Here is a 72,089-nt window from a genome sequence, read left to right on the forward strand (position 1 = left end):
GGTGAATACAAAGCTGTTTCATAGTGTGAAAAAGGTAAAGAACAGAGTTTCAAAGTAAAGATTCTTCTTATAATGCATTCCCTTTTAGTCTAAAACACAATCTCTTGCCCTGAAACAGTGTTTAAGGTGAATACAAAGCTGTTTCATAGTGTAAAAAAAGGTAAAGAACAGAGTTTCAAAGTAAAGATTCTTCTTATAATGCAGTCTCTTTTTGTCTAAAACACAATCTCTTGCCCTGAAACAGTGTTTAAGTTGAATATAAAGCTGTTTCATAGTGTTAAAAAGGTAAAGAACAGAGTTTCAAAGTAAAGATTCTTCTTATAATGCATTCCCTTTTAGTCTAAAACACAATGTCTTGCCCTGAAACAGTGTTTAAGGTGAATACAAAGCTGTTTCATAGTGTGAAAAAGGTAAAGAACAGAGTTTCAAAGTAAAGATTCTTCTTATAATGCATTCCCTTTTAGTCTAAAACACAATCTCTTGCCCTGAAACAGTGTTTAAGCTATTCAATTTGGTTAAAAACAAGATGTCTTGCTCTGAAACAGTGTATAAGCTGATTACAATGCATAGAAGCCCTGTTTCTTTGTGGTTAGAGGTGTAGAAACAGAGTTGCAATTGCTTTAAATTGTCATATAACAAACAACTTGTTTCACCCCTGTATAAACTCGTGTCACTTGAAATATGTGTTTTCTTAGGATATTGTAAGTTATTCAGTTTGGTTAAAACCAATATTTCTTGCTCTGAAACTATGTATGAGCCAATTATAATGCGTGGAAACGTTGCCTCCTTGTGGTTAGAGGTGTAAAAACAGAGTTGCAATTACTTTCAAGGGTCAAACTAGAACCATGTTAAAACAACTTGTTTCTCCCCTGTATAAACTCTTTTCACTTGAAATATGTGTTTTCTTAGGATATTGTAAGTTGTTCAGTTTGGTTAAAAACAATATTTCTTGCTCTGAAACAGTGTTTAAGGTGAAAACAAAGCTGTTTCATAGTGTGAAAAAGGTAAAGAACAGAGTTTCAAAGTAAAGATTCTTCTTATAATGCATTCCCTTTTAGTCTAAAACACAATGTCTTGCCCTGAAACAGTGTTTAAGGTGAATACAAAGCTGTTTCATAGTGTGAAAAAGGTAAAGAACAGAGTTTCAAAGTAAAGATTCTTATAATGCATTCCCTTTTAGTCTAAAACACAATCTCTTGCCCTGAAACAGTGTTTAAGGTGAATACAAAGCTGTTTCATAGTGTAAAAAAGGTAAAGAACAGAGTTTCAAAGTAAAGATTCTTCTTATAATGCAGTCTCTTTTTGTCTAAAACACAATCTCTTGACCTGAAACAGTGTTTAAGGTGAATACAAAGCTGTTTCATAGTGTGAAAAAGGTAAAGAACAGAGTTTCAAAGTAAAGATTCTTCTTATAATGCATTCCCTTTTAGTCTAAAACACAATCTCTTGCCCTGAAACAGTGTTTAAGGTGAATACAAAGCTGTTTCATAGTGTGAAAACGGTAAAGAACAGAGTTTCAAAGTAAAGATTCTTCTTATAATTCATTCCCTTTTAGTCTTAAACACAATCCCTTGACCTGAAACAGTGTTTAAGGTGAATACAAAGCTGTTTCATAGTGTGAAAAAGGTAAAGAACAGAGTTTCAAAGTAAAGATTCTTCTTATAATGCATTCCCTTTTAGTCTAAAACACAATCCCTTGACCTGAAACAGTGTTTAAGGTGAATACAAAGCTGTTTCATAGTGTGAAAAAGGTAAAGAACAGAGTTTCAAAGTAAAGATTCTTCTTATAATGCATTCCCTTTTAGTCTAAAACACAATGTCTTGCCCTGAAACAGTGTTTAAGGTGAATACAAAGCTGTTTCATAGTGTGAAAAAGGTAAAGAAAAGAGTTTCAAAGTAAAGATTCTTCTTATAATGCAGTCTCTTTTTGTCTAAAACCAAGATGTCTTGCTCTGAAACAGTGTATAAGCTGATTACAATGCATAGAAGCCCTGTTTCTTTGTGGTTAGAGGTGTAGAAACAGAGTTGCAATTGCTTTAAATTGTCATATAACAAACAACTTGTTTCACCCCTGTATAAACTCGTGTCACTTGAAATATGTGTTTTCTTAGGATATTGTAAGTTATTCAGTTTGGTTAAAACCAATATTTCTTGCTCTGAAACTATGTATGAGCCAATTATAATGCGTGGAAACGTTGCCTCCTTGTGGTTAGAGGTGTAAAAACAGAGTTGCAATTACTTTCAAGGGTCAAACTAGAACCATGTTAAAACAACTTGTTTCTCCCCTGTATAAACTCTTTTCACTTGAAATATGTGTTTTCTTAGGATATTGTAAGTTGTTCAGTTTGGTTAAAAACAATATTTCTTGCTCTGAAACAGTGTTTAAGGTGAAAACAAAGCTGTTTCATAGTGTGAAAAAGGTAAAGAACAGAGTTTCAAAGTAAAGATTCTTCTTATAATGCATTCCCTTTTAGTCTAAAACACAATGTCTTGCCCTGAAACAGTGTTTAAGGTGAATACAAAGCTGTTTCATAGTGTGAAAAAGGTAAAGAACAGAGTTTCAAAGTAAAGATTCTTCTTATAATGCATTCCCTTTTAGTCTAAAACACAATCTCTTGCCCTGAAACAGTGTTTAAGGTGAATACAAAGCTGTTTCATAGTGTAAAAAAGGTAAAGAACAGAGTTTCAAAGTAAAGATTCTTCTTATAATGCAGTCTCTTTTTGTCTAAAACACAATCTCTTGCCCTGAAACAGTGTTTAAGTTGAATATAAAGCTGTTTCATAGTGTTAAAAAGGTAAAGAACAGAGTTTCAAAGTAAAGATTCTTCTTATAATGCATTCCCTTTTAGTCTAAAACACAATGTCTTGCCCTGAAACAGTGTTTAAGGTGAATACAAAGCTGTTTCATAGTGTGAAAAAGGTAAAGAACAGAGTTTCAAAGTAAAGATTCTTCTTATAATGCATTCCCTTTTAGTCTAAAACACAATCTCTTGCCCTGAAACAGTGTTTAAGCTATTCAATTTGGTTAAAAACAAGATGTCTTGCTCTGAAACAGTGTATAAGCTGATTACAATGCATAGAAGCCCTGTTTCTTTGTGGTTAGAGGTGTAGAAACAGAGTTGCAATTGCTTTAAATTGTCATATAACAAACAACTTGTTTCACCCCTGTATAAACTCGTGTCACTTGAAATATGTGTTTTCTTAGGATATTGTAAGTTATTCAGTTTGGTTAAAACCAATATTTCTTGCTCTGAAACTATGTATGAGCCAATTATAATGCGTGGAAACGTTGCCTCCTTGTGGTTAGAGGTGTAAAAACAGAGTTGCAATTACTTTCAAGGGTCAAACTAGAACCATGTTAAAACAACTTGTTTCTCCCCTGTATAAACTCTTTTCACTTGAAATATGTGTTTTCTTAGGATATTGTAAGTTGTTCAGTTTGGTTAAAAACAATATTTCTTGCTCTGAAACAGTGTTTAAGGTGAAAACAAAGCTGTTTCATAGTGTGAAAAAGGTAAAGAACAGAGTTTCAAAGTAAAGATTCTTCTTATAATGCATTCCCTTTTAGTCTAAAACACAATGTCTTGCCCTGAAACAGTGTTTAAGGTGAATACAAAGCTGTTTCATAGTGTGAAAAAGGTAAAGAACAGAGTTTCAAAGTAAAGATTCTTATAATGCATTCCCTTTTAGTCTAAAACACAATCTCTTGCCCTGAAACAGTGTTTAAGGTGAATACAAAGCTGTTTCATAGTGTAAAAAAGGTAAAGAACAGAGTTTCAAAGTAAAGATTCTTCTTATAATGCAGTCTCTTTTTGTCTAAAACACAATCTCTTGACCTGAAACAGTGTTTAAGGTGAATACAAAGCTGTTTCATAGTGTGAAAAAGGTAAAGAACAGAGTTTCAAAGTAAAGATTCTTCTTATAATGCATTCCCTTTTAGTCTAAAACACAATCTCTTGCCCTAAAACAGTGTTTAAGGTGAATACAAAGCTGTTTCATAGTGTGAAAACGGTAAAGAACAGAGTTTCAAAGTAAAGATTCTTCTTATAATTCATTCCCTTTTAGTCTTAAACACAATCCCTTGACCTGAAACAGTGTTTAAGGTGAATACAAAGCTGTTTCATAGTGTGAAAAAGGTAAAGAACAGAGTTTCAAAGTAAAGATTCTTCTTATAATGCATTCCCTTTTAGTCTAAAACACAATCTCTTGCCCTGAAACAGTGTTTAAGGTGAATACAAAGCTGTTTCATAGTGTGAAAAAGGTAAAGAACAGAGTTTCAAAGTAAAGATTCTTCTTATAATGCATTCCCTTTTAGTCTAAAACAAAATGTCTTGCCCTGAAACAGTGTTTAAGGTGAATACAAAGCTGTTTCATAGTGTGAAAAAGGTAAAGAACAGAGTTTCAAAGTAAAGATTCTTCTTATAATGCATTCCCTTTTAGTCTAAAACACAATCCCTTGACCTGAAACAGTGTTTAAGGTGAATACAAAGCTGTTTCATAGTGTGAAAAAGGTAAAGAACAGAGTTTCAAAGTAAAGATTCTTCTTATAATGCATTCCCTTTTAGTCTAAAACACAATCCCTTGACCTGAAACAGTGTTTAAGGTGAATACAAAGCTGTTTCATAGTGTGAAAAAGGTAAAGAACAGAGTTTCAAAGTAAAGATTCTTCTTATAATGCATTCCCTTTTAGTCTAAAACACAATCCCTTGACCTGAAACAGTGTTTAAGGTGAATACAAAGCTGTTTCATAGTGTGAAAAAGGTAAAGAACAGAGTTTCAAAGTAAAGATTCTTCTTATAATGCATTCCCTTTTAGTCTAAAACACAATGTCTTGCCCTGAAACAGTGTTTAAGGTGAATACAAAGCTGTTTCATAGTGTGAAAAAGGTAAAGAAAAGAGTTTCAAAGTAAAGATTCTTCTTATAATGCAGTCTCTTTTTGTCTAAAACCAAGATGTCTTGCTCTGAAACAGTGTATAAGCTGATTACAATGCATAGAAGCCCTGTTTCTTTGTGGTTAGAGGTGTAGAAACAGAGTTGCAATTGCTTTAAATTGTCATATAACAAACAACTTGTTTCACCCCTGTATAAACTCGTGTCACTTGAAATATGTGTTTTCTTAGGATATTGTAAGTTATTCAGTTTGGTTAAAACCAATATTTCTTGCTCTGAAACTATGTATGAGCCAATTATAATGCGTGGAAACGTTGCCTCCTTGTGGTTAGAGGTGTAAAAACAGAGTTGCAATTACTTTCAAGGGTCAAACTAGAACCATGTTAAAACAACTTGTTTCTCCCCTGTATAAACTCTTTTCACTTGAAATATGTGTTTTCTTAGGATATTGTAAGTTGTTCAGTTTGGTTAAAAACAATATTTCTTACTCTGAAACAGTGTTTAAGGTGAAAACAAAGCTGTTTCATAGTGTGAAAAAGGTAAAGAACAGAGTTTCAAAGTAAAGATTCTTCTTATAATGCATTCCCTTTTAGTCTAAAACACAATGTCTTGCCCTGAAACAGTGTTTAAGGTGAATACAAAGCTGTTTCATAGTGTGAAAAAGGTAAAGAACAGAGTTTCAAAGTAAAGATTCTTCTTATAATGCATTCCCTTTTAGTCTAAAACACAATCTCTTGCCCTGAAACAGTGTTTAAGGTGAATACAAAGCTGTTTCATAGTGTAAAAAAGGTAAAGAACAGAGTTTCAAAGTAAAGATTCTTCTTATAATGCAGTCTCTTTTTGTCTAAAACACAATCTCTTGCCCTGAAACAGTGTTTAAGTTGAATATAAAGCTGTTTCATAGTGTTAAAAAGGTAAAGAACAGAGTTTCAAAGTAAAGATTCTTCTTATAATGCATTCCCTTTTAGTCTAAAACACAATGTCTTGCCCTGAAACAGTGTTTAAGGTGAATACAAAGCTGTTTCATAGTGTGAAAAAGGTAAAGAACAGAGTTTCAAAGTAAAGATTCTTCTTATAATGCATTCCCTTTTAGTCTAAAACACAATCTCTTGCCCTGAAACAGTGTTTAAGCTATTCAATTTGGTTAAAAACAAGATGTCTTGCTCTGAAACAGTGTATAAGCTGATTACAATGCATAGAAGCCCTGTTTCTTTGTGGTTAGAGGTGTAGAAACAGAGTTGCAATTGCTTTAAATTGTCATATAACAAACAACTTGTTTCACCCCTGTATAAACTCGTGTCACTTGAAATATGTGTTTTCTTAGGATATTGTAAGTTATTCAGTTTGGTTAAAACCAATATTTCTTGCTCTGAAACTATGTATGAGCCAATTATAATGCGTGGAAACGTTGCCTCCTTGTGGTTAGAGGTGTAAAAACAGAGTTGCAATTACTTTCAAGGGTCAAACTAGAACCATGTTAAAACAACTTGTTTCTCCCCTGTATAAACTCTTTTCACTTGAAATATGTGTTTTCTTAGGATATTGTAAGTTGTTCAGTTTGGTTAAAAACAATATTTCTTGCTCTGAAACAGTGTTTAAGGTGAAAACAAAGCTGTTTCATAGTGTGAAAAAGGTAAAGAACAGAGTTTCAAAGTAAAGATTCTTCTTATAATGCATTCCCTTTTAGTCTAAAACACAATGTCTTGCCCTGAAACAGTGTTTAAGGTGAATACAAAGCTGTTTCATAGTGTGAAAAAGGTAAAGAACAGAGTTTCAAAGTAAAGATTCTTATAATGCATTCCCTTTTAGTCTAAAACACAATCTCTTGCCCTGAAACAGTGTTTAAGGTGAATACAAAGCTGTTTCATAGTGTAAAAAAGGTAAAGAACAGAGTTTCAAAGTAAAGATTCTTCTTATAATGCAGTCTCTTTTTGTCTAAAACACAATCTCTTGACCTGAAACAGTGTTTAAGGTGAATACAAAGCTGTTTCATAGTGTGAAAAAGGTAAAGAACAGAGTTTCAAAGTAAAGATTCTTCTTATAATGCATTCCCTTTTAGTCTAAAACACAATCTCTTGCCCTGAAACAGTGTTTAAGGTGAATACAAAGCTGTTTCATAGTGTGAAAACGGTAAAGAACAGAGTTTCAAAGTAAAGATTCTTCTTATAATTCATTCCCTTTTAGTCTTAAACACAATCCCTTGACCTGAAACAGTGTTTAAGGTGAATACAAAGCTGTTTCATAGTGTGAAAAAGGTAAAGAACAGAGTTTCAAAGTAAAGATTCTTCTTATAATGCATTCCCTTTTAGTCTAAAACACAATCCCTTGACCTGAAACAGTGTTTAAGGTGAATACAAAGCTGTTTCATAGTGTGAAAAAGGTAAAGAACAGAGTTTCAAAGTAAAGATTCTTCTTATAATGCATTCCCTTTTAGTCTAAAACACAATGTCTTGCCCTGAAACAGTGTTTAAGGTGAATACAAAGCTGTTTCATAGTGTGAAAAAGGTAAAGAACAGAGTTTCAAAGTAAAGATTCTTCTTATAATGCATTCCCTTTTAGTCTAAAACACAATGTCTTGCCCTGAAACAGTGTTTAAGGTGAATACAAAGCTGTTTCATAGTGTGAAAAAGGTAAAGAAAAGAGTTTCAAAGTAAAGATTCTTCTTATAATGCAGTCTCTTTTTGTCTAAAACCAAGATGTCTTGCTCTGAAACAGTGTATAAGCTGATTACAATGCATAGAAGCCCTGTTTCTTTGTGGTTAGAGGTGTAGAAACAGAGTTGCAATTGCTTTAAATTGTCATATAACAAACAACTTGTTTCACCCCTGTATAAACTCGTGTCACTTGAAATATGTGTTTTCTTAGGATATTGTAAGTTATTCAGTTTGGTTAAAACCAATATTTCTTGCTCTGAAACTATGTATGAGCCAATTATAATGCGTGGAAACGTTGCCTCCTTGTGGTTAGAGGTGTAAAAACAGAGTTGCAATTACTTTCAAGGGTCAAACTAGAACCATGTTAAAACAACTTGTTTCTCCCCTGTATAAACTCTTTTCACTTGAAATATGTGTTTTCTTAGGATATTGTAAGTTGTTCAGTTTGGTTAAAAACAATATTTCTTACTCTGAAACAGTGTTTAAGGTGAAAACAAAGCTGTTTCATAGTGTGAAAAAGGTAAAGAACAGAGTTTCAAAGTAAAGATTCTTCTTATAATGCATTCCCTTTTAGTCTAAAACACAATGTCTTGCCCTGAAACAGTGTTTAAGGTGAATACAAAGCTGTTTCATAGTGTGAAAAAGGTAAAGAACAGAGTTTCAAAGTAAAGATTCTTCTTATAATGCATTCCCTTTTAGTCTAAAACACAATCTCTTGCCCTGAAACAGTGTTTAAGGTGAATACAAAGCTGTTTCATAGTGTAAAAAAGGTAAAGAACAGAGTTTCAAAGTAAAGATTCTTCTTATAATGCAGTCTCTTTTTGTCTAAAACACAATCTCTTGCCCTGAAACAGTGTTTAAGTTGAATATAAAGCTGTTTCATAGTGTTAAAAAGGTAAAGAACAGAGTTTCAAAGTAAAGATTCTTCTTATAATGCATTCCCTTTTAGTCTAAAACACAATGTCTTGCCCTGAAACAGTGTTTAAGGTGAATACAAAGCTGTTTCATAGTGTGAAAAAGGTAAAGAACAGAGTTTCAAAGTAAAGATTCTTCTTATAATGCATTCCCTTTTAGTCTAAAACACAATCTCTTGCCCTGAAACAGTGTTTAAGCTATTCAATTTGGTTAAAAACAAGATGTCTTGCTCTGAAACAGTGTATAAGCTGATTACAATGCATAGAAGCCCTGTTTCTTTGTGGTTAGAGGTGTAGAAACAGAGTTGCAATTGCTTTAAATTGTCATATAACAAACAACTTGTTTCACCCCTGTATAAACTCGTGTCACTTGAAATATGTGTTTTCTTAGGATATTGTAAGTTATTCAGTTTGGTTAAAACCAATATTTCTTGCTCTGAAACTATGTATGAGCCAATTATAATGCGTGGAAACGTTGCCTCCTTGTGGTTAGAGGTGTAAAAACAGAGTTGCAATTACTTTCAAGGGTCAAACTAGAACCATGTTAAAACAACTTGTTTCTCCCCTGTATAAACTCTTTTCACTTGAAATATGTGTTTTCTTAGGATATTGTAAGTTGTTCAGTTTGGTTAAAAACAATATTTCTTGCTCTGAAACAGTGTTTGAGGTGAAAACAAAGCTGTTTCATAGTGTGAAAAAGGTAAAGAACAGAGTTTCAAAGTAAAGATTCTTCTTATAATGCATTCCCTTTTAGTCTAAAACACAATGTCTTGCCCTGAAACAGTGTTTAAGGTGAATACAAAGCTGTTTCATAGTGTGAAAAAGGTAAAGAACAGAGTTTCAAAGTAAAGATTCTTATAATGCATTCCCTTTTAGTCTAAAACACAATCTCTTGCCCTGAAACAGTGTTTAAGGTGAATACAAAGCTGTTTCATAGTGTAAAAAAGGTAAAGAACAGAGTTTCAAAGTAAAGATTCTTCTTATAATGCAGTCTCTTTTTGTCTAAAACACAATCTCTTGACCTGAAACAGTGTTTAAGGTGAATACAAAGCTGTTTCATAGTGTGAAAAAGGTAAAGAACAGAGTTTCAAAGTAAAGATTCTTCTTATAATGCATTCCCTTTTAGTCTAAAACACAATCTCTTGCCCTGAAACAGTGTTTAAGGTGAATACAAAGCTGTTTCATAGTGTGAAAACGGTAAAGAACAGAGTTTCAAAGTAAAGATTCTTCTTATAATTCATTCCCTTTTAGTCTTAAACACAATCCCTTGACCTGAAACAGTGTTTAAGGTGAATACAAAGCTGTTTCATAGTGTGAAAAAGGTAAAGAACAGAGTTTCAAAGTAAAGATTCTTCTTATAATGCATTCCCTTTTAGTCTAAAACACAATCCCTTGACCTGAAACAGTGTTTAAGGTGAATACAAAGCTGTTTCATAGTGTGAAAAAGGTAAAGAACAGAGTTTCAAAGTAAAGATTCTTCTTATAATGCATTCCCTTTTAGTCTAAAACACAATGTCTTGCCCTGAAACAGTGTTTAAGGTGAATACAAAGCTGTTTCATAGTGTGAAAAAGGTAAAGAAAAGAGTTTCAAAGTAAAGATTCTTCTTATAATGCAGTCTCTTTTTGTCTAAAACCAAGATGTCTTGCTCTGAAACAGTGTATAAGCTGATTACAATGCATAGAAGCCCTGTTTCTTTGTGGTTAGAGGTGTAGAAACAGAGTTGCAATTGCTTTAAATTGTCATATAACAAACAACTTGTTTCACCCCTGTATAAACTCGTGTCACTTGAAATATGTGTTTTCTTAGGATATTGTAAGTTATTCAGTTTGGTTAAAACCAATATTTCTTGCTCTGAAACTATGTATGAGCCAATTATAATGCGTGGAAACGTTGCCTCCTTGTGGTTAGAGGTGTAAAAACAGAGTTGCAATTACTTTCAAGGGTCAAACTAGAACCATGTTAAAACAACTTGTTTCTCCCCTGTATAAACTCTTTTCACTTGAAATATGTGTTTTCTTAGGATATTGTAAGTTGTTCAGTTTGGTTAAAAACAATATTTCTTGCTCTGAAACAGTGTTTAAGGTGAAAACAAAGCTGTTTCATAGTGTGAAAAAGGTAAAGAACAGAGTTTCAAAGTAAAGATTCTTCTTATAATGCATTCCCTTTTAGTCTAAAACACAATCTCTTGCCCTGAAACAGTTTTTAAGGTGAATACAAAGCTGTTTCATAGTGTGAAAAAGGTAAAGAACAGAGTTTCAAAGTAAAGATTCTTCTTATAATGCATTCCCTTTTAGTCTAAAACACAATCTCTTGCCCTGAAACAGTGTTTAAGGTGAATACAAAGCTGTTTCATAGTTTGAAAACGGTAAAGAACAGAGTTTCAAAGTAAAGATTCTAATTATAATGCATTCCCTTTTAGTCTAAAACACAATGTCTTGCCCTGAAACAGTGTTTAAGGTGAATACAAAGCTGTTTCATAGTGTGAAAAAGGTAAAGAACAGAGTTTCAAAGTAAAGATTCTTATAATGCATTCCCTTTTAGTCTAAAACACAATCTCTTGCCCTGAAACAGTGTTTAAGGTGAATACAAAGCTGTTTCATAGTGTAAAAAAGGTAAAGAACAGAGTTTCAAAGTAAAGATTCTTCTTATAATGCAGTCTCTTTTTGTCTAAAACACAATCTCTTGACCTGAAACAGTGTTTAAGGTGAATACAAAGCTGTTTCATAGTGTGAAAAAGGTAAAGAACAGAGTTTCAAAGTAAAGATTCTTCTTATAATGCATTCCCTTTTAGTCTAAAACACAATCTCTTGCCCTGAAACAGTGTTTAAGGTGAATACAAAGCTGTTTCATAGTGTGAAAACGGTAAAGAACAGAGTTTCAAAGTAAAGATTCTTCTTATAATTCATTCCCTTTTAGTCTTAAACACAATCCCTTGACCTGAAACAGTGTTTAAGGTGAATACAAAGCTGTTTCATAGTGTGAAAAAGGTAAAGAACAGAGTTTCAAAGTAAAGATTCTTCTTATAATGCATTCCCTTTTAGTCTAAAACACAATCTCTTGCCCTGAAACAGTGTTTAAGGTGAATACAAAGCTGTTTCATAGTGTGAAAAAGGTAAAGAACAGAGTTTCAAAGTAAAGATTCTTCTTATAATGCATTCCCTTTTAGTCTAAAACAAAATGTCTTGCCCTGAAACAGTGTTTAAGGTGAATACAAAGCTGTTTCATAGTGTGAAAAAGGTAAAGAACAGAGTTTCAAAGTAAAGATTCTTCTTATAATGCATTCCCTTTTAGTCTAAAACACAATCCCTTGACCTGAAACAGTGTTTAAGGTGAATACAAAGCTGTTTCATAGTGTGAAAAAGGTAAAGAACAGAGTTTCAAAGTAAAGATTCTTCTTATAATGCATTCCCTTTTAGTCTAAAACACAATCCCTTGACCTGAAACAGTGTTTAAGGTGAATACAAAGCTGTTTCATAGTGTGAAAAAGGTAAAGAACAGAGTTTCAAAGTAAAGATTCTTCTTATAATGCATTCCCTTTTAGTCTAAAACACAATGTCTTGCCCTGAAACAGTGTTTAAGGTGAATACAAAGCTGTTTCATAGTGTGAAAAAGGTAAAGAAAAGAGTTTCAAAGTAAAGATTCTTCTTATAATGCAGTCTCTTTTTGTCTAAAACCAAGATGTCTTGCTCTGAAACAGTGTATAAGCTGATTACAATGCATAGAAGCCCTGTTTCTTTGTGGTTAGAGGTGTAGAAACAGAGTTGCAATTGCTTTAAATTGTCATATAAGAAACAACTTGTTTCACCCCTGTATAAACTCGTGTCACTTGAAATATGTGTTTTCTTAGGATATTGTAAGTTATTCAGTTTGGTTAAAACCAATATTTCTTGCTCTGAAACTATGTATGAGCCAATTATAATGCGTGGAAACGTTGCCTCCTTGTGGTTAGAGGTGTAAAAACAGAGTTGCAATTACTTTCAAGGGTCAAACTAGAACCATGTTAAAACAACTTGTTTCTCCCCTGTATAAACTCTTTTCACTTGAAATATGTGTTTTCTTAGGATATTGTAAGTTGTTCAGTTTGGTTAAAAACAATATTTCTTGCTCTGAAACAGTGTTTAAGGTGAAAACAAAGCTGTTTCATAGTGTGAAAAAGGTAAAGAACAGAGTTTCAAAGTAAAGATTCTTCTTATAATGCATTCCCTTTTAGTCTAAAACACAATGTCTTGCCCTGAAACAGTGTTTAAGGTGAATACAAAGCTGTTTCATAGTGTGAAAAAGGTAAAGAACAGAGTTTCAAAGTAAAGATTCTTCTTATAATGCATTCCCTTTTAGTCTAAAACACAATGTCTTGCCCTGAAACAGTGTTTAAGGTGAATACAAAGCTGTTTCATAGTGTGAAAAAGGTAAAGAACAGAGTTTCAAAGTAAAGATTCTTCTTATAATGCATTCCCTTTTAGTCTAAAACACAATCTCTTGCCCTGAAACAGTGTTTAAGCTATTCAATTTGGTTAAAAACAAGATGTCTTGCTCTGAAACAGTGTATAAGCTGATTACAATGCATAGAAGCCCTGTTTCTTTGTGGTTAGAGGTGTAGAAACAGAGTTGCAATTGCTTTAAATTGTCATATAACAAACAACTTGTTTCACCCCTGTATAAACTCGTGTCACTTGAAATATGTGTTTTCTTAGGATATTGTAAGTTATTCAGTTTGGTTAAAACCAATATTTCTTGCTCTGAAACTATGTATGAGCCAATTATAATGCGTGGAAACGTTGCCTCCTTGTGGTTAGAGGTGTAAAAACAGAGTTGCAATTACTTTCAAGGGTCAAACTAGAACCATGTTAAAACAACTTGTTTCTCCCCTGTATAAACTCTTTTCACTTGAAATATGTGTTTTCTTAGGATATTGTAAGTTGTTCAGTTTGGTTAAAAACAATATTTCTTGCTCTGAAACAGTGTTTAAGGTGAATACAAAGCTGTTTCATAGTGTGAAAAAGGTAAAGAACAGAGTTTCAAAGTAAAGATTCTTCTTATAATGCATTCCCTTTTAGTCTAAAACACAATCTCTTGCCCTGAAACAGTGTTTAAGGTGAATACAAAGCTGTTTCATAGTGTGAAAACGGTAAAGAACAGAGTTTCAAAGTAAAGATTCTTCTTATAATTCATTCCCTTTTAGTCTTAAACACAATCCCTTGACCTGAAACAGTGTTTAAGGTGAATACAAAGCTGTTTCATAGTGTGAAAAAGGTAAAGAACAGAGTTTCAAAGTAAAGATTCTTCTTATAATGCATTCCCTTTTAGTCTAAAACACAATCCCTTGACCTGAAACAGTGTTTAAGGTGAATACAAAGCTGTTTCATAGTGTGAAAAAGGTAAAGAACAGAGTTTCAAAGTAAAGATTCTTCTTATAATGCATTCCCTTTTAGTCTAAAACACAATGTCTTGCCCTGAAACAGTGTTTAAGGTGAATACAAAGCTGTTTCATAGTGTGAAAAAGGTAAAGAACAGAGTTTCAAAGTAAAGATTCTTCTTATAATGCATTCCCTTTTAGTCTAAAACATAATGTCTTGCCCTGAAACAGTGTTTAAGGTGAATACAAAGCTGTTTCATAGTGTGAAAAAGGTAAAGAAAAGAGTTTCAAAGTAAAGATTCTTCTTATAATGCAGTCTCTTTTTGTCTAAAACCAAGATGTCTTGCTCTGAAACAGTGTATAAGCTGATTACAATGCATAGAAGCCCTGTTTCTTTGTGGTTAGAGGTGTAGAAACAGAGTTGCAATTGCTTTAAATTGTCATATAACAAACAACTTGTTTCACCCCTGTATAAACTCGTGTCACTTGAAATATGTGTTTTCTTAGGATATTGTAAGTTATTCAGTTTGGTTAAAACCAATATTTCTTGCTCTGAAACTATGTATGAGCCAATTATAATGCGTGGAAACGTTGCCTCCTTGTGGTTAGAGGTGTAAAAACAGAGTTGCAATTACTTTCAAGGGTCAAACTAGAACCATGTTAAAACAACTTGTTTCTCCCCTGTATAAACTCTTTTCACTTGAAATATGTGTTTTCTTAGGATATTGTAAGTTGTTCAGTTTGGTTAAAAACAATATTTCTTGCTCTGAAACAGTGTTTAAGGTGAAAACAAAGCTGTTTCATAGTGTGAAAAAGGTAAAGAACAGAGTTTCAAAGTAAAGATTCTTCTTATAATGCATTCCCTTTTAGTCTAAAACACAATGTCTTGCCCTGAAACAGTGTTTAAGGTGAATACAAAGCTGTTTCATAGTGTGAAAAAGGTAAAGAACAGAGTTTCAAAGTAAAGATTCTTCTTATAATGCATTCCCTTTTAGTCTAAAACACAATCTCTTGCCCTGAAACAGTGTTTAAGGTGAATACAAAGCTGTTTCATAGTGTAAAAAAGGTAAAGAACAGAGTTTCAAAGTAAAGATTCTTCTTATAATGCAGTCTCTTTTTGTCTAAAACACAATCTCTTGCCCTGAAACAGTGTTTAAGTTGAATATAAAGCTGTTTCATAGTGTTAAAAAGGTAAAGAACAGAGTTTCAAAGTAAAGATTCTTCTTATAGTGCATTCCCTTTTAGTCTAAAACACAATGTCTTGCCCTGAAACAGTGTTTAAGGTGAATACAAAGCTGTTTCATAGTGTGAAAAAGGTAAAGAACAGAGTTTCAAAGTAAAGATTCTTCTTATAATGCATTCCCTTTTAGTCTAAAACACAATCTCTTGCCCTGAAACAGTGTTTAAGCTATTCAATTTGGTTAAAAACAAGATGTCTTGCTCTGAAACAGTGTATAAGCTGATTACAATGCATAGAAGCCCTGTTTCTTTGTGGTTAGAGGTGTAGAAACAGAGTTGCAATTGCTTTAAATTGTCATATAACAAACAACTTGTTTCACCCCTGTATAAACTCGTGTCACTTGAAATATGTGTTTTCTTAGGATATTGTAAGTTATTCAGTTTGGTTAAAACCAATATTTCTTGCTCTGAAACTATGTATGAGCCAATTATAATGCGTGGAAACGTTGCCTCCTTGTGGTTAGAGGTGTAAAAACAGAGTTGCAATTACTTTCAAGGGTCAAACTAGAACCATGTTAAAACAACTTGTTTCTCCCCTGTATAAACTCTTTTCACTTGAAATATGTGTTTTCTTAGGATATTGTAAGTTGTTCAGTTTGGTTAAAAACAATATTTCTTGCTCTGAAACAGTGTTTAAGGTGAATACAAAGCTGTTTCATAGTGTGAAAAAGGTAAAGAAAAGAGTTTCAAAGTAAAGATTCTTCTTATAATGCAGTCTCTTTTTGTCTAAAACCAAGATGTCTTGCTCTGAAACAGTGTATAAGCTGATTACAATGCATAGAAGCCCTGTTTCTTTGTGGTTAGAGGTGTAGAAACAGAGTTGCAATTGCTTTAAATTGTCATATAACAAACAACTTGTTTCACCCCTGTATAAACTCGTGTCACTTGAAATATGTGTTTTCTTAGGATATTGTAAGTTATTCAGTTTGGTTAAAACCAATATTTCTTGCTCTGAAACTATGTATGAGCCAATTATAATGCGTGGAAACGTTGCCTCCTTGTGGTTAGAGGTGTAAAAACAGAGTTGCAATTACTTTCAAGGGTCAAACTAGAACCATGTTAAAACAACTTGTTTCTCCCCTGTATAAACTCTTTTCACTTGAAATATGTGTTTTCTTAGGATATTGTAAGTTGTTCAGTTTGGTTAAAAACAATATTTCTTGCTCTGAAACAGTGTTTAAGGTGAAAACAAAGCTGTTTCATAGTGTGAAAAAGGTAAAGAACAGAGTTTCAAAGTAAAGATTCTTCTTATAATGCATTCCCTTTTAGTCTAAAACACAATCTCTTGCCCTGAAACAGTTTTTAAGGTGAATACAAAGCTGTTTCATAGTGTGAAAAAGGTAAAGAACAGAGTTTCAAAGTAAAGATTCTTCTTATAATGCATTCCCTTTTAGTCTAAAACACAATCTCTTGCCCTGAAACAGTGTTTAAGGTGAATACAAAGCTGTTTCATAGTTTGAAAACGGTAAAGAACAGAGTTTCAAAGTAAAGATTCTAATTATAATGCATTCCCTTTTAGTCTAAAACACAATGTCTTGCCCTGAAACAGTGTTTAAGGTGAATACAAAGCTGTTTCATAGTGTGAAAAAGGTAAAGAACAGAGTTTCAAAGTAAAGATTCTTATAATGCATTCCCTTTTAGTCTAAAACACAATCTCTTGCCCTGAAACAGTGTTTAAGGTGAATACAAAGCTGTTTCATAGTGTAAAAAAGGTAAAGAACAGAGTTTCAAAGTAAAGATTCTTCTTATAATGCAGTCTCTTTTTGTCTAAAACACAATCTCTTGACCTGAAACAGTGTTTAAGGTGAATACAAAGCTGTTTCATAGTGTGAAAAAGGTAAAGAACAGAGTTTCAAAGTAAAGATTCTTCTTATAATGCATTCCCTTTTAGTCTAAAACACAATCTCTTGCCCTGAAACAGTGTTTAAGGTGAATACAAAGCTGTTTCATAGTGTGAAAACGGTAAAGAACAGAGTTTCAAAGTAAAGATTCTTCTTATAATTCATTCCCTTTTAGTCTTAAACACAATCCCTTGACCTGAAACAGTGTTTAAGGTGAATACAAAGCTGTTTCATAGTGTGAAAAAGGTAAAGAACAGAGTTTCAAAGTAAAGATTCTTCTTATAATGCATTCCCTTTTAGTCTAAAACACAATCTCTTGCCCTGAAACAGTGTTTAAGGTGAATACAAAGCTGTTTCATAGTGTGAAAAAGGTAAAGAACAGAGTTTCAAAGTAAAGATTCTTCTTATAATGCATTCCCTTTTAGTCTAAAACAAAATGTCTTGCCCTGAAACAGTGTTTAAGGTGAATACAAAGCTGTTTCATAGTGTGAAAAAGGTAAAGAACAGAGTTTCAAAGTAAAGATTCTTCTTATAATGCATTCCCTTTTAGTCTAAAACACAATCCCTTGACCTGAAACAGTGTTTAAGGTGAATACAAAGCTGTTTCATAGTGTGAAAAAGGTAAAGAACAGAGTTTCAAAGTAAAGATTCTTCTTATAATGCATTCCCTTTTAGTCTAAAACACAATCCCTTGACCTGAAACAGTGTTTAAGGTGAATACAAAGCTGTTTCATAGTGTGAAAAAGGTAAAGAACAGAGTTTCAAAGTAAAGATTCTTCTTATAATGCATTCCCTTTTAGTCTAAAACACAATGTCTTGCCCTGAAACAGTGTTTAAGGTGAATACAAAGCTGTTTCATAGTGTGAAAAAGGTAAAGAAAAGAGTTTCAAAGTAAAGATTCTTCTTATAATGCAGTCTCTTTTTGTCTAAAACCAAGATGTCTTGCTCTGAAACAGTGTATAAGCTGATTACAATGCATAGAAGCCCTGTTTCTTTGTGGTTAGAGGTGTAGAAACAGAGTTGCAATTGCTTTAAATTGTCATATAAGAAACAACTTGTTTCACCCCTGTATAAACTCGTGTCACTTGAAATATGTGTTTTCTTAGGATATTGTAAGTTATTCAGTTTGGTTAAAACCAATATTTCTTGCTCTGAAACTATGTATGAGCCAATTATAATGCGTGGAAACGTTGCCTCCTTGTGGTTAGAGGTGTAAAAACAGAGTTGCAATTACTTTCAAGGGTCAAACTAGAACCATGTTAAAACAACTTGTTTCTCCCCTGTATAAACTCTTTTCACTTGAAATATGTGTTTTCTTAGGATATTGTAAGTTGTTCAGTTTGGTTAAAAACAATATTTCTTGCTCTGAAACAGTGTTTAAGGTGAAAACAAAGCTGTTTCATAGTGTGAAAAAGGTAAAGAACAGAGTTTCAAAGTAAAGATTCTTCTTATAATGCATTCCCTTTTAGTCTAAAACACAATGTCTTGCCCTGAAACAGTGTTTAAGGTGAATACAAAGCTGTTTCATAGTGTGAAAAAGGTAAAGAACAGAGTTTCAAAGTAAAGATTCTTCTTATAATGCATTCCCTTTTAGTCTAAAACACAATGTCTTGCCCTGAAACAGTGTTTAAGGTGAATACAAAGCTGTTTCATAGTGTGAAAAAGGTAAAGAACAGAGTTTCAAAGTAAAGATTCTTCTTATAATGCATTCCCTTTTAGTCTAAAACACAATCTCTTGCCCTGAAACAGTGTTTAAGCTATTCAATTTGGTTAAAAACAAGATGTCTTGCTCTGAAACAGTGTATAAGCTGATTACAATGCATAGAAGCCCTGTTTCTTTGTGGTTAGAGGTGTAGAAACAGAGTTGCAATTGCTTTAAATTGTCATATAACAAACAACTTGTTTCACCCCTGTATAAACTCGTGTCACTTGAAATATGTGTTTTCTTAGGATATTGTAAGTTATTCAGTTTGGTTAAAACCAATATTTCTTGCTCTGAAACTATGTATGAGCCAATTATAATGCGTGGAAACGTTGCCTCCTTGTGGTTAGAGGTGTAAAAACAGAGTTGCAATTACTTTCAAGGGTCAAACTAGAACCATGTTAAAACAACTTGTTTCTCCCCTGTATAAACTCTTTTCACTTGAAATATGTGTTTTCTTAGGATATTGTAAGTTGTTCAGTTTGGTTAAAAACAATATTTCTTGCTCTGAAACAGTGTTTAAGGTGAATACAAAGCTGTTTCATAGTGTGAAAAAGGTAAAGAACAGAGTTTCAAAGTAAAGATTCTTCTTATAATGCATTCCCTTTTAGTCTAAAACACAATCTCTTGCCCTGAAACAGTGTTTAAGGTGAATACAAAGCTGTTTCATAGTGTGAAAAAGGTAAAGAACAGAGTTTCAAAGTAAAGATTCTTCTTATAATGCAGTCTCTTTTTGTCTAAAACACAATCTCTTGCCCTGAAACAGTGTTTAAGTTGAATATAAAGCTGTTTCATAGTGTGAAAAAAGGTAAAGAACAGAGTTTCAAAGTAAAGATTCTTCTTATAATGCATTCCCTTTTAGTCTAAAACACAATCTCTTGCCCTGAAACAGTGTTTAAGGTGAATACAAAGCTGTTTCATAGTGTGAAAAAGGTAAAGAACAGAGTTTCAAAGTAAAGATTCTTCTTATAATGCATTCCCTTTTAGTCTAAAACACAATCTCTTGCCCTGAAACAGTGTTTAAGGTGAATACAAAGCTGTTTCATAGTGTGAAAACGGTAAAGAACAGAGTTTCAAAGTAAAGATTCTTCTTATAATTCATTCCCTTTTAGTCTAAAACACAATCCCTTGATCTGAAACAGTGTTTAAGGTGAATACAAAGCTGTTTCATAGTGTGAAAAAGGTAAAGAACAGAGTTTCAAAGTAAAGATTCTTCTTATAATGCATTCCCTTTTAGTCTAAAACACAATCTCTTGCCCTGAAACAGTGTTTAAGGTGAATACAAAGCTGTTTCATAGTGTGAAAACGGTAAAGAACAGAGTTTCAAAGTAAAGATTCTTCTTATAATTCATTCCCTTTTAGTCTTAAACACAATCCCTTGACCTGAAACAGTGTTTAAGGTGAATACAAAGCTGTTTCATAGTGTGAAAAAGGTAAAGAACAGAGTTTCAAAGTAAAGATTCTTCTTATAATGCATTCCCTTTTAGTCTAAAACACAATCTCTTGCCCTGAAACAGTGTTTAAGGTGAATACAAAGCTGTTTCATAGTGTGAAAAAGGTAAAGAACAGAGTTTCAAAGTAAAGATTCTTCTTATAATGCATTCCCTTTTAGTCTAAAACAAAATGTCTTGCCCTGAAACAGTGTTTAAGGTGAATACAAAGCTGTTTCATAGTGTGAAAAAGGTAAAGAACAGAGTTTCAAAGTAAAGATTCTTCTTATAATGCATTCCCTTTTAGTCTAAAACACAATCTCTTGCCCTGAAACAGTGTTTAAGGTGAATACAAAGCTGTTTCATAGTGTGAAAAAGGTAAAGAACAGAGTTTCAAAGTAAAGATTCTTCTTATAATGCATTCCCTTTTAGTCTAAAACACAATGTCTTGCCCTGAAACAGTGTTTAAGGTGAATACAAAGCTGTTTCATAGTGTTAAAAAGGTAAAGAACAGAGTTTCAAAGTAAAGATTCTTCTTATAATGCATTCCCTTTTAGTCTAAAACACAATGTCTTGCCCTGAAACAGTGTTTAAGGTGAATACAAAGCTGTTTCTTAGTGTGAAAAAGGTAAAGAACAGAGTTTCAAAGTAAAGATTCTTCTTATAATGCAGTCTCTTTTTGTCTAAAACACAATCTCTTGCCCTGAAACAGTGTTTAAGTTGAATATAAAGCTGTTTCATAGTGTGAAAAAGGTAAAGAACAGAGTTTCAAAGTAAAGATTCTTCTTATAATGCATTCCCTTTTAGTCTAAAACACAATCTCTTGCCCTGAAACAGTGTTTAAGGTGAATACAAAGCTGTTTCATAGTGTGAAAACGGTAAAGAACAGAGTTTCAAAGTAAAGATTCTTCTTATAATGCATTCCCTTTTAGTCTAAAACACAATCTCTTGCCCTGAAACAGTGTTTAAGGTGAATACAAAGCTGTTTCATAGTGTGAAAACGGTAAAGAACAGAGTTTCAAAGTAAAGATTCTTCTTATAATTCATTCCCTTTTAGTCTAAAACACAATCCCTTGACCTGAAACAGTGTTTAAGGTGAATACAAAGCTGTTTCATAGTGTGAAAAAGGTAAAGAACAGAGTTTCAAAGTAAAGATTCTTCTTATAATGCATTCCCTTTTAGTCTAAAACACAATCTCTTGCCCTGAAACAGTGTTTAAGGTGAATACAAAGCTGTTTCATAGTGTGAAAACGGTAAAGAACAGAGTTTCAAAGTAAAGATTCTTCTTATAATTCATTCCCTTTTAGTCTTAAACACAATCCCTTGACCTGAAACAGTGTTTAAGGTGAATACAAAGCTGTTTCATAGTGTGAAAAAGGTAAAGAACAGAGTTTCAAAGTAAAGATTCTTCTTATAATGCATTCCCTTTTAGTCTAAAACACAATCTCTTGCCCTGAAACAGTGTTTAAGGTGAATACAAAGCTGTTTCATAGTGTGAAAAAGGTAAAGAACAGAGTTTCAAAGTAAAGATTCTTCTTATAATGCAGTCTCTTTTTGTCTAAAACACAATCTCTTGCCCTGAAACAGTGTTTAAGTTGAATATAAAGCTGTTTGATAGTGTTAAAAAGGTAAAGAACAGAGTTTCAAAGTAAAGATTCTTCTTATAATGCATTCCCTTTTAGTCTAAAACACAAACCCTTGCCCTGAAACAGTGTTTAAGGTGAATACAAAGACGTTTCATAGTGTGAAAAACGTAAAGAACAGAGTTTCAAAGTAAAGATTCTTCTTATAATGCATTCCCTTTTAGTCTAAAACACAATCTCTTGCCCTGAAACAGTGTTTAAGGTGAATACAAAGCTGTTTCATAGTGTGAAAAAGGTAAAGAACAGAGTTTCAAAGTAAAGATTCTTCTTATAATGCATTCCCTTTTAGTCTAAAACACAATCTCTTGCCCTGAAACAGTGTTTAAGGTGAATACAAAGCTGTTTCATAGTGTGAAAACGGTAAAGAACAGAGTTTCAAAGTAAAGATTCTTCTTATAATTCATTCCCTTTTAGTCTAAAACACAATCCCTTGACCTGAAACAGTGTTTAAGGTGAATACAAAGCTGTTTCATAGTGTGAAAAAGGTAAAGAACAGAGTTTCAAAGTAAAGATTCTTCTTATAATGCATTCCCTTTTAGTCTAAAACACAATCTCTTGCCCTGAAACAGTGTTTAAGGTGAATACAAAGCTGTTTCATAGTGTGAAAACGGTAAAGAACAGAGTTTCAAAGTAAAGATTCTTCTTATAATTCATTCCCTTTTAGTCTTAAACACAATCCCTTGACCTGAAACAGTGTTTAAGGTGAATACAAAGCTGTTTCATAGTGTGAAAAAGGTAAAGAACAGAGTTTCAAAGTAAAGATTCTTCTTATAATGCATTCCCTTTTAGTCTAAAACACAATCTCTTGCCCTGAAACAGTGTTTAAGGTGAATACAAAGCTGTTTCATAGTGTGAAAAAGGTAAAGAACAGAGTTTCAAAGTAAAGATTCTTCTTATAATGCATTCCCTTTTAGTCTAAAACAAAATGTCTTGCCCTGAAACAGTGTTTAAGGTGAATACAAAGCTGTTTCATAGTGTGAAAAAGGTAAAGAACAGAGTTTCAAAGTAAAGATTCTTCTTATAATGCATTCCCTTTTAGTCTAAAACACAATCTCTTGCCCTGAAACAGTGTTTAAGGTGAATACAAAGCTGTTTCATAGTGTGAAAACGGTAAAGAACAGAGTTTCAAAGTAAAGATTCTTCTTATAATTCATTCCCTTTTAGTCTTAAACACAATCCCTTGACCTGAAACAGTGTTTAAGGTGAATACAAAGCTGTTTCATAGTGTGAAAAAGGTAAAGAACAGAGTTTCAAAGTAAAGATTCTTCTTATAATGCATTCCCTTTTAGTCTAAAACACAATCTCTTGCCCTGAAACAGTGTTTAAGGTGAATACAAAGCTGTTTCATAGTGTGAAAAAGGTAAAGAACAGAGTTTCAAAGTAAAGATTCTTCTTATAATGCAGTCTCTTTTTGTCTAAAACACAATCTCTTGCCCTGAAACAGTGTTTAAGTTGAATATAAAGCTGTTTGATAGTGTTAAAAAGGTAAAGAACAGAGTTTCAAAGTAAAGATTCTTCTTATAATGCATTCCCTTTTAGTCTAAAACACAAACCCTTGCCCTGAAACAGTGTTTAAGGTGAATACAAAGACGTTTCATAGTGTGAAAAACGTAAAGAACAGAGTTTCAAAGTAAAGATTCTTCTTATAATGCATTCCCTTTTAGTCTAAAACACAATCTCTTGCCCTGAAACAGTGTTTAAGGTGAATACAAAGCTGTTTCATAGTGTGAAAAAGGTAAAGAACAGAGTTTCAAAGTAAAGATTCTTCTTATAATGCATTCCCTTTTAGTCTAAAACACAATCTCTTGCCCTGAAACAGTGTTTAAGGTGAATACAAAGCTGTTTCATAGTGTGAAAACGGTAAAGAACAGAGTTTCAAAGTAAAGATTCTTCTTATAATTCATTCCCTTTTAGTCTAAAACACAATCCCTTGACCTGAAACAGTGTTTAAGGTGAATACAAAGCTGTTTCATAGTGTGAAAAAGGTAAAGAACAGAGTTTCAAAGTAAAGATTCTTCTTATAATGCATTCCCTTTTAGTCTAAAACACAATCTCTTGCCCTGAAACAGTGTTTAAGGTGAATACAAAGCTGTTTCATAGTGTGAAAACGGTAAAGAACAGAGTTTCAAAGTAAAGATTCTTCTTATAATTCATTCCCTTTTAGTCTTAAACACAATCCCTTGACCTGAAACAGTGTTTAAGGTGAATACAAAGCTGTTTCATAGTGTGAAAAAGGTAAAGAACAGAGTTTCAAAGTAAAGATTCTTCTTATAATGCATTCCCTTTTAGTCTAAAACACAATCTCTTGCCCTGAAACAGTGTTTAAGGTGAATACAAAGCTGTTTCATAGTGTGAAAAAGGTAAAGAACAGAGTTTCAAAGGAAAGATTCTTCTTATAATGCATTCCCTTTTAGTCTAAAACAAAATGTCTTGCCCTGAAACAGTGTTTAAGGTGAATACAAAGCTGTTTCATAGTGTGAAAAAGGTAAAGAACAGAGTTTCAAAGTAAAGATTCTTCTTATAATGCATTCCCTTTTAGTCTAAAACACAATCTCTTGCCCTGAAACAGTGTTTAAGGTGAATACAAAGCTGTTTCATAGTGTGAAAACGGTAAAGAACAGAGTTTCAAAGTAAAGATTCTTCTTATAATTCATTCCCTTTTAGTCTAAAACACAATCCCTTGACCTGAAACAGTGTTTAAGGTGAATACAAAGCTGTTTCATAGTGTGAAAAAGGTAAAGAACAGAGTTTCAAAGTAAAGATTCTTCTTATAATGCATTCCCTTTTAGTCTAAAACACAATCTCTTGCCCTGAAACAGTGTTTAAGGTGAATACAAAGCTGTTTCATAGTGTGAAAACGGTAAAGAACAGAGTTTCAAAGTAAAGATTCTTCTTATAATTCATTCCCTTTTAGTCTTAAACACAATCCCTTGACCTGAAACAGTGTTTAAGGTGAATACAAAGCTGTTTCATAGTGTGAAAAAGGTAAAGAACAGAGTTTCAAAGTAAAGATTCTTCTTATAATGCATTCCCTTTTAGTCTAAAACACAATCTCTTGCCCTGAAACAGTGTTTAAGGTGAATACAAAGCTGTTTCATAGTGTGAAAAAGGTAAAGAACAGAGTTTCAAAGTAAAGATTCTTCTTATAATGCAGTCTCTTTTTGTCTAAAACACAATCTCTTGCCCTGAAACAGTGTTTAAGTTGAATATAAAGCTGTTTGATAGTGTTAAAAAGGTAAAGAACAGAGTTTCAAAGTAAAGATTCTTCTTATAATGCATTCCCTTTTAGTCTAAAACACAAACCCTTGCCCTGAAACAGTGTTTAAGGTGAATACAAAGACGTTTCATAGTGTGAAAAACGTAAAGAACAGAGTTTCAAAGTAAAGATTCTTCTTATAATGCATTCCCTTTTAGTCTAAAACACAATCTCTTGCCCTGAAACAGTGTTTAAGGTGAATACAAAGCTGTTTCATAGTGTGAAAAAGGTAAAGAACAGAGTTTCAAAGTAAAGATTCTTCTTATAATGCATTCCCTTTTAGTCTAAAACACAATCTCTTGCCCTGAAACAGTGTTTAAGGTGAATACAAAGCTGTTTCATAGTGTGAAAACGGTAAAGAACAGAGTTTCAAAGTAAAGATTCTTCTTATAATTCATTCCCTTTTAGTCTAAAACACAATCCCTTGACCTGAAACAGTGTTTAAGGTGAATACAAAGCTGTTTCATAGTGTGAAAAAGGTAAAGAACAGAGTTTCAAAGTAAAGATTCTTCTTATAATGCATTCCCTTTTAGTCTAAAACACAATCTCTTGCCCTGAAACAGTGTTTAAGGTGAATACAAAGCTGTTTCATAGTGTGAAAACGGTAAAGAACAGAGTTTCAAAGTAAAGATTCTTCTTATAATTCATTCCCTTTTAGTCTTAAACACAATCCCTTGACCTGAAACAGTGTTTAAGGTGAATACAAAGCTGTTTCATAGTGTGAAAAAGGTAAAGAACAGAGTTTCAAAGTAAAGATTCTTCTTATAATGCATTCCCTTTTAGTCTAAAACACAATCTCTTGCCCTGAAACAGTGTTTAAGGTGAATACAAAGCTGTTTCATAGTGTGAAAAAGGTAAAGAACAGAGTTTCAAAGTAAAGATTCTTCTTATAATGCATTCCCTTTTAGTCTAAAACAAAATGTCTTGCCCTGAAACAGTGTTTAAGGTGAATACAAAGCTGTTTCATAGTGTGAAAAAGGTAAAGAACAGAGTTTCAAAGTAAAGATTCTTCTTATAATGCATTCCCTTTTAGTCTAAAACACAATCCCTTGACCTGAAACAGTGTTTAAGGTGAATACAAAGCTGTTTCATAGTGTGAAAAAGGTAAAGAACAGAGTTTCAAAGTAAAGATTCTTCTTATAATGCATTCCCTTTTAGTCTAAAACACAATCCCTTGACCTGAAACAGTGTTTAAGGTGAATACAAAGCTGTTTCATAGTGTGAAAAAGGTAAAGAACAGAGTTTCAAAGTAAAGATTCTTCTTATAATGCATTCCCTTTTAGTCTAAAACACAATGTCTTGCCCTGAAACAGTGTTTAAGGTGAATACAAAGCTGTTTCATAGTGTGAAAAAGGTAAAGAAAAGAGTTTCAAAGTAAAGATTCTTCTTATAATGCAGTCTCTTTTTGTCTAAAACCAAGATGTCTTGCTCTGAAACAGTGTATAAGCTGATTACAATGCATAGAAGCCCTGTTTCTTTGTGGTTAGAGGTGTAGAAACAGAGTTGCAATTGCTTTAAATTGTCATATAACAAACAACTTGTTTCACCCCTGTATAAACTCGTGTCACTTGAAATATGTGTTTTCTTAGGATATTGTAAGTTATTCAGTTTGGTTAAAACCAATATTTCTTGCTCTGAAACTATGTATGAGCCAATTATAATGCGTGGAAACGTTGCCTCCTTGTGGTTAGAGGTGTAAAAACAGAGTTGCAATTACTTTCAAGGGTCAAACTAGAACCATGTTAAAACAACTTGTTTCTCCCCTGTATAAACTCTTTTCACTTGAAATATGTGTTTTCTTAGGATATTGTAAGTTGTTCAGTTTGGTTAAAAACAATATTTCTTGCTCTGAAACAGTGTTTAAGGTGAAAACAAAGCTGTTTCATAGTGTGAAAAAGGTAAAGAACAGAGTTTCAAAGTAAAGATTCTTCTTATAATGCATTCCCTTTTAGTCTAAAACACAATGTCTTGCCCTGAAACAGTGTTTAAGGTGAATACAAAGCTGTTTCATAGTGTGAAAAAGGTAAAGAACAGAGTTTCAAAGTAAAGATTCTTATAATGCATTCCCTTTTAGTCTAAAACACAATCTCTTGCCCTGAAACAGTGTTTAAGGTGAATACAAAGCTGTTTCATAGTGTAAAAAAGGTAAAGAACAGAGTTTCAAAGTAAAGATTCTTCTTATAATGCAGTCTCTTTTTGTCTAAAACACAATCTCTTGACCTGAAACAGTGTTTAAGGTGAATACAAAGCTGTTTCATAGTGTGAAAAAGGTAAAGAACAGAGTTTCAAAGTAAAGATTCTTCTTATAATGCATTCCCTTTTAGTCTAAAACACAATCTCTTGCCCTGAAACAGTGTTTAAGGTGAATACAAAGCTGTTTCATAGTGTGAAAACGGTAAAGAACAGAGTTTCAAAGTAAAGATTCTTCTTATAATTCATTCCCTTTTAGTCTTAAACACAATCCCTTGACCTGAAACAGTGTTTAAGGTGAATACAAAGCTGTTTCATAGTGTGAAAAAGGTAAAGAACAGAGTTTCAAAGTAAAGATTCTTCTTATAATGCATTCCCTTTTAGTCTAAAACACAATCTCTTGCCCTGAAACAGTGTTTAAGGTGAATACAAAGCTGTTTCATAGTGTGAAAAAGGTAAAGAACAGAGTTTCAAAGTAAAGATTCTTCTTATAATGCAGTCTCTTTTTGTCTAAAACACAATCTCTTGCCCTGAAACAGTGTTTAAGTTGAATATAAAGCTGTTTGATAGTGTTAAAAAGGTAAAGAACAGAGTTTCAAAGTAAAGATTCTTCTTATAATGCATTCCCTTTTAGTCTAAAACACAATGTCTTGCCCTGAAACAGTGTTTAAGGTGAATACAAAGCTGTTTCATAGTGTGAAAAAGGTAAAGAACAGAGTTTCAAAGTAAAGATTCTTCTTATAATGCATTCCCTTTTAGTCTAAAACACAATCTCTTGCCCTGAAACAGTGTTTAAGGTGAATACAAAGCTGTTTCATAGTGTGAAAAAGGTAAAGAACAGAGTTTCAAAGTAAAGATTCTTCTTATAATGCATTCCCTTTTAGTCTAAAACACAAACCCTTGCCCTGAAACAGTGTTTAAGGTGAATACAAAGACGTTTCATAGTGTGAAAAAGGTAAAGAACAGAGTTTCAAAGTAAAGATTCTTCTTATAATGCATTCCCTTTTAGTCTAAAACACAAACCCTTGCCCTGAAACAGTGTTTAAGGTGAATACAAAGACGTTTCATAGTGTGAAAAACGTAAAGAACAGAGTTTCAAAGTAAAGATTCTTCTTATAATGCATTCCCTTTTAGTCTAAAACACAATCTCTTGCCCTGAAACAGTGTTTAAGGTGAATACAAAGCTGTTTCATAGTGTGAAAAAGGTAAAGAACAGAGTTTCAAAGTAAAGATTCTTCTTATAATGCATTCCCTTTTAGTCTAAAACACAATCTCTTGCCCTGAAACAGTGTTTAAGGTGAATACAAAGCTGTTTCATAGTGTGAAAACGGTAAAGAACAGAGTTTCAAAGTAAAGATTCTTCTTATAATTCATTCCCTTTTAGTCTAAAACACAATCCCTTGACCTGAAACAGTGTTTAAGGTGAATACAAAGCTGTTTCATAGTGTGAAAAAGGTAAAGAACAGAGTTTCAAAGTAAAGATTCTTCTTATAATGCATTCCCTTTTAGTCTAAAACACAATCTCTTGCCCTGAAACAGTGTTTAAGGTGAATACAAAGCTGTTTCATAGTGTAAAAAAGGTAAAGAACAGAGTTTCAAAGTAAAGATTCTTCTTATAATGCAGTCTCTTTTTGTCTAAAACACAATCTCTTGCCCTGAAACAGTGTTTAAGTTGAATATAAAGCTGTTTCATAGTGTTAAAAAGGTAAAGAACAGAGTTTCAAAGTAAAGATTCTTCTTATAATGCATTCCCTTTTAGTCTAAAACACAATCTCTTGCCCTGAAACAGTGTTTAAGGTGAATACAAAGCTGTTTCATAGTGTGAAAACGGTAAAGAACAGAGTTTCAAAGTAAAGATTCTTCTTATAATTCATTCCCTTTTAGTCTTAAACACAATCCCTTGACCTGAAACAGTGTTTAAGGTGAATACAAAGCTGTTTCATAGTGTGAAAAAGGTAAAGAACAGAGTTTCAAAGTAAAGATTCTTCTTATAATGCATTCCCTTTTAGTCTAAAACACAATCTCTTGCCCTGAAACAGTGTTTAAGGTGAATACAAAGCTGTTTCATAGTGTGAAAAAGGTAAAGAACAGAGTTTCAAAGTAAAGATTCTTCTTATAATGCATTCCCTTTTAGTCTAAAACAAAATGTCTTGCCCTGAAACAGTGTTTAAGGTGAATACAAAGCTGTTTCATAGTGTGAAAAAGGTAAAGAACAGAGTTTCAAAGTAAAGATTCTTCTTATAATGCATTCCCTTTTAGTCTAAAACACAATGTCTTGCCCTGAAACAGTGTTTAAGGTGAATACAAAGCTGTTTCATAGTGTGAAAAAGGTAAAGAAAAGAGTTTCAAAGTAAAGATTCTTCTTATAATGCAGTCTCTTTTTGTCTAAAACCAAGATGTCTTGCTCTGAAACAGTGTATAAGCTGATTACAATGCATAGAAGCCCTGTTTCTTTGTGGTTAGAGGTGTAGAAACAGAGTTGCAATTGCTTTAAATTGTCATATAACAAACAACTTGTTTCACCCCTGTATAAACTCGTGTCACTTGAAATATGTGTTTTCTTAGGATATTGTAAGTTATTCAGTTTGGTTAAAACCAATATTTCTTGCTCTGAAACTATGTATGAGCCAATTATAATGCGTGGAAACGTTGCCTCCTTGTGGTTAGAGGTGTAAAAACAGAGTTGCAATTACTTTCAAGGGTCAAACTAGAACCATGTTAAAACAACTTGTTTCTCCCCTGTATAAACTCTTTTCACTTGAAATATGTGTTTTCTTAGGATATTGTAAGTTGTTCAGTTTGGTTAAAAACAATATTTCTTGCTCTGAAACAGTGTTTAAGGTGAATATAAAGCTGTTTCATAGTGTTAAAAAGGTAAAGAACAGAGTTTCAAAGTAAAGATTCTTCTTATAATGCATTCCCTTTTAGTCTAAAACACAATCTCTTGCCCTGAAACAGTGTTTAAGCTATTCAATTTGGTTAAAAACAAGATGTCTTGCTCTGAAACAGTGTATAAGCTGATTACAATGCATAGAAGCCCTGTTTCTTTGTGGTTAGAGGTGTAGAAACAGAGTTGCAATTGCTTTAAATTGTCATATAACAAACAACTTGTTTCACCCCTGTATAAACTCGTGTCACTTGAAATATGTGTTTTCTTAGGATATTGTAAGTTATTCAGTTTGGTTAAAACCAATATTTCTTGCTCTGAAACTATGTATGAGCCAATTATAATGCGTGGAAACGTTGCCTCCTTGTGGTTAGAGGTGTAAAAACAGAGTTGCAATTACTTTCAAGGGTCAAACTAGAACCATGTTAAAACAACTTGTTTCTCCCCTGTATAAACTCTTTTCACTTGAAATATGTGTTTTCTTAGGATATTGTAAGTTGTTCAGTTTGGTTAAAAACAATATTTCTTGCTCTGAAACAGTGTTTAAGGTGAAAACAAAGCTGTTTCATAGTGTGAAAAAGGTAAAGAACAGAGTTTCAAAGTAAAGATTCTTCTTATAATGCATTCCCTTTTAGTCTAAAACACAATGTCTTGCCCTGAAACAGTGTTTAAGGTGAATACAAAGCTGTTTCATAGTGTGAAAAAGGTAAAGAACAGAGTTTCAAAGTAAAGATTCTTCTTATAATGCATTCCCTTTTAGTCTAAAACACAATCTCTTGCCCTGAAACAGTGTTTAAGGTGAATACAAAGCTGTTTCATAGTGTAAAAAAGGTAAAGAACAGAGTTTCAAAGTAAAGATTCTTCTTATAATGCAGTCTCTTTTTGTCTAAAACACAATCTCTTGCCCTGAAACAGTGTTTAAGTTGAATATAAAGCTGTTTCATAGTGTTAAAAAGGTAAAGAACAGAGTTTCAAAGTAAAGATTCTTCTTATAATGCATTCCCTTTTAGTCTAAAACACAATGTCTTGCCCTGAAACAGTGTTTAAGGTGAATACAAAGCTGTTTCATAGTGTGAAAAAGGTAAAGAACAGAGTTTCAAAGTAAAGATTCTTCTTATAATGCATTCCCTTTTAGTCTAAAACACAATCTCTTGCCCTGAAACAGTGTTTAAGCTATTCAATTTGGTTAAAAACAAGATGTCTTGCTCTGAAACAGTGTATAAGCTGATTACAATGCATAGAAGCCCTGTTTCTTTGTGGTTAGAGGTGTAGAAACAGAGTTGCAATTGCTTTAAATTGTCATATAACAAACAACTTGTTTCACCCCTGTATAAACTCGTGTCACTTGAAATATGTGTTTTCTTAGGATATTGTAAGTTATTCAGTTTGGTTAAAACCAATATTTCTTGCTCTGAAACTATGTATGAGCCAATTATAATGCGTGGAAACGTTGCCTCCTTGTGGTTAGAGGTGTAAAAACAGAGTTGCAATTTCTTTCAAGGGTCAAACTAGAACCATGTTAAAACAACTTGTTTCTCCCCTGTATAAACTCTTTTCACTTGAAATATGTGTTTTCTTAGGATATTGTAAGTTGTTCAGTTTGGTTAAAAACAATATTTCTTGCTCTGAAACAGTGTTTAAGGTGAATACAAAGCTGTTTCATAGTGTGAAAAAGGTAAAGAACAGAGTTTCAAAGTAAAGATTCTTCTTATAATGCATTCCCTTTTAGTCTAAAACACAATCTCTTGCCCTGAAACAGTGTTTAAGGTGAATACAAAGCTGTTTCATAGTGTGAAAAAGGTAAAGAACAGAGTTTCAAAGTAAAGATTCTTCTTATAATGCAGTCTCTTTTTGTCTAAAACACAATCTCTTGCCCTGAAACAGTGTTTAAGTTGAATATAAAGCTGTTTCATAGTGTTAAAAAGGTAAAGAACAGAGTTTCAAAGTAAAGATTCTTCTTATAATGCATTCCCTTTTAGTCTAAAACACAATCTCTTGCCCTGAAACAGTTTTTAAGGTGAATACAAAGCTGTTTCATAGTGTGAAAAAGGTAAAGAACAGAGTTTCAAAGTAAAGATTCTTCTTATAATGCATTCCCTTTTAGTCTAAAACACAATCTCTTGCCCTGAAACAGTGTTTAAGGTGAATACAAAGCTGTTTCATAGTGTGAAAAAGGTAAAGAACAGAGTTTCAAAGTAAAGATTCTTCTTATAATGCATTCCCTTTTAGTCTAAAACACAAACCCTTGCCCTGAAACAGTGTTTAAGGTGAATACAAAGACGTTTCATAGTGTGAAAAAGGTAAAGAACAGAGTTTCAAAGTAAAGATTCTTCTTATAATGCATTCCCTTTTAGTCTAAAACACAATCTCTTGCCCTGAAACAGTGTTTAAGGTGAATACAAAGCTGTTTCATAGTTTGAAAACGGTAAAGAACAGAGTTTCAAAGTAAAGATTCTAATTATAATGCATTCCCTTTTAGTCTAAAACACAATGTCTTGCCCTGAAACAGTGTTTAAGGTGAATACAAAGCTGTTTCATAGTGTGAAAAAGGTAAAGAACAGAGTTTCAAAGTAAAGATTCTTCTTATAATGCATTCCCTTTTAGTCTAAAACACAATCTCTTGCCCTGAAACAGTGTTTAAGGTGAATACAAAGCTGTTTCATAGTGTGAAAACGGTAAAGAACAGAGTTTCAAAGTAAAGATTCTTCTTATAATACATTCCCTTTTAGTCTAAAACACAATCTCTTGCCCTGAAACAGTGTTTAAGGTGAATACAAAGCTGTTTCATAGTGTGAAAAAGGTAAAGAACAGAGTTTCAAAGTAAAGATTCTTCTTATAATGCATTCCCTTTTAGTCTAAAACAAAATGTCTTGCCCTGAAACAGTGTTTAAGTTGAATACAAAGCTGTTTCATAGTGTGAAAAAGGTAAAGAACAGTTTCAAAGTAAAGATTCTTCTTATAATGCATTCCCTTTTAGTCTAAAACACAATCTCTTGCCCTGAAAAAGTGTTTAAGCTATTCAATTTGGTTAAAAACAAGATGTCTTGCTCTGAAACAGTGTATAAGCTGATTACAATGCATAGAAGCCCTGTTTCTTTGTGGTTAGAGGTGTAGAAACAGAGTTGCAATTGCTTTAAATTGTCATATAACAAACAACTTGTTTCACCCCTGTATAAACTCGTGTCACTTGAAATATGTGTTTTCTTAGGATATTGTAAGTTATTCAGTTTGGTTAAAACCAATATTTCTTGCTCTGAAACTATGTATGAGCCAATTATAATGCGTGGAAACGTTGCCTCCTTGTGGTTAGAGGTGTAAAAACAGAGTTGCAATTACTTTCAAGGGTCAAACTAGAACCATGTTAAAACAACTTGTTTCTCCCCTGTATAAACTCTTTTCACTTGAAATATGTGTTTTCTTAGGATATTGTAAGTTGTTCAGTTTGGTTAAAAACAATATTTCTTGCTCTGAAACAGTGTTTAAGGTGAAAACAAAGCTGTTTCATAGTGTGAAAAAGGTAAAGAACAGAGTTTCAAAGTAAAGATTCTTCTTATAATGCATTCCCTTTTAGTCTAAAACACAATGTCTTGCCCTGAAACAGTGTTTAAGGTGAATACAAAGCTGTTTCATAGTGTGAAAAAGGTAAAGAACAGAGTTTCAAAGTAAAGATTCTTCTTATAATGCATTCCCTTTTAGTCTAAAACACAATCTCTTGCCCTGAAACAGTGTTTAAGGTGAATACAAAGCTGTTTCATAGTGTAAAAAAGGTAAAGAACAGAGTTTCAAAGTAAAGATTCTTCTTATAATTCAGTCTCTTTTTGTCTAAAACACAATCTCTTGCCCTGAAACAGTGTTTAAGTTGAATATAAAGCTGTTTCATAGTGTTAAAAAGGTAAAGAACAGAGTTTCAAAGTAAAGATTCTTCTTATAATGCATTCCCTTTTAGTCTAAAACACAATCTCTTGCCCTGAAACAGTGTTTAAGGTGAATACAAAGCTGTTTCATAGTGTGAAAAAGGTAAAGAACAGAGTTTCAAAGTAAAGATTCTTCTTATAATGCATTCCCTTTTAGTCTAAAACACAATCTCTTGCCCTGAAACAGTGTTTAAGGTGAATACAAAGCTGTTTCATAGTGTGAAAACGGTAAAGAACAGAGTTTCAAAGTAAAGATTCTTCTTATAATTCATTCCCTTTTAGTCTAAAACACAATCCCTTGACCTGAAACAGTGTTTAAGGTGAATACAAAGCTGTTTCATAGTGTGAAAAAGGTAAAGAACAGAGTTTCAAAGTAAAGATTCTTCTTATAATGCATTCCCTTTTAGTCTAAAACACAATCTCTTGCCCTGAAACAGTGTTTAAGGTGAATACAAAGCTGTTTCATAGTGTGAAAACGGTAAAGAACAGAGTTTCAAAGTAAAGATTCTTCTTATAATTCATTCCCTTTTAGTCTTAAACACAATCCCTTGACCTGAAACAGTGTTTAAGGTGAATACAAAGCTGTTTCATAGTGTGAAAAAGGTAAAGAACAGAGTTTCAAAGTAAAGATTCTTCTTATAATGCATTCCCTTTTAGTCTAAAACACAATCTCTTGCCCTGAAACAGTGTTTAAGGTGAATACAAAGCTGTTTCATAGTGTAAAAAAGGTAAAGAACAGAGTTTCAAAGTAAAGATTCTTCTTATAATGCAGTCTCTTTTTGTCTAAAACACAATCTCTTGCCCTGAAACAGTGTTTAAGTTGAATATAAAGCTGTTTCATAGTGTTAAAAAGGTAAAGAACAGAGTTTCAAAGTAAAGATTCTTCTTATAATGCATTCCCTTTTAGTCTAAAACACAATGTCTTGCCCTGAAACAGTGTTTAAGGTGAATACAAAGCTGTTTCATAGTGTGAAAAAGGTAAAGAACAGAGTTTCAAAGTAAAGATTCTTCTTATAATGCATTCCCTTTTAGTCTAAAACACAATCTCTTGCCCTGAAACAGTGTTTAAGCTATTCAATTTGGTTAAAAACAAGATGTCTTGCTCTGAAACAGTGTATAAGCTGATTACAATGCATAGAAGCCCTGTTTCTTTGTGGTTAGAGGTGTAGAAACAGAGTTGCAATTGCTTTAAATTGTCATATAACAAACAACTTGTTTCACCCCTGTATAAACTCGTGTCACTTGAAATATGTGTTTTCTTAGGATATTGTAAGTTATTCAGTTTGGTTAAAACCAATATTTCTTGCTCTGAAACTATGTATGAGCCAATTATAATGCGTGGAAACGTTGCCTCCTTGTGGTTAGAGGTGTAAAAACAGAGTTGCAATTTCTTTCAAGGGTCAAACTAGAACCATGTTAAAACAACTTGTTTCTCCCCTGTATAAACTCTTTTCACTTGAAATATGTGTTTTCTTAGGATATTGTAAGTTGTTCAGTTTGGTTAAAAACAATATTTCTTGCTCTGAAACAGTGTTTAAGGTGAATACAAAGCTGTTTCATAGTGTGAAAAAGGTAAAGAACAGAGTTTCAAAGTAAAGATTCTTCTTATAATGCATTCCCTTTTAGTCTAAAACACAATCTCTTGCCCTGAAACAGTGTTTAAGGTGAATACAAAGCTGTTTCATAGTGTGAAAAAGGTAAAGAACAGAGTTTCAAAGTAAAGATTCTTCTTATAATGCAGTCTCTTTTTGTCTAAAACACAATCTCTTGCCCTGAAACAGTGTTTAAGTTGAATATAAAGCTGTTTCATAGTGTTAAAAAGGTAAAGAACAGAGTTTCAAAGTAAAGATTCTTCTTATAATGCATTCCCTTTTAGTCTAAAACACAATCTCTTGCCCTGAAACAGTTTTTAAGGTGAATACAAAGCTGTTTCATAGTGTGAAAAAGGTAAAGAACAGAGTTTCAAAGTAAAGATTCTTCTTATAATGCATTCCCTTTTAGTCTAAAACACAATCTCTTGCCCTGAAACAGTGTTTAAGGTGAATACAAAGCTGTTTCATAGTGTGAAAAAGGTAAAGAACAGAGTTTCAAAGTAAAGATTCTTCTTATAATGCATTCCCTTTTAGTCTAAAACACAAACCCTTGCCCTGAAACAGTGTTTAAGGTGAATACAAAGACGTTTCATAGTGTGAAAAAGGTAAAGAACAGAGTTTCAAAGTAAAGATTCTTCTTATAATGCATTCCCTTTTAGTCTAAAACACAATCTCTTGCCCTGAAACAGTGTTTAAGGTGAATACAAAGCTGTTTCATAGTTTGAAAACGGTAAAGAACAGAGTTTCAAAGTAAAGATTCTAATTATAATGCATTCCCTTTTAGTCTAAAACACAATGTCTTGCCCTGAAACAGTGTTTAAGGTGAATACAAAGCTGTTTCATAGTGTGAAAAAGGTAAAGAACAGAGTTTCAAAGTAAAGATTCTTCTTATAATGCATTCCCTTTTAGTCTAAAACACAATCTCTTGCCCTGAAACAGTGTTTAAGGTGAATACAAAGCTGTTTCATAGTGTGAAAACGGTAAAGAACAGAGTTTCAAAGTAAAGATTCTTCTTATAATACATTCCCTTTTAGTCTAAAACACAATCTCTTGCCCTGAAACAGTGTTTAAGGTGAATACAAAGCTGTTTCATAGTGTGAAAAAGGTAAAGAACAGAGTTTCAAAGTAAAGATTCTTCTTATAATGCATTCCCTTTTAGTCTAAAACAAAATGTCTTGCCCTGAAACAGTGTTTAAGTTGAATACAAAGCTGTTTCATAGTGTGAAAAAGGTAAAGAACAGTTTCAAAGTAAAGATTCTTCTTATAATGCATTCCCTTTTAGTCTAAAACACAATCTCTTGCCCTGAAAAAGTGTTTAAGCTATTCAATTTGGTTAAAAACAAGATGTCTTGCTCTGAAACAGTGTATAAGCTGATTACAATGCATAGAAGCCCTGTTTCTTTGTGGTTAGAGGTGTAGAAACAGAGTTGCAATTGCTTTAAATTGTCATATAACAAACAACTTGTTTCACCCCTGTATAAACTCGTGTCACTTGAAATATGTGTTTTCTTAGGATATTGTAAGTTATTCAGTTTGGTTAAAACCAATATTTCTTGCTCTGAAACTATGTATGAGCCAATTATAATGCGTGGAAACGTTGCCTCCTTGTGGTTAGAGGTGTAAAAACAGAGTTGCAATTACTTTCAAGGGTCAAACTAGAACCATGTTAAAACAACTTGTTTCTCCCCTGTATAAACTCTTTTCACTTGAAATATGTGTTTTCTTAGGATATTGTAAGTTGTTCAGTTTGGTTAAAAACAATATTTCTTGCTCTGAAACAGTGTTTAAGGTGAAAACAAAGCTGTTTCATAGTGTGAAAAAGGTAAAGAACAGAGTTTCAAAGTAAAGATTCTTCTTATAATGCATTCCCTTTTAGTCTAAAACACAATGTCTTGCCCTGAAACAGTGTTTAAGGTGAATACAAAGCTGTTTCATAGTGTGAAAAAGGTAAAGAACAGAGTTTCAAAGTAAAGATTCTTCTTATAATGCATTCCCTTTTAGTCTAAAACACAATCTCTTGCCCTGAAACAGTGTTTAAGGTGAATACAAAGCTGTTTCATAGTGTAAAAAAGGTAAAGAACAGAGTTTCAAAGTAAAGATTCTTCTTATAATTCAGTCTCTTTTTGTCTAAAACACAATCTCTTGCCCTGAAACAGTGTTTAAGTTGAATATAAAGCTGTTTCATAGTGTTAAAAAGGTAAAGAACAGAGTTTCAAAGTAAAGATTCTTCTTATAATGCATTCCCTTTTAGTCTAAAACACAATCTCTTGCCCTGAAACAGTGTTTAAGGTGAATACAAAGCTGTTTCATAGTGTGAAAAAGGTAAAGAACAGAGTTTCAAAGTAAAGATTCTTCTTATAATGCATTCCCTTTTAGTCTAAAACACAATCTCTTGCCCTGAAACAGTGTTTAAGGTGAATACAAAGCTGTTTCATAGTGTGAAAACGGTAAAGAACAGAGTTTCAAAGTAAAATTCTTCTTATAATTCATTCCCTTTTAGTCTAAAACACAATCCCTTGACCTGAAACAGTGTTTAAGGTGAATACAAAGCTGTTTCATAGTGTGAAAAAGGTAAAGAACAGAGTTTCAAAGTAAAGATTCTTCTTATAATGCATTCCCTTTTAGTCTAAAACACAATCTCTTGCCCTGAAACAGTGTTTAAGGTGAATACAAAGCTGTTTCATAGTGTGAAAACGGTAAAGAACAGAGTTTCAAAGTAAAGATTCTTCTTATAATTCATTCCCTTTTAGTCTTAAACACAATCCCTTGACCTGAAACAGTGTTTAAGGTGAATACAAAGCTGTTTCATAGTGTGAAAAAGGTAAAGAACAGAGTTTCAAAGTAAAGATTCTTCTTATAATGCATTCCCTTTTAGTCTAAAACACAATCTCTTGCCCTGAAACAGTGTTTAAGGTGAATACAAAGCTGTTTCATAGTGTGAAAAAGGTAAAGAACAGAGTTTCAAAGTAAAGATTCTTCTTATAATGCATTCCCTTTTAGTCTAAAACAAAATGTCTTGCCCTGAAACAGTGTTTAAGGTGAATACAAAGCTGTTTCATAGTGTGAAAAAGGTAAAGAACAGAGTTTCAAAGTAAAGATTCTTCTTATAATGCATTCCCTTTTAGTCTAAAACACAATCCCTTGACCTGAAACAGTGTTTAAGGTGAATACAAAGCTGTTTCATAGTGTGAAAAAGGTAAAGAACAGAGTTTCAAAGTAAAGATTCTTCTTATAATGCATTCCCTTTTAGTCTAAAACACAATCCCTTGACCTGAAACAGTGTTTAAGGTGAATACAAAGCTGTTTCATAGTGTGAAAAAGGTAAAGAACAGAGTTTCAAAGTAAAGATTCTTCTTATAATGCATTCCCTTTTAGTCTAAAACACAATGTCTTGCCCTGAAACAGTGTTTAAGGTGAATACAAAGCTGTTTCATAGTGTGAAAAAGGTAAAGAAAAGAGTTTCAAAGTAAAGATTCTTCTTATAATGCAGTCTCTTTTTGTCTAAAACCAAGATGTCTTGCTCTGAAACAGTGTATAAGCTGATTACAATGCATAGAAGCCCTGTTTCTTTGTGGTTAGAGGTGTAGAAACAGAGTTGCAATTGCTTTAAATTGTCATATAACAAACAACTTGTTTCACCCCTGTATAAACTCGTGTCACTTGAAATATGTGTTTTCTTAGGATATTGTAAGTTATTCAGTTTGGTTAAAACCAATATTTCTTGCTCTGAAACTATGTATGAGCCAATTATAATGCGTGGAAACGTTGCCTCCTTGTGGTTAGAGGTGTAAAAACAGAGTTGCAATTACTTTCAAGGGTCAAACTAGAACCATGTTAAAACAACTTGTTTCTCCCCTGTATAAACTCTTTTCACTTGAAATATGTGTTTTCTTAGGATATTGTAAGTTGTTCAGTTTGGTTAAAAACAATATTTCTTGCTCTGAAACAGTGTTTAAGGTGAAAACAAAGCTGTTTCATAGTGTGAAAAAGGTAAAGAACAGAGTTTCAAAGTAAAGATTCTTCTTATAATGCATTCCCTTTTAGTCTAAAACACAATGTCTTGCCCTGAAACAGTGTTTAAGGTGAATACAAAGCTGTTTCATAGTGTGAAAAAGGTAAAGAACAGAGTTTCAAAGTAAAGATTCTTCTTATAATGCATTCCCTTTTAGTCTAAAACACAATCTCTTGCCCTGAAACAGTGTTTAAGGTGAATACAAAGCTGTTTCATAGTGTAAAAAAGGTAAAGAACAGAGTTTCAAAGTAAAGATTCTTCTTATAATGCAGTCTCTTTTTGTCTAAAACACAATCTCTTGCCCTGAAACAGTGTTTAAGTTGAATATAAAGCTGTTTCATAGTGTTAAAAAGGTAAAGAACAGAGTTTCAAAGTAAAGATTCTTCTTATAATGCATTCCCTTTTAGTCTAAAACACAATGTCTTGCCCTGAAACAGTGTTTAAGGTGAATACAAAGCTGTTTCATAGTGTGAAAAAGGTAAAGAACAGAGTTTCAAAGTAAAGATTCTTCTTATAATGCATTCCCTTTTAGTCTAAAACACAATCTCTTGCCCTGAAACAGTGTTTAAGCTATTCAATTTGGTTAAAAACAAGATGTCTTGCTCTGAAACAGTGTATAAGCTGATTACAATGCATAGAAGCCCTGTTTCTTTGTGGTTAGAGGTGTAGAAACAGAGTTGCAATTGCTTTAAATTGTCATATAACAAACAACTTGTTTCACCCCTGTATAAACTCGTGTCACTTGAAATATGTGTTTTCTTAGGATATTGTAAGTTATTCAGTTTGGTTAAAACCAATATTTCTTGCTCTGAAACTATGTATGAGCCAATTATAATGCGTGGAAACGTTGCCTCCTTGTGGTTAGAGGTGTAAAAACAGAGTTGCAATTACTTTCAAGGGTCAAACTAGAACCATGTTAAAACAACTTGTTTCTCCCCTGTATAAACTCTTTTCACTTGAAATATGTGTTTTCTTAGGATATTGTAAGTTGTTCAGTTTGGTTAAAAACAATATTTCTTGCTCTGAAACAGTGTTTAAGGTGAAAACAAAGCTGTTTCATAGTGTGAAAAAGGTAAAGAACAGAGTTTCAAAGTAAAGATTCTTCTTATAATGCATTCCCTTTTAGTCTAAAACACAATGTCTTGCCCTGAAACAGTGTTTAAGGTGAATACAAAGCTGTTTCATAGTGTAAAAAAGGTAAAGAACAGAGTTTCAAAGTAAAGATTCTTCTTATAATGCAGTCTCTTTTTGTCTAAAACACAATCTCTTGACCTGAAACAGTGTTTAAGGTGAATACAAAGCTGTTTCATAGTGTGAAAAAGGTAAAGAACAGAGTTTCAAAGTAAAGATTCTTCTTATAATGCATTCCCTTTTAGTCTAAAACACAATCTCTTGCCCTGAAACAGTGTTTAAGGTGAATACAAAGCTGTTTCATAGTGTGAAAACGGTAAAGAACAGAGTTTCAAAGTAAAGATTCTTCTTATAATTCATTCCCTTTTAGTCTTAAACACAATCCCTTGACCTGAAACAGTGTTTAAGGTGAATACAAAGCTGTTTCATAGTGTGAAAAAGGTAAAGAACAGAGTTTCAAAGTAAAGATTCTTCTTATAATGCATTCCCTTTTAGTCTAAAACACAATCTCTTGCCCTGAAACAGTGTTTAAGGTGAATACAAAGCTGTTTCATAGTGTGAAAAAGGTAAAGAACAGAGTTTCAAAGTAAAGATTCTTCTTATAATGCATTCCCTTTTAGTCTAAAACAAAATGTCTTGCCCTGAAACAGTGTTTAAGGTGAATACAAAGCTGTTTCATAGTGTGAAAAAGGTAAAGAACAGAGTTTCAAAGTAAAGATTCTTCTTATAATGCATTCCCTTTTAGTCTAAAACACAATGTCTTGCCCTGAAACAGTGTTTAAGGTGAATACAAAGCTGTTTCATAGTGTGAAAAAGGTAAAGAAAAGAGTTTCAAAGTAAAGATTCTTCTTATAATGCAGTCTCTTTTTGTCTAAAACCAAGATGTCTTGCTCTGAAACAGTGTATAAGCTGATTACAATGCATAGAAGCCCTGTTTCTTTGTGGTTAGAGGTGTAGAAACAGAGTTGCAATTGCTTTAAATTGTCATATAACAAACAACTTGTTTCACCCCTGTATAAACTCGTGTCACTTGAAATATGTGTTTTCTTAGGATATTGTAAGTTATTCAGTTTGGTTAAAACCAATATTTCTTGCTCTGAAACTATGTATGAGCCAATTATAATGCGTGGAAACGTTGCCTCCTTGTGGTTAGAGGTGTAAAAACAGAGTTGCAATTACTTTCAAGGGTCAAACTAGAACCATGTTAAAACAACTTGTTTCTCCCCTGTATAAACTCTTTTCACTTGAAATATGTGTTTTCTTAGGATATTGTAAGTTGTTCAGTTTGGTTAAAAACAATATTTCTTGCTCTGAAACAGTGTTTAAGGTGAATATAAAGCTGTTTCATAGTGTTAAAAAGGTAAAGAACAGAGTTTCAAAGTAAAGATTCTTCTTATAATGCATTCCCTTTTAGTCTAAAACACAATCTCTTGCCCTGAAACAGTGTTTAAGCTATTCAATTTGGTTAAAAACAAGATGTCTTGCTCTGAAACAGTGTATAAGCTGATTACAATGCATAGAAGCCCTGTTTCTTTGTGGTTAGAGGTGTAGAAACAGAGTTGCAATTGCTTTAAATTGTCATATAACAAACAACTTGTTTCACCCCTGTATAAACTCGTGTCACTTGAAATATGTGTTTTCTTAGGATATTGTAAGTTATTCAGTTTGGTTAAAACCAATATTTCTTGCTCTGAAACTATGTATGAGCCAATTATAATGCGTGGAAACGTTGCCTCCTTGTGGTTAGAGGTGTAAAAACAGAGTTGCAATTACTTTCAAGGGTCAAACTAGAACCATGTTAAAACAACTTGTTTCTCCCCTGTATAAACTCTTTTCACTTGAAATATGTGTTTTCTTAGGATATTGTAAGTTGTTCAGTTTGGTTAAAAACAATATTTCTTGCTCTGAAACAGTGTTTAAGGTGAAAACAAAGCTGTTTCATAGTGTGAAAAAGGTAAAGAACAGAGTTTCAAAGTAAAGATTCTTCTTATAATGCATTCCCTTTTAGTCTAAAACACAATGTCTTGCCCTGAAACAGTGTTTAAGGTGAATACAAAGCTGTTTCATAGTGTGAAAAAGGTAAAGAACAGAGTTTCAAAGTAAAGATTCTTCTTATAATGCATTCCCTTTTAGTCTAAAACACAATCTCTTGCCCTGAAACAGTGTTTAAGGTGAATACAAAGCTGTTTCATAGTGTAAAAAAGGTAAAGAACAGAGTTTCAAAGTAAAGATTCTTCTTATAATGCAGTCTCTTTTTGTCTAAAACACAATCTCTTGCCCTGAAACAGTGTTTAAGTTGAATATAAAGCTGTTTCATAGTGTTAAAAAGGTAAAGAACAGAGTTTCAAAGTAAAGATTCTTCTTATAATGCATTCCCTTTTAGTCTAAAACACAATGTCTTGCCCTGAAACAGTGTTTAAGGTGAATACAAAGCTGTTTCATAGTGTGAAAAAGGTAAAGAACAGAGTTTCAAAGTAAAGATTCTTCTTATAATGCATTCCCTTTTAGTCTAAAACACAATCTCTTGCCCTGAAACAGTGTTTAAGCTATTCAATTTGGTTAAAAACAAGATGTCTTGCTCTGAAACAGTGTATAAGCTGATTACAATGCATAGAAGCCCTGTTTCTTTGTGGTTAGAGGTGTAGAAACAGAGTTGCAATTGCTTTAAATTGTCATATAACAAACAACTTGTTTCACCCCTGTATAAACTCGTGTCACTTGAAATATGTGTTTTCTTAGGATATTGTAAGTTATTCAGTTTGGTTAAAACCAATATTTCTTGCTCTGAAACTATGTATGAGCCAATTATAATGCGTGGAAACGTTGCCTCCTTGTGGTTAGAGGTGTAAAAACAGAGTTGCAATTTCTTTCAAGGGTCAAACTAGAACCATGTTAAAACAACTTGTTTCTCCCCTGTATAAACTCTTTTCACTTGAAATATGTGTTTTCTTAGGATATTGTAAGTTGTTCAGTTTGGTTAAAAACAATATTTCTTGCTCTGAAACAGTGTTTAAGGTGAATACAAAGCTGTTTCATAGTGTGAAAAAGGTAAAGAACAGAGTTTCAAAGTAAAGATTCTTCTTATAATGCATTCCCTTTTAGTCTAAAACACAATCTCTTGCCCTGAAACAGTGTTTAAGGTGAATACAAAGCTGTTTCATAGTGTGAAAAAGGTAAAGAACAGAGTTTCAAAGTAAAGATTCTTCTTATAATGCAGTCTCTTTTTGTCTAAAACACAATCTCTTGCCCTGAAACAGTGTTTAAGTTGAATATAAAGCTGTTTCATAGTGTTAAAAAGGTAAAGAACAGAGTTTCAAAGTAAAGATTCTTCTTATAATGCATTCCCTTTTAGTCTAAAACACAATCTCTTGCCCTGAAACAGTTTTTAAGGTGAATACAAAGCTGTTTCATAGTGTGAAAAAGGTAAAGAACAGAGTTTCAAAGTAAAGATTCTTCTTATAATGCATTCCCTTTTAGTCTAAAACACAATCTCTTGCCCTGAAACAGTGTTTAAGGTGAATACAAAGCTGTTTCATAGTGTGAAAAAGGTAAAGAACAGAGTTTCAAAGTAAAGATTCTTCTTATAATGCATTCCCTTTTAGTCTAAAACACAAACCCTTGCCCTGAAACAGTGTTTAAGGTGAATACAAAGACGTTTCATAGTGTGAAAAAGGTAAAGAACAGAGTTTCAAAGTAAAGATTCTTCTTATAATGCATTCCCTTTTAGTCTAAAACACAATCTCTTGCCCTGAAACAGTGTTTAAGGTGAATACAAAGCTGTTTCATAGTTTGAAAACGGTAAAGAACAGAGTTTCAAAGTAAAGATTCTAATTATAATGCATTCCCTTTTAGTCTAAAACACAATGTCTTGCCCTGAAACAGTGTTTAAGGTGAATACAAAGCTGTTTCATAGTGTGAAAAAGGTAAAGAACAGAGTTTCAAAGTAAAGATTCTTCTTATAATGCATTCCCTTTTAGTCTAAAACACAATCTCTTGCCCTGAAACAGTGTTTAAGGTGAATACAAAGCTGTTTCATAGTGTGAAAACGGTAAAGAACAGAGTTTCAAAGTAAAGATTCTTCTTATAATACATTCCCTTTTAGTCTAAAACACAATCTCTTGCCCTGAAACAGTGTTTAAGGTGAATACAAAGCTGTTTCATAGTGTGAAAAAGGTAAAGAACAGAGTTTCAAAGTAAAGATTCTTCTTATAATGCATTCCCTTTTAGTCTAAAACAAAATGTCTTGCCCTGAAACAGTGTTTAAGTTGAATACAAAGCTGTTTCATAGTGTGAAAAAGGTAAAGAACAGTTTCAAAGTAAAGATTCTTCTTATAATGCATTCCCTTTTAGTCTAAAACACAATGTCTTGCCCTGAAACAGTGTTTAAGGTGAATACAAAGCTGTTTCATAGTGTGAAAAAGGTAAAGAACAGAGTTTCAAAGTAAAGATTCTTCTTATAATGCATTCCCTTTTAGTCTAAAACACAATCTCTTGCCCTGAAACAGTGTTTAAGCTATTCAATTTGGTTAAAAACAAGATGTCTTGCTCTGAAACAGTGTATAAGCTGATTACAATGCATAGAAGCCCTGTTTCTTTGTGGTTAGAGGTGTAGAAACAGAGTTGCAATTGCTTTAAATTGTCATATAACAAACAACTTGTTTCACCCCTGTATAAACTCGTGTCACTTGAAATATGTGTTTTCTTAGGATATTGTAAGTTATTCAGTTTGGTTAAAACCAATATTTCTTGCTCTGAAACTATGTATGAGCCAATTATAATGCGTGGAAACGTTGCCTCCTTGTGGTTAGAGGTGTAAAAACAGAGTTGCAATTACTTTCAAGGGTCAAACTAGAACCATGTTAAAACAACTTGTTTCTCCCCTGTATAAACTCTTTTCACTTGAAATATGTGTTTTCTTAGGATATTGTAAGTTGTTCAGTTTGGTTAAAAACAATATTTCTTGCTCTGAAACAGTGTTTAAGGTGAAAACAAAGCTGTTTCATAGTGTGAAAAAGGTAAAGAACAGAGTTTCAAAGTAAAGATTCTTCTTATAATGCATTCCCTTTTAGTCTAAAACACAATGTCTTGCCCTGAAACAGTGTTTAAGGTGAATACAAAGCTGTTTCATAGTGTGAAAAAGGTAAAGAACAGAGTTTCAAAGTAAAGATTCTTCTTATAATGCATTCCCTTTTAGTCTAAAACACAATCTCTTGCCCTGAAACAGTGTTTAAGGTGAATACAAAGCTGTTTCATAGTGTAAAAAAGGTAAAGAACAGAGTTTCAAAGTAAAGATTCTTCTTATAATGCAGTCTCTTTTTGTCTAAAACACAATCTCTTGCCCTGAAACAGTGTTTAAGGTGAATACAAAGCTGTTTCATAGTGTGAAAACGTTTTACATACATTGAAACAGCGTTTCAAGGCATTGTAAGTGATTAAACAGTGTTTCAGAGCAAGACATTGTGTTTTCAAGTAGATTTAAACTGTGTTCTTTATGTTTTACATACGTTAAAACAGCATTTCAAAGCATTGTAAGTACCTTAATCTCTGTTTTAGAGCCAAACTTTGTGTTCTCAACTACTATCTCATGCAAGTTAAGAAGAAACTTTCAAAGATTAGTTTAAGAGAAAACAGTCTGTTCTATAGTTTGTAATAAGTAGATTGTAACTGAGTTCTTTATGTTTTACATACATTGAAACAGCGTTTCGAGGCATTGTAAGTGATTAAACAGTGTTTCAGGGCAAGACATTGTGTTTTCAAGTAGATTTAAACTGTTCTTTATGTTTTACATACATTACAATAGCATTTCAAAGCTTTGTAAGTACCTTAAACTCTGTTTTAGAGCCAAACATTGTGTTCTCAACTACTATCTCATGTAAGTTAAGAAGAAACTGTCAAAGATTAGTTTAAGAGAAAACAGTCTGTTCTATAGTTTGCAATAAGTAGATTGTAACTGAGTTCTTTATGTTTTACATACATTGAAACAGCGTTTCACGGCATTGTAAGTGATTAAACAGTGTTTCAGGGCAAGACATTGTGTTTTCAAGTAGATTTAAACTGTTCTTTATGTTTTACATACATTACAATAGCATTTCAAAGCTTTGTAAGTACCTTAAACTCTGTTTTAGAGCCAAACATTGTGTTCTCAACTACTATCTCATGCAAGTTAAGAAGAAACTTTCAAAGATTAGTTTAAGAGAAAACAGTCTGTTCTATAGTTTACAATAAGTAGATTGTAACTGTGTTCTTTATGTTTTACATACATTGAAACAGCGTTTCAAGGCATTGTAAGTGATTAAACAGTGTTTCTGGGCAAGACATTGTGTTTTCAAGTAGATTTAAACTGTGTTCTTTATGTTTTACATACATTAAAACAGCATTTCAAAGCATTGTAAGTACCTTAAACTCTGTTTTAGAGACAAACATTGTGTTCTCAACTACGATCTCATGCAAGTTAAGAAGAAACTGTCAAAGATTAGTTTAAGAGAAAACAGTCTGTTCTATAGTTTGCAATAAGTAGATTGTAACTGAGTTCTTTATGTTTTACATACATTAAACAGCGTTTCACGGCATTGTAAGTGATTAAACAGTGTTTCAGGGCAAGACATTGTGTTTTCAAGTAGATTTAAACTGTTCTTTATGTTTTACATACATTACAATAGCATTTCAAAGCTTTGTAAGTACCTTAAACTCTGTTTTAGAGCCAAACATTGTGTTCTCAACTACTATCTCATGCAAGTTAAGAAGAAACTTTCAAAGATTAGTTTAAGAGAAAACAGTCTGTTCTATAGTTTGCAATAAGTAGATTTTAACTGTGTTCTTTATGTTTTACATACATTGAAACAGCGTTTCAAGGCATTGTAAGTGATTAAACAGTGTTTCTCGGCAAGACATTGTGTTTTCAAATAGATTTAAACTGTGTTCTTTATGTTTTACATACATTAAAACAGCATTTCAAGTACCTTAAACTCTGTTTTAGAGCCAAACATTGTGTTCTCAACTACTATCTCATGCAAGTTAAGTAGAAACTTTCAAAGATTAGTTTAAGAGAAAACAGTCTGTTCTATAGTTTGCAATAAGTAGATTGTAACTGTGTTCTTTATGTTTTACATACATTGAAACAGCGTTTCAAGGCATTGTAAGTGATTAAACAGTTTCAGGGCAAGACATTGTGTTTTCAAGTAGATTTAAACTGTGTTCTTTATGTTTTACATACATTAAAACAGCATTTCAAGTACCTTAAACTCTGTTTTAGAGCCAAACATTGTGTTCTCAACTACTATCTCATGCAAGTTAAGAAGAAACTTTCAAAGATTAGTTTAAGAGAAAACAGTCTGTTCTATAGTTTGCAATAAGTAGATTTTAACTGTGTTCTTTATGTTTTACATACATTGAAACAGCGTTTCAAGGCATTGTAAGTGATTAAACAGTGTTTCTGGGCAAGACATTGTGATTTCAAATAGATTTAAACTGTGTTCTTTATGTTTTACATACATTAAAACAGCATTTCAAGTACCTTAAACTCTGTTTTAGAGCCAAACATTGTGTTCTCAACTACTATCTCATGCAAGTTAAGTAGAAACTTTCAAAGATTAGTTTAAGAGAAAACAGTCTGTTCTATAGTTTGCAATAAGTAGATTGTAACTGTGTTCTTTATGTTTTACATACATTGTAACAGCGTTTCAAGGCATTGTAAGTGATTAAACAGTGTTTCAGGGCAAGACATTGTGTTTTCAAGTAGATTTAAACTGTGTTCTTTATGTTTTACATACATTAAAACAGCATTTCAAGTACCATAAACTCTGTTTTAGAGCCAAACATTGTGTTCTCAACTACTATCTCATGCAAGTTAAGAAGAAACTTTCAAAGATTAGTTTAAGAGAAAACAGTCTGTTCTATAGTTTACAATAAGTAGATTGTAACTGCGTTCTTTATGTTTTACATACATTGAAACAGCGTTTCAAGGCATTGTAAGTGATTAAACAGTGTTTCAGAGCAAGACATTGTGTTTTCAAGTAGATTTAAACTGTGTTCTTTAGGTTTTACATACGTTAAAACAGCATTTCAAAGCATTATAAGTACCTTAAACTCTGTTTTAGAGCCAAACTTTGTGTTCTCAACTACTATCTCATGCAAGTTAAGAAGAAACTGTCAAAGATTAGTTTAAGAGAAAACAGTCTGTTCTATAGTTTGCAATAAGTAGATTGTAACTGAGTTCTTTATGTTTTACATACATTGAAACAGCGTTTCAAGGCATTGTAAGTGATTAAACAGTGTTTCAGGGCAAGACATTGTGTTTTCAAGTAGATTTAAACTGTTCTTTATGTTTTACATACATTACAATAGCATTTCAAAGCTTTGTAAGTACCTTAAACTCTGTTTTAGAGCCAAACTTTGTGTTCTCAACTACTATCTCATGCAAGTTAAGAAGAAACTGTCAAAGATTAGTTTAAGAGAAAACAGTCTGTTCTATAGTTTGCAATAAGTAGATTGTAACTGAGTTCTTTATGTTTTACATACATTGAAACAGCGTTTTGCGGCATTGTAAGTGATTAAACTGTGTTTCAGGGCAAGACATTGTGTTTTCAAGTAGATTTAAACTGTTCTTTATGTTTTACATACATTACAATAGCATTTCAAAGCTTTTTAAGTACCTTAAACTCTGTTTTAGAGCCAAACATTGTGTTCTCAACTACTATCTCATGCAAGTTAAGAAGAAACTTTCAAAGATTAGTTTAAGAGAAAACAGTCTGTTCTATAGTTTGCAATAAGTAGATTTTAACTGTGTTCTTTATGTTTTACATACATTGAAACAGCGTTTCAAGGCATTGTAAGTGATTAAACAGTGTTTCTGGGCAAGACATTGTGTTTTCAAATAGATTTAAACTGTGTTCTTTATGTTTTACATACATTAAAACAGCATTTCAAGTACCTTAAACTCTGTTTTAGAGCCAAACATTGTGTTCTCAACTACTATCTCATGCAAGTTAAGAAGAAACTTTCAAAGATTAGTTTAAGAGAAAACAGTCTGTTCTATAGTTTGCAATAAGTAGATTTTAACTTTGTTCTTTATGTTTTACATACATTGAAACAGCGTTTCAAGGCATTGTAAGTGATTAAACAGTGTTTCAGAGCAAGACATTGTGTTTTCAAGTAGATTTAAACTGTGTTCTTTATGTTTTACATACGTTAAAACAGCATTTCAAAGCATTGTAAGTACCTTAAACTCTGTTTTAGAGCCAAACTTTGTGTTCTCAACTACTATCTCATGCAAGTTAAGAAGAAACTTTCAAAGATTAGTTTAAGAGAAAACAGTCTGTTCTATAGTTTGCAATAAGTAGATTGTAACTGAGTTCTTTATGTTTTACATACATTGAAACAGCGTTTCGCGGCATTATAAGTGATTAAACAGTGTTTCAGGGCAAGACATTGTGTTTTCAAGTAGATTTAAACTGTTCTTTATGTTTTACATACATTACAATAGCATTTCAAAGCTTTGTAAGTACCTTAAACTCTGTTTTAGAGCCAAACATTGTGTTCTCAATTACTATCTCATGCAAGTTAAGAAGAAACTTTCAAAGATTAGTTTAAGAGAAAACAGTCTGTTCTATAGTTTGCAATAAGTAGATTTTAACTGTGTTCTTTATGTTTTACATACATTGAAACAGCGTTTCAAGGCATTGTAAGTGATTAAACAGTGTTTCAGAGCAAGACATTGTGTTTTCAAGTAGATTTAAACTGTGTTCTTTATGTTTTACATACGTTAAAACAGCATTTCAAAGCATTGTAAGTACCTTAAACTCTGTTTTAGAGCCAAACTTTGTGTTCTCAACTACTATCTCATGCAAGTTAAGAAGAAACTTTCAAAGATTAGTTTAAGAGAAAACAGTCTGTTCTATAGTTTGCAATAAGTAGATTGTAACTGAGTTCTTTATGTTTTACATACATTGAAACAGCGTTTCGCGGCATTGTAAGTGATTAAACAGTGTTTCAGGGCAAGACATTGTGTTTTCAAGTAGATTTAAACTGTGTTCTTTATGTTTTACATACATTACAATAGCATTTCAAAGCTTTGTAAGTACCTTAAACTCTGTTTTAGAGCCAAACATTGTGTTCTCAACTACTATCTCATGCAAGTTAAGAAGAAACTTTCAAAGATTAGTTTAAGAGAAAACAGTCTGTTCTATAGTTTGCAATAAGTAGACTGTAACTGAGTTCTTTATGTTTTACATACATTGAAACAGCGTTTCAAGGCATTGTAAGTGATTAAACAGTGTTTCTGGGCAAGACATTGTGATTTCAAATAGATTTAAACTGTGTTCTTTATGTTTTACATACATTAAAACAGCATTTCAAGTACCTTAAACTCTGTTTTAGAGCCAAACATTGTGTTCTCAACTACTATCTCATGCAAGTTAAGTAGAAACTTTCAAAGATTAGTTTAAGAGAAAACAGTCTGTTCTATAGTTTGCAATAAGTAGATTGTAACTGTGTTCTTTATGTTTTACATACATTGTAACAGCGTTTCAAGGCATTGTAAGTGATTAAACAGTGTTTCAGGGCAAGACATTGTGTTTTCAAGTAGATTTAAACTGTGTTCTTTATGTTTTACATACATTAAAACAGCATTTCAAGTACCATAATCTCTGTTTTAGAGCCAAACATTGTGTTCTCAACTACTATCTCATGCAAGTTAAGAAGAAACTTTCAAAGATTAGTTTAAGAGAAAACAGTCTGTTCTATAGTTTACAATAAGTAGATTGTAACTGCGTTCTTTATGTTTTACATACATTGAAACAGCGTTTCAAGGCATTGTAAGTGATTAAACAGTGTTTCAGAGCAAGACATTGTGTTTTCAAGTAGATTTAAACTGTGTTCTTTAGGTTTTACATACGTTAAAACAGCATTTCAAAGCATTATAAGTACCTTAAACTCTGTTTTAGAGCCAAACTTTGTGTTCTCAACTACTATCTCATGCAAGTTAAGAAGAAACTGTCAAAGATTAGTTTAAGAGAAAACAGTCTGTTCTATAGTTTGCAATAAGTAGATTGTAACTGAGTTCTTTATGTTTTACATACATTGAAACAGCGTTTCAAGGCATTGTAAGTGATTAAACAGTGTTTCAGGGCAAGACATTGTGTTTTCAAGTAGATTTAAACTGTTCTTTATGTTTTACATACATTACAATAGCATTTCAAAGCTTTGTAAGTACCTTAAACTCTGTTTTAGAGCCAAACATTGTGTTCTCAACTACTATCTCATGCAAGTTAAGAAGAAACTTTCAAAGATTAGTTTAAGAGAAAACAGTCTGTTCTATAGTTTGCAATAAGTAGATTGTAACTGAGTTCTTTATGTTTTACATACATTGAAACAGCGTTTCGAGGCATTGTAAGTGATTAAACAGTGTTTCAGAGCAAGACATTGTGTTTTCAAGTAGATTTAAACTGTGTTCTTTATGTTTTACATACGTTAAAACAGCATTTCAAAGCATTGTAAGTACCTTAAACTCTGTTTTAGAGCCAAACTTTGTGTTCTCAACTACTATCTCATGCAAGTTAAGAAGAAACTGTCAAAGATTAGTTTAAGAGAAAAGAGTCTGTTCTATAGTTTGCAATAAGTAGATTGTAACTGAGTTCTTTATGTTTTACATACATTGAAACAGCGTTTTGCGGCATTGTAAGTGATTAAACAGTGTTTCAGGGCAAGACATTGTGTTTTCAAGTAGATTTAAACTGTTCTTTATGTTTTACATACATTACAATAGCATTTCAAAGCTTTTTAAGTACCTTAAACTCTGTTTTAGAGCCAAACATTGTGTTCTCAACTACTATCTCATGCAAGTTAAGAAGAAACTTTCAAAGATTAGTTTAAGAGAAAACAGTCTGTTCTATAGTTTGCAATAAGTAGATTTTAACTGTGTTCTTTATGTTTTACATACATTGAAACAGCGTTTCAAGGCATTGTAAGTGATTAAACAGTGTTTCTGGGCAAGACATTGTGTTTTCAAATAGATTTAAACTGTGTTCTTTATGTTTTACATACATTAAAACAGCATTTCAAGTACCTTCAACTCTGTTTTAGAGCCAAACATTGTGTTCTCAACTACTATCTCATGCAAGTTAAGAAGAAACTTTCAAAGATTAGTTTAAGAGAAAACAGTCTGTTCTATAGTTTGCAATAAGTAGATTTTAACTTTGTTCTTTATGTTTTACATACATTGAAACAGCGTTTCAAGGCATTGTAAGTGATTAAACAGTGTTTCAGAGCAAGACATTGTGTTTTCAATTAGATTTAAACTGTGTTCTTTATGTTTTACATACGTTAAAACAGCATTTCAAAGCATTGTAAGTACCTTAAACTCTGTTTTAGAGCCAAACTTTGTGTTCTCAACTACTATCTCATGCAAGTTAAGAAGAAACTTTCAAAGATTAGTTTAAGAGAAAACAGTCTGTTCTATAGTTTGCAATAAGTAGATTGTAACTGAGTTCTTTATGTTTTACATACATTGAAACAGCGTTTCGCGGCATTGTAAGTGATTAAACAGTGTTTCAGGGCAAGACATTGTGTTTTCAAGTAGATTTAAACTGTTCTTTATGTTTTACATACATTACAATAGCATTTCAAAGCTTTGTAAGTACCTTAAACTCTGTTTTAGAGCCAAACATTGTGTTCTCAACTACTATCTCATGCAAGTTAAGAAGAAACTTTCAAAGATTAGTTTAAGAGAAAACAGTCTGTTCTATAGTTTACAATAAGTAGATTGTAACTGTGTTCTTTATGTTTTACATACATTACAATAGCATTTCAAAGCTTTGTAAGTACCTTAAACTCTGTTTTAGAGCCAAACATTGTGTTCTCAATTAATATCACATGCAAGTTAAGAAGAAACTTTCAAAGATTAGTTTAAGAGAAAACAGTCTGTTCTATAGTTTGCAATAAGTAGATTGTAACTGAGTTCTTTATGATTTACATACATTGAAACAGCGTTTCGCGGCATTGTAAGTGATTAAACAGTGTTTCAGGGCAAGACATTGTGTTTTCAAGTAGATTTAAACTGTTCTTTATGTTTTACATACATTAAAACAGCATTTCAAGTACCTTAAACTCTGTTTTAGAGCCAAACTTTGTGTTCTCAACTACTATCTCATGCAAGTTAAGTAGAAACTTTCAAAGATTAATTTAAGAGAAAACAGTCTGTTCTATAGTTTGCAATAAGTAGATTGTAACTGTGTTCTTTATGTTTTACATACATTGAAACAGCGTTTCAAGGCATTGTAAGTGATTAAACAGTGTTTCAGGGCAAGACATTGTGTTTTCAAGTAGATTTAAACTGTGTTCTTTATGTTTTACATACGTTAAAACAGCATTTCAAAGCATTGTAAGTACCTTAAACTCTGTTTTAGAGCCAAACTTTGTGTTCTCAACTACTATCTCATGCAAGTTAAGAAGAAACTGTCAAAGATTAGTTTAAGAGAAAACAGTCTGTTCTATAGTTTGCAATAAGTAGATTGTAACTGAGTTCTTTATGTTTTACATACATTGAAACAGCGTTTTGCGGCATTGTAAGTGATTAAACAGTGTTTCAGGGCAAGACATTGTGTTTTCAAGTAGATTTAAACTGTTCTTTATGTTTTACATACATTACAATAGCATTTCAAAGCTTTTTAAGTACCTTAAACTCTGTTTTAGAGCCAAACATTGTGTTCTCAACTACTATCTCATGCAAGTTAAGAAGAAACTTTCAAAGATTAGTTTAAGAGAAAACAGTCTGTTCTATAGTTTGCAATAAGTAGATTTTAACTGTGTTCTTTATGTTTTACATACATTGAAACAGCGTTTCAAGGCATTGTAAGTGATTAAACAGTGTTTCTGGGCAAGACATTGTGTTTTCAAATAGATTTAAACTGTGTTCTTTATGTTTTACATACATTAAAACAGCATTTCAAGTACCTTCAACTCTGTTTTAGAGCCAAACATTGTGTTCTCAACTACTATCTCATGCAAGTTAAGAAGAAACTTTCAAAGATTAGTTTAAGAGAAAACAGTCTGTTCTATAGTTTGCAATAAGTAGATTTTAACTTTGTTCTTTATGTTTTACATACATTGAAACAGCGTTTCAAGGCATTGTAAGTGATTAAACAGTGTTTCAGAGCAAGACATTGTGTTTTCAAGTAGATTTAAACTGTGTTCTTTATGTTTTACATACGTTAAAACAGCATTTCAAAGCATTGTAAGTACCTTAAACTCTGTTTTAGAGCCAAACTTTGTGTTCTCAACTACTATCTCATGCAAGTTAAGAAGAAACTTTCAAAGATTAGTTTAAGAGAAAACAGTCTGTTCTATAGTTTGCAATAAGTAGATTGTAACTGAGTTCTTTATGTTTTACATACATTGAAACAGCGTTTCGCGGCATTGTAAGTGATTAAACAGTGTTTCAGGGCAAGACATTGTGTTTTCAAGTAGATTTAAACTGTTCTTTATGTTTTACATACATTACAATAGCATTTCAAAGCTTTGTAAGTACCTTAAACTCTGTTTTAGAGCCAAACATTGTGTTCTCAATTACTATCTCATGCAAGTTAAGAAGAAACTTTCAAAGATTAGTTTAAGAGAAAACAGTCTGTTCTATAGTTTGCAATAAGTAGATTGTAACTGTGTTCTTTATGTTTTACATACATTGAAACAGCGTTTCAAGGCATTGTAAGTGATTAAACAGTGTTTCTGGGCAAGACATTGTGTTTTCAAGTAGATTTAAACTGTGTTCTTTATGTTTTACATACATTAAAACAGCATTTCAAGTACCTTAAACTCTGTTTTAGAGCCAAACATTGTGTTCTCAACTACTATCTCATGCAAGTTAAGAAGAAACTTTCAAAGATTAGTTTAAGAGAAAACAGTCTGTTCTATAGTTTACAATAAGTAGATTGTAACTGTGTTCTTTATGTTTTACATACATTACAATAGCATTTCAAAGCTTTGTAAGTACCTTAAACTCTGTTTTAGAGCCAAACATTGTGTTCTCAATTAATATCTCATGCAAGTTAAGAAGAAACTTTCAAAGATTAGTTTAAGAGAAAACAGTCTGTTCTATAGTTTGCAATAAGTAGATTGTAACTGAGTTCTTTATGTTTTACATACATTGAAACAGCGTTTCGCGGCATTGTAAGTGATTAAACAGTGTTTCAGGGCAAGACATTGTGTTTTCAAGTAGATTTAAACTGTTCTTTATGTTTTACATACATTAAAACAGCATTTCAAGTACCTTAAACTCTGTTTTAGAGCCAAACATTGTGTTCTCAACTACTATCTCATGCAAGTTAAGTAGAAACTTTCAAAGATTAATTTAAGAGAAAACAGTCTGTTCTATAGTTTGCAATAAGTAGATTGTAACTGTGTTCTTTATGTTTTACATACATTGAAACAGCGTTTCAAGGCATTGTAAGTGATTAAACAGTGTTTCAGGGCAAGACATTGTGTTTTCAAGTAGATTTAAACTGTGTTCTTTATGTTTTACATACGTTAAAACAGCATTTCAAAGCATTGTAAGTACCTTAAACTCTGTTTTAGAGCCAAACTTTGTGTTCTCAACTACTATCTCATGCAAGTTAAGAAGAAACTTTCAAAGATTAGTTTAAGAGAAAACAGTCTGTTCTATAGTTTGCAATAAGTAGATTGTAATGAGTTCTTTATGTTTTACATACATTGAAACAGCGTTTCGCGGCATTGTAAGTGATTAAACAGTGTTTCAGGGCAAGACATTGTGTTTTCAAGTAGATTTAAACTGTTCTTTATGTTTTACATACATTACAATAGCATTTCAAAGCTTTGTAAGTACCTTAAACTCTGTTTTAGAGCCAAACATTGTGTTCTCAATTACTATCTCATGCAAGTTAAGAAGAAACTTTCAAAGATTAGTTTAAGAGAAAACAGTCTGTTCTATAGTTTGCAATAAGTAGATTGTAACTGTGTTCTTTATGTTTTACATACATTGAAACAGCGTTTCAAGGCATTGTAAGTGATTAAACAGTGTTTCTGGGCAAGACATTGTGTTTTCAAGTAGATTTAAACTGTGTTCTTTATGTTTTACATACATTAAAACAGCATTTCAAGTACCTTAAACTCTGTTTTAGAGCCAAACATTGTGTTCTCAACTACTATCTCATGCAAGTTAAGAAGAAACTTTCAAAGATTAGTTTAAGAGAAAACAGTCTGTTCTATAGTTTACAATAAGTAGATTGTAACTGTGTTCTTTATGTTTTACATACATTACAATAGCATTTCAAAGCTTTGTAAGTACCTTAAACTCTGTTTTAGAGCCAAACATTGTGTTCTCAATTAATATCTCATGCAAGTTAAGAAGAAACTTTCAAAGATTAGTTTAAGAGAAAACAGTCTGTTCTATAGTTTGCAATAAGTAGATTGTAACTGAGTTCTTTATGTTTTACATACATTGAAACAGCGTTTCGCGGCATTGTAAGTGATTAAACAGTGTTTCAGGGCAAGACATTGTGTTTTCAAGTAGATTTAAACTGTTCTTTATGTTTTACATACATTAAAACAGCATTTCAAGTACCTTAAACTCTGTTTTAGAGCCAAACATTGTGTTCTCAACTACTATCTCATGCAAGTTAAGTAGAAACTTTCAAAGATTAATTTAAGAGAAAACAGTCTGTTCTATAGTTTGCAATAAGTAGATTGTAACTGTGTTCTTTATGTTTTACATACATTGAAACAGCGTTTCAAGGCATTGTAAGTGATTAAACAGTGTTTCAGGGCAAGACATTGTGTTTTCAAGTAGATTTAAACTGTGTTCTTTATGTTTTACATACGTTAAAACAGCATTTCAAAGCATTGTAAGTACCTTAAACTCTGTTTTAGAGCCAAACTTTGTGTTCTCAACTACTATCTCATGCAAGTTAAGAAGAAACTTTCAAAGATTAGTTTAAGAGAAAACAGTCTGTTCTATAGTTTGCAATAAGTAGATTGTAATGAGTTCTTTATGTTTTACATACATTGAAACAGCGTTTCGCGGCATTGTAAGTGATTAAACAGTGTTTCAGGGCAAGACATTGTGTTTTCAAGTAGATTTAAACTGTTCTTTATGTTTTACATACATTACAATAGCATTTCAAAGCTTTGTAAGTACCTTAAACTCTGTTTTAGAGCCAAACATTGTGTTCTCAATTAATATCTCATGCAAGTTAAGAAGAAACTTTCAAAGATTAGTTTAAGAGAAAACAGTCTGTTCTATAGTTTACAATAAGTAGATTGTAACTGTGTTCTTTATGTTTTACATACATTGAAACAGCGTTTCAAGGCATTGTAAGTGATTAAACAGTGTTTCTGGGCAAGACATTGTGTTTTCAAGTAGATTTAAACTGTGTTCTTTATGTTTTACATACAATAAAACAGCATTTCAAAGTATTATAAGTACCTTAAACTCTGTTTTAGAGACAAACATTGTGTTCTCAACTACTATCTCATGCAAGTTAAGAAGAAACTTTCAAAGATTAGTTTAAGAGAAAACAGTCTGTTCTATAGTTTGCAATAAGTAGATTTTAACTGTGTTCTTTATGTTTTACATACATTGAAACAGCGTTTCAAGGCATTGTAAGTGATTAAACAGTGTTTCTGGGCAAGACATTGTGTTTTCAAGTAGATTTAAACTGTTCTTTATGTTTTACATAGATTACAATAGCATTTCAAAGCTTTGTAAGTACCTTAAACTCTGTTTTAGAGCCAAACATTGTGTTCTCAACTACTATCTCATGCAAGTTAAGAAGAAACTGTCAAAGATTAGTTTAAGAGAAAACAGTCTGTTCTATAGTTTGCAATAAGTAGATTGTAACTGAGTTCTTTATGTTTTACATACATTGAAACAGCGTTGCACGGCATTGTAAGTGATTAAACAGTGTTTAAGGGCAAGACATTGTGTTTTCAAGTAGATTTAAACTGTGTTCTTTATGTTTTACATACATTAAAACAGCATTTCAAGTACCTTAAACTCTGTTTTAGAGCCAAACATTGTGTTCTCAACTACTATCTCATGCAAGTTAAGAAGAAACTTTCAAAGATTAGTTTAAGAGAAAACAGTCTGTTCTATAGTTTACAATAAGTAGATTGTAACTGTGTTCTTTATGTTTTACATACATTACAATAGCATTTCAAAGCTTTGTAAGTACCTTAAACTCTGTTTTAGAGCCAAACATTGTGTTCTCAATTAATATCTCATGCAAGTTAAGAAGAAACTTTCAAAGATTAGTTTAAGAGAAAACAGTCTGTTCTATAGTTTGCAATAAGTAGATTGTAACTGAGTTCTTTATGTTTTACATACATTGAAACAGCGTTTCGCGGCATTGTAAGTGATTAAACAGTGTTTCAGGGCAAGACATTGTGTTTTCAAGTAGATTTAAACTGTTCTTTATGTTTTACATACATTAAAACAGCATTTCAAGTACCTTAAACTCTGTTTTAGAGCCAAACATTGTGTTCTCAACTACTATCTCATGCAAGTTAAGTAGAAACTTTCAAAGATTAATTTAAGAGAAAACAGTCTGTTCTATAGTTTGCAATAAGTAGATTGTAACTGTGTTCTTTATGTTTTACATACATTGAAACAGCGTTTCAAGGCATTGTAAGTGATTAAACAGTGTTTCAGGGCAAGACATTGTGATTTCAAGTAGATTTAAACTGTGTTCTTTATGTTTTACATACGTTAAAACAGCATTTCAAAGCATTGTAAGTACCTTAAACTCTGTTTTAGAGCCAAACTTTGTGTTCTCAACTACTATCTCATGCAAGTTAAGAAGAAACTTTCAAAGATTAGTTTAAGAGAAAACAGTCTGTTCTATAGTTTGCAATAAGTAGATTGTAATGAGTTCTTTATGTTTTACATACATTGAAACAGCGTTTCGCGGCATTGTAAGTGATTAAACAGTGTTTCAGGGCAAGACATTGTGTTTTCAAGTAGATTTAAACTGTTCTTTATGTTTTACATACATTACAATAGCATTTCAAAGCTTTGTAAGTACCTTAAACTCTGTTTTAGAGCCAAACATTGTGTTCTCAATTACTATCTCATGCAAGTTAAGAAGAAACTTTCAAAGATTAGTTTAAGAGAAAACAGTCTGTTCTATAGTTTGCAATAAGTAGATTGTAACTGTGTTCTTTATGTTTTACATACATTGAAACAGCGTTTCAAGGCATTGTAAGTGATTAAACAGTGTTTCTGGGCAAGACATTGTGTTTTCAAGTAGATTTAAACTGTGTTCTTTATGTTTTACATACATTAAAACAGCATTTCAAGTACCTTAAACTCTGTTTTAGAGCCAAACATTGTGTTCTCAACTACTATCTCATGCAAGTTAAGAAGAAACTTTCAAAGATTAGTTTAAGAGAAAACAGTCTGTTCTATAGTTTACAATAAGTAGATTGTAACTGTGTTCTTTATGTTTTACATACATTACAATAGCATTTCAAAGCTTTGTAAGTACCTTAAACTCTGTTTTAGAGCCAAACATTGTGTTCTCAATTACTATCTCATGCAAGTTAAGAAGAAACTTTCAAAGATTAGTTTAAGAGAAAACAGTCTGTTCTATAGTTTGCAATAAGTAGATTTTAACTGTGTTCTTTATGTTTTACATACATTGAAACAGCGTTTCAAGGCAATGTAAGTGATTAAACAGTGTTTCTAGGCAAGACATTGTGTTTTCAAGTAGATTTAAACTGTGTTCTTCATGTTTTACATACATTAAAACAGCATTTCAAGTACCTTAAACTCTGTTTTAGAGCCAAACATTGTGTTCTCAACTACTATCTCATGCAAGTTAAGAAGAAACTTTCAAAGATTAGTTTAAGAGAAAACAGTCTGTTCTATAGTTTACAATAAGTAGATTGTAACTGTGTTCTTTATGTTTTACATACATTGAAACAGCGTTTCAAGGCATTGTAAGTGATTAAACAGTGTTTCTGGGCAAGACATTGTGTTTTCAAGTAGATTTAAACTGTGTTCTTTATGTTTTACATACAATAAAACAGCATTTCAAAGTATTATAAGTACCTTAAACTCTGTTTTAGAGACAAACATTGTGTTCTCAACTACTATCTCATGCAAGTTAAGAAGAAACTTTCAAAGATTAGTTTAAGAGAAAACAGTCTGTTCTATAGTTTGCAATAAGTAGATTTTAACTGTGTTCTTTATGTTTTACATACATTGAAACAGCGTTTCAAGGCATTGTAAGTGATTAAACAGTGTTTCTGGGCAAGACATTGTGTTTTCAAGTAGATTTAAACTGTTCTTTATGTTTTACATAGATTACAATAGCATTTCAAAGCTTTGTAAGTACCTTAAACTCTGTTTTAGAGCCAAACATTGTGTTCTCAACTACTATCTCATGCAAGTTAAGAAGAAACTGTCAAAGATTAGTTTAAGAGAAAACAGTCTGTTCTATAGTTTGCAATAAGTAGATTGTAACTGAGTTCTTTATGTTTTACATACATTGAAACAGCGTTGCACGGCATTGTAAGTGATTAAACAGTGTTTAAGGGCAAGACATTGTGTTTTCAAGTAGATTTAAACTGTTCTTTATGTTTTACATACATTACAATAGCATTTCAAAGCTTTGTAAGTACCTTAAACTCTGTTTTAGAGCCAAACATTGTGTTCTCAACTACTATCTCATGCAAGTTAAGAAGAAACTTTCAAAGATTAGTTTAAGAGAAAACAGTCTGTTCTATAGTTTACAATAAGTAGATTGTAACTGTGTTCTTTATGTTTTACATACATTGAAACAGCGTTTCAAGGCATTGTAAGTGATTAAACAGTGTTTCTGGGCAAGACATTGTGTTTTCAAGTAGATTTAAACTGTGTTCTTTATGTTTTACATACATTAAAACAGCATTTCAAAGCATTGTAAGTACCTTAAACTCTGTTTTAGAGACAAACATTGTGTTCTCAACTACTATCTCATGCAAGTTAAGAAGAAACTTTCAAAGATTAGTTTAAGAGAAAACAGTCTGTTCTATAGTTTGCAATAAGTAGATTTTAACTGTGTTCTTTATGTTTTACATACATTGAAACAGCGTTTCAAGGCATTGTAAGTGATTAAACAGTGTTTCTGGGCAAGACATTGTGTTTTCAAATAGATTTAAACTGTGTTCTTTATGTTTTACATACATTAAAACAGCATTTCAAGTACATTAAACTCTGTTTTAGAGCCAAACATTGTGTTCTCAACTACTATCTCATGCAAGTTAAGTAGAAACTTTCAAAGATTAGTTTAAGAGAAAACAGTCTGTTCTATAGTTTGCAATAAGTAGATTGTAACTGTGTTCTTTATGTTTTACATACATTGAAACAGCGTTTCAAGGCATTGTAAGTGATTAAACAGTGTTTCAGGGCAAGACATTGTGTTTTCAAGTAGATTTAAACTGTGTTCTTTATGTTTTACATACATTAAAACAGCATTTCAAGTACCTTAAACTCTGTTTTAGAGCCAAACATTGTGTTCTCAACTACTATCTCATGCAAGTTAAGAAGAAACTTTCAAAGATTAGTTTAAGAGAAAACAGTCTGTTCTATAGTTTGCAATAAGTAGATTTTAACTGTGTTCTTTATGTTTTACATACATTGAAACAGCGTTTCAAGGCATTGTAAGTGATTAAACAGTGTTTCAGAGCAAGACATTGTGTTTTCAAGTAGATTTAAACTGTGTTCTTTATGTTTTACATACGTTAAAACAGCATTTCAAAGCATTGTAAGTACCTTAAACTCTGTTTTAGAGCCAAACTTTGTGTTCTCAACTACTATCTCATGCAAGTTAAGAAGAAACTGTCAAAGATTAGTTTAAGAGAAAACAGTCTGTTCTATAGTTTGCAATAAGTAGATTGTAACTGAGTTCTTTATGTTTTACATACATTGAAACAGCGTTTCACGGCATTGTAAGTGATTAAACAGTGTTTCAGGGCAAGACATTGTGTTTTCAAGTAGATTTAAACTGTTCTTTATGTTTTACATACATTACAATAGCATTTCAAAGCTTTGTAAGTACCTTAAACTCTGTTTTAGAGCCAAACATTGTGTTCTCAACTACTATCTCATGCAAGTTAAGAAGAAACTTTCAAAGATTAGTTTAAGAGAAAACAGTCTGTTCTATAGTTTGCAATAAGTAGATTTTAACTGTGTTCTTTATGTTTTACATACATTGAAACAGCGTTTCAAGGCATTGTAAGTGATTAAACAGTGTTTCTGGGCAAGACATTGTGTTTTCAAATAGATTTAAACTGTGTTCTTTATGTTTTACATACATTAAAACAGCATTTCAAGTACCTTAAACTCTGTTTTAGAGCCAAACATTGTGTTCTCAACTACTATCTCATGCAAGTTAAGTAGAAACTTTCAAAGATTAGTTTAAGAGAAAACAGTCTGTTCTATAGTTTGCAATAAGTAGATTGTAACTGTGTTCTTTATGTTTTACATACATTGAAACAGCATTTCAAGGCATTGTAAGTGATTAAACAGTTTCAGGGCAAGACATTGTGTTTTCAAGTAGATTTAAACTGTGTTCTTTATGTTTTACATACATTAAAACAGCATTTCAAAGCATTGTAAGTACCTTAAACTCTGTTTTAGAGACAAACATTATGTTCTCAACTACTATCTCATGCAAGTTAAGAAGAAACTTTCAAAGATTAGTTTAAGAGAAAACAGTCTGTTCTATAGTTTGCAATAAGTAGATTTTAACTGTGTTCTTTATGTTTTACATACATTGAAACAGCGTTTCAAGGCATTGTAAGTGATTAAACAGTGTTTCTGGGCAAGACATTGTGTTTTCAAATAGATTTAAACTGTGTTCTTTATGTTTTACATACATTAAAACAGCATTTCAAGTACCTTAAACTCTGTTTTAGATCCAAACATTGTGTTCTCAACTACTATCTCATGCAAGTTAAGTAGAAACTTTCAAAGATTAGTTTAAGAGAAAACAGTCTGTTCTATAGTTTGCAATAAGTAGATTGTATCTGTTTTCTTTATGTTTTACATACATTGAAACAGCGTTTCAAGGCATTGTAAGTGATTAAACAGTGTTTCAGGGCAAGACATTGTGTTTTCAAGTAGATTTAAACTGTGTTCTTTATGTTTTACATACATTAAAACAGCATTTCAAGTACCTTAAACTCTGTTTTAGAGCCAAACATTGTGTTCTCAACTACTATCTCATGCAAGTTAAGAAGAAACTGTCAAAGATTAGTTTAAGAGAAAACAGTCTGTTCTATAGTTTGCAATAAGTAGATTGTAACTGAGTTCTTTATGTTTTACATACATTGAAACAGCGTTTCACGGCATTGTAAGTGATTAAACAGTGTTTCAGGGCAAGACATTGTGTTTTCAAGTAGATTTAAACTGTTCTTTATGTTTTACATACATTACAATAGCATTTCAAAGCTTTGTAAGTACCTTAAACTCTGTTTTAGAGCCAAACATTGTGTTCTCAACTACTATCTCATGCAAGTTAAGAAGAAACTTTCAAAGATTAGTTTAAGAGAAAACAGTCTGTTCTATAGTTTGCAATAAGTAGATTTTAACTGTGTTCTTTATGTTTTACATACATTGAAACAGCGTTTCAAGGCATTGTAAGTGATTAAACAGTGTTTCTGGGCAAGACATTGTGTTTTCAAATAGATTTAAACTGTGTTCTTTATGTTTTACATACATTGAAACAGCATTTCAAGTACCTTAAACTCTGTTTTAGAGCCAAACATTGTGTTCTCAACTAATATCTCATGCAAGTTAAGTAGAAACTTTCAAAGATTAGTTTAAGAGAAAACAGTCTGTTCTATAGTTTGCAATAAGTAGATTGTAACTGTGTTCTTTATGTTTTACATACATTGAAACAGCGTTTCAAGGCATTGTAAGTGATTAAACAGTGTTTCTGGGCAAGACATTGTGTTTTCCAGTAGATTTAAACTGTGTTCTTTATGTTTTACATACATTAAAACAGCATTTCAAAGCATTGTAAGTACCTTAAACTCTGTTTTAGAGTCAAACATTGTGTTCTCAACTACTATCTCATGCAAGTTAAGAAGAAACTTTCAAAGATTAGTTTAAGAGAAAACAGTCTGTTCTATAGTTTGCAATAAGTAGATTTTAACTGAGTTCTTTATGTTTTACATACATTGAAACAGCGTTTCACGGCATTGTAAGTGATTAAACAGTGTTTCAGGGCAAGACATTGTGTTTTCAAGTAGATTTAAACTGTTCTTTATGTTTTACATACATTACAATAGCATTTCAAAGCTTTGTAAGTACCTTAAACTCTGTTTTAGAGCCAAACATTGTGTTCTCAACTACTATCTCATGCAAGTTAAGAAGAAACTTTCAAAGATTAGTTTAAGAGAAAACAGTCTGTTCTATAGTTTGCAATAAGTAGATTTTAACTGTGTTCTTTATGTTTTACATACGTTAAAACAGCATTTCAAAGCATTGTAAGTACCTTAAACTCTGTTTTAGAGCCAAACTTTGTGTTCTCAACTACTATCTCATGCAAGTTAAGAAGAAACTGTCAAAGATTAGTTTAAGAGAAAACAGTCTGTTCTATAGTTTACAATAAGTAGATTGTAACTGTGTTCTTTATGTTTTACATACATTAAAACAGCATTTCAAAGCATTGTATGTACCTTAAACTCTGTTTTAGAGCCAAACATTGTGTTCTCAACTACTATCTCATGCAAGTTAAGAAGAAACTTTCAAAGATTAGTTTAAGAGAAAACAGTCTGTTCTATAGTTTGCAATAAGTAGATTTTAACTGTGTTCTTTATGTTTTACATACATTGAAACAGCGTTTCAAGGCATTGTAAGTGATTAAACAGTGTTTCTGGGCAAGACATTGTGTTTTCAAGTAGATTTAAACTGTGTTCTTTATGTTTTACATACATTAAAACAGCATTTCAAGTACCTTAAACTCTGTTTTAGAGCCAAACATTGTGTTCTCAACTACTATCTCATGCAAGTTAAGAAGAAACTTTCAAAGATTAGTTTAAGAGAAAACAGTCTGTTCTATAGTTTACAATAAGTAGATTGTAACTGTGTTCTTTATGTTTTACATACATTACAATAGCATTTCAAAGCTTTGTAAGTACCTTAAACTCTGTTTTAGAGCCAAACATTGTGTTCTCAACTACTATCTCATGCAAGTTAAGAAGAAACTTTCAAAGATTAGTTTAAGAGAAAACAGTCTGTTCTATAGTTTACAATGAGTAGATTGTAACTGTGTTCTTTATGTTTTACATACATTGAAACAGCGTTTCAAGGCATTGTAAGTGATTAAACAGTGTTTCTGGGCAAGACATTGTGTTTTCAAGTAGATTTAAACTGTGTTCTTTATGTTTTACATACATTAAAACAGCATTTCAAAGCATTGTAAGTACCTTAAACTCTGTTTTAGAGACAAACATTGTGTTCTCAACTACTATCTCATGCAAGTTAAGAAGAAACTTTCAAAGATTAGTTTAAGAGAAAACAGTCTGTTCTATAGTTTGCAATAAGTAGATTTAAACTGTGTTCTTTATGTTTTACATACATTAAAACAGCATTTCAAGTACCTTAAACTCTGTTTTAGAGCCAAACATTGTGTTCTCAACTACTATCTCATGCAAGTTAAGAAGAAACTTTCAAAGATTAGTTTAAGAGAAAACAGTCTGTTCTATAGTTTACAATAAGTAGATTGTAACTGTGTTCTTTATGTTTTACATACATTAAAACAGCATTTCAAAGCATTGTATGTACCTTAAACTCTGTTTTAGAGCCAAACATTGTGTTCTCAACTACTATCTCATGCAAGTTAAGAAGAAACTTTCAAAGATTAGTTTAAGAGAAAACAGTCTGTTCTATAGTTTGCAATAAGTAGATTGTAACTGTGTTCTTTATGTTTTACATACATTGAAACAGCGTTTCGCGGCATTGTAAGTGATTAAACAGTGTTTCAGGGCAAGACATTGTGTTTTCAAGTAGATTTAAACTGTTCTTTATGTTTTACATACATTACAATAGCATTTCAAAGCTTTGTAAGTACCTTAAACTCTGTTTTAGAGCCAAACATTGTGTTCTCAACTACTATCTCATGCAAGTTAAGAAGAAACTTTCAAAGATTAGTTTAAGAGAAAACAGTCTGTTCTATAGTTTGCAATAAGTAGATTTTAACTGTGTTCTTTATGTTTTACATACATTGAAACAGCGTTTCAAGGCATTGTAAGTGATTAAACAGTGTTTCTGGGCAAGACATTGTGTTTTCAAATAGATTTAAACTGTGTTCTTTATGTTTTACATACATTAAAACAGCATTTCAAGTACCTTAAACTCTGTTTTAGAGCCAAACATTGTGTTCTCAACTACTATCTCATGCAAGTTAAGTAGAAACTTTCAAAGATTAGTTTAAGAGAAAACATTCTGTTCTATAGTTTGCAATAAGTAGATTGTAACTGTGTTCTTTATGTTTTACATACATTGAAACAGCGTTTCAAGGCATTGTAAGTGATTAAACAGTGTTTCAGGGCAAGACATTGTGTTTTCAAGTAGATTTAAACTGTTCTTTATGTTTTACATACATTACAATAGCATTTCAAAGCTTTGTAAGTACCTTAAACTCTGTTTTAGAGCCAAACATTGTGTTCTCAACTACTATCTCATGCAAGTTAAGAAGAAACTTTCAAAGATTAGTTTAAGAGAAAACAGTCTGTTCTATAGCTTGCAATAAGTAGATTGTAACTGTGTTCTTTATGTTTTACATACATTGAAACAGCGTTTCAAGGCATTGTAAGTGATTAAACAGTGTTTCAGGGCAAGACATTGTGTTTTCAAGTAGATTTAAACTGTGTTCTTTATGTTTTACATACATTAAAACAGCATTTCAAGTACCTTAAACTCTGTTTTAGAGCCAAACATTGTGTTCTCAACTACTATCTCATGCAAGTTAAGAAGAAACTTTCAAAGATTAGTTTAAGAGAAAACAGTCTGTTCTATAGTTTACAATAAGTAGATTGTAACTGTGTTCTTTATGTTTTACATACATTGAAACAGCGTTTCAAGGCATTGTAAGTGATTAAACAGTGTTTCTGGGCAAGACATTGTGTTTTCAAGTAGATTTAAACTGTGTTCTTTATGTTTTACATACATTAAAACAGCATTTCAAGTACCTTAAACTCTGTTTTAGAGCCAAACATTGTGTTCTCAACTACTATCTCATGCAAGTTAAGTAGAAACTTTCAAAGATTAGTTTAAGAGAAAACAGTCTGTTCTATAGTTTGCAATAAGTAGATTGTATCTGTTTTCTTTATGTTTTACATACATTGAAACAGCGTTTCAAGGCATTGTAAGTGATTAAACAGTGTTTCAGGGCAAGACATTGTGTTTTCAAGTAGATTTAAACTGTGTTCTTTATGTTTTACATACATTAAAACAGCATTTCAAGTACCTTAAACTCTGTTTTAGAGCCAAACATTGTGTTCTCAACTACTATCTCATGCAAGTTAAGAAGAAACTTTCAAAGATTAGTTTAAGAGAAAACAGTCTGTTCTATAGTTTACAATAAGTAGATTGTAACTGTGTTCTTTATGTTTTACATAAATTAAAACAGCATTTCAAAGCATTGTATGTACCTTAAACTCTGTTTTAGAGCCAAACATTGTGTTCTCAACTACTATCTCATGCAACTTAAGAAGAAACTTTCAAAGATTAGTTTAAGAGAAAACAGTCTGTTCTATAGTTTGCAATAAGTAGATTTTAACTGAGTTCTTTATGTTTTACATACATTGAAACAGCGTTTCACGGCATTGTAAGTGATTAAACAGTGTTTCAGGGCAAGACATTTTGTTTTCAAGTAGATTTAAACTGTTCTTTATGTTTTACATACATTACAATAGCATTTCAAAGCTTTGTAAGTACCTTAAACTCTGTTTTAGAGCCAAACATTGTGTTCTCAACTACTATCTCATGCAAGTTAAGAAGAAACTTTCAAAGATTAGTTTAAGAGAAAACAGTCTGTTCTATAGTTTGCAATAAGTAGATTTTAACTGTGTTCTTTATGTTTTACATACATTGAAACAGCGTTTCAAGGCATTGTAAGTGATTAAACAGTGTTTCTGGGCAAGACATTGTGTTTTCAAATAGATTTAAACTGTGTTCTTTATGTTTTACATACATTAAAACAGCATTTCAAGTACATTAAACTCTGTTTTAGAGCCAAACATTGTGTTCTCAACTACTATCTCATGCAAGTTAAGTAGAAACTTTCAAAGATTAGTTTAAGAGAAAACAGTCTGTTCTATAGTTTGCAATAAGTAGATTGTAACTGTGTTCTTTATGTTTTACATACATTGAAACAGCGTTTCAAGGCATTGTAAGTGATTAAACAGTGTTTCAGGGCAAGACATTGTGTTTTCAAGTAGATTTAAACTGTGTTCTTTATGTTTTACATACATTAAAACAGCATTTCAAGTACCTTAAACTCTGTTTTAGAGCCAAACATTGTGTTCTCAACTACTATCTCATGCAAGTTAAGAAGAAACTTTCAAAGATTAGTTTAAGAGAAAACAGTCTGTTCTATAGTTTGCAATAAGTAGATTTTAACTGTGTTCTTTATGTTTTACATACATTGAAACAGCGTTTCAAGGCATTGTAAGTGATTAAACAGTGTTTCAGAGCAAGACATTGTGTTTTCAAGTAGATTTAAACTGTGTTCTTTATGTTTTACATACGTTAAAACAGCATTTCAAAGCATTGTAAGTACCTTAAACTCTGTTTTAGAGCCAAACTTTGTGTTCTCAACTACTATCTCATGCAAGTTAAGAAGAAACTGTCAAAGATTAGTTTAAGAGAAAACAGTCTGTTCTATAGTTTGCAATAAGTAGATTGTAACTGAGTTCTTTATGTTTTACATACATTGAAACAGCGTTTCACGGCATTGTAAGTGATTAAACAGTGTTTCAGGGCAAGACATTGTGTTTTCAAGTAGATTTAAACTGTTCTTTATGTTTTACATACATTACAATAGCATTTCAAAGCTTTGTAAGTACCTTAAACTCTGTTTTAGAGCCAAACATTGTGTTCTCAACTACTATCTCATGCAAGTTAAGAAGAAACTTTCAAAGATTAGTTTAAGAGAAAACAGTCTGTTCTATAGTTTGCAATAAGTAGATTTTAACTGTGTTCTTTATGTTTTACATACATTGAAACAGCGTTTCAAGGCATTGTAAGTGATTAAACAGTGTTTCTGGGCAAGACATTGTGTTTTCAAATAGATTTAAACTGTGTTCTTTATGTTTTACATACATTAAAACAGCATTTCAAGTACCTTAAACTCTGTTTTAGAGCCAAACATTGTGTTCTCAACTACTATCTCATGCAAGTTAAGTAGAAACTTTCAAAGATTAGTTTAAGAGAAAACAGTCTGTTCTATAGTTTGCAATAAGTAGATTGTAACTGTGTTCTTTATGTTTTACATACATTGAAACAGCGTTTCAAGGCATTGTAAGTGATTAAACAGTTTCAGGGCAAGACATTGTGTTTTCAAGTAGATTTAAACTGTGTTCTTTATGTTTTACATACATTAAAACAGCATTTCAAAGCATTGTAAGTACCTTAAACTCTGTTTTAGAGACAAACATTATGTTCTCAACTACTATCTCATGCAAGTTAAGAAGAAACTTTCAAAGATTAGTTTAAGAGAAAACAGTCTGTTCTATAGTTTGCAATAAGTAGATTTTAACTGTGTTCTTTATGTTTTACATACATTGAAACAGCGTTTCAAGGCATTGTAAGTGATTAAACAGTGTTTCTGGGCAAGACATTGTGTTTTCAAATAGATTTAAACTGTGTTCTTTATGTTTTACATACATTAAAACAGCATTTCAAGTACCTTAAACTCTGTTTTAGAGCCAAACATTGTGTTCTCAACTACTATCTCATGCAAGTTAAGTAGAAACTTTCAAAGATTAGTTTAAGAGAAAACAGTCTGTTCTATAGTTTGCAATAAGTAGATTGTATCTGTTTTCTTTATGTTTTACATACATTGAAACAGCGTTTCAAGGCATTGTAAGTGATTAAACAGTGTTTCAGGGCAAGACATTGTGTTTTCAAGTAGATTTAAACTGTGTTCTTTATGTTTTACATACATTAAAACAGCATTTCAAGTACCTTAAACTCTGTTTTAGAGCCAAACATTGTGTTCTCAACTACTATCTCATGCAAGTTAAGAAGAAACTGTCAAAGATTAGTTTAAGAGAAAACAGTCTGTTCTATAGTTTGCAATAAGTAGATTGTAACTGAGTTCTTTATGTTTTACATACATTGAAACAGCGTTTCACGGCATTGTAAGTGATTAAACAGTGTTTCAGGGCAAGACATTGTGTTTTCAAGTAGATTTAAACTGTTCTTTATGTTTTACATACATTACAATAGCATTTCAAAGCTTTGTAAGTACCTTAAACTCTGTTTTAGAGCCAAACATTGTGTTCTCAACTACTATCTCATGCAAGTTAAGAAGAAACTTTCAAAGATTAGTTTAAGAGAAAACAGTCTGTTCTATAGTTTGCAATAAGTAGATTTTAACTGTGTTCTTTATGTTTTACATACATTGAAACAGCGTTTCAAGGCATTGTAAGTGATTAAACAGTGTTTCTGGGCAAGACATTGTGTTTTCAAATAGATTTAAACTGTGTTCTTTATGTTTTACATACATTGAAACAGCATTTCAAGTACCTTAAACTCTGTTTTAGAGCCAAACATTGTGTTCTCAACTAATATCTCATGCAAGTTAAGTAGAAACTTTCAAAGATTAGTTTAAGAGAAAACAGTCTGTTCTATAGTTTGCAATAAGTAGATTGTAACTGTGTTCTTTATGTTTTACATACATTGAAACAGCGTTTCAAGGCATTGTAAGTGATTAAACAGTGTTTCTGGGCAAGACATTGTGTTTTCCAGTAGATTTAAACTGTGTTCTTTATGTTTTACATACATTAAAACAGCATTTCAAAGCATTGTAAGTACCTTAAACTCTGTTTTAGAGTCAAACATTGTGTTCTCAACTACTATCTCATGCAAGTTAAGAAGAAACTTTCAAAGATTAGTTTAAGAGAAAACAGTCTGTTCTATAGTTTGCAATAAGTAGATTTTAACTGAGTTCTTTATGTTTTACATACATTGAAACAGCGTTTCACGGCATTGTAAGTGATTAAACAGTGTTTCAGGGCAAGACATTGTGTTTTCAAGTAGATTTAAACTGTTCTTTATGTTTTACATACATTACAATAGCATTTCAAAGCTTTGTAAGTACCTTAAACTCTGTTTTAGAGCCAAACATTGTGTTCTCAACTACTATCTCATGCAAGTTAAGAAGAAACTTTCAAAGATTAGTTTAAGAGAAAACAGTCTGTTCTATAGTTTGCAATAA

This window comes from Electrophorus electricus, chromosome 3 (genome assembly GCF_041902795.1).
Source record: "Electrophorus electricus isolate QZ-2024a chromosome 3, ASM4190279v1, whole genome shotgun sequence".
In the NCBI taxonomy this organism is placed as follows: Eukaryota; Metazoa; Chordata; class Actinopteri; order Gymnotiformes; family Gymnotidae; genus Electrophorus; species Electrophorus electricus.